Consider the following 60,948-nt stretch of genomic DNA (forward strand, 5'->3'; position numbering starts at 1 on the left):
ACCTTTTCTACTGACATGAGTAACAGAAAGTGAAGCAAAGGTAGCACCGATGTCCTCTAATTCGTTCAAGATAGGCGCTGCAACTGAACGAGTGTTGCTGCGCAATTTCCATAGATCAACTAGCTCCAAGCAGTCGATCTCCATGATCACATGTGAGAAATCATGGAGTTGCGCAAAGATCATCCCGTCTCGAAGAGGAAACAACTCTGCTATGAAGGGGTCCGTTATGCCAACCAGTGGCTTGCACCAGGCACCAAGAAACGCGATGTGTGATCTAGCCATGCCTCCCGCTCCACCCTTTATTTTCTCAACATTGAGTGCGCCGTCAGTGTTTCTAGTGACCCAACCAGCTTCAGGTGGCCTCCAACACTGTCGAGCCCTCGATCTCCTTCCCAAAGAAGGAAATGCTAGTACTAGGCGAGAGACGATGTGTCCTTGTTTTCTTTTAAAATAGTATACGTGATTGAGTCGGTTAGAGTTTGGTACGCCGTTTGCGGCTGGTTGCCGTCGCCTATATATTAGGCATATTCATTTTTGTATCAGGGCAGATTTGTTTTAGTTTGGAGTTGAATAAAAACTACAGAAAAGGCCTCACGTCGGGAGGCAGCCAGGATGTGTACCTGCGAATCCTAGGGATTCGTTGCTGTTGTGCTCGTGTCTGATCTCGTATCAGTTTCAGTGCAAGTCTTCTCCTTTGGCTTCTTATCCTTTTCGTTTGATCCGAAGGTTGTTTTCTTCTATGCCTATTTTTTGTGTGACTATTGCTGCCGTTGTTCGCTGTTATTTCGCAAGTATCGTGGAAGATCAGACCAACCAGCGACTCGTCGTCTAGTCGAGTCTCAACAAAACTAATATATGAAACTATTTTGAAAAAAATTGTAGAAAAAAATTAACGTGTGAAAAATGTGTCGGTATTTCGGGAATGGGGGTCCCCGGACTTGTCTGCCTGCGGCCTGCGGCATGGCTCAAGTGGTGGCCCAATACGACCCGTCTTCATCTACTCAAGCTCAAGACCCTCGCGAGGGGCCAAGCCTCGCGGGGCGGACGACGAAAGGCTTCCTCAGGAGCGGCCTCACCAGGCAGGCTCGCGAGCCGGCGGAGAGATCAAGTCGGGGGTACCTTGCGAGGTGCTCGTGACGCAAGCCATGACGATCGAGACCAGGCGGGCGCCAGGCGGGCGTCGGCCTGTGCACTGTCCTTGTTTCCTCTTTGGTGCAAAGGGGGCAAGCACAGGCGCGGAGTACCAAGGGATCAAGTAAAGGTTACCATTTCGATGCAACGAGACCAAGACCAGCAGAGCGGCAGGACGAAGGTCACCGTGGAGCCCAAGATGGCGTCATCGCCAGTGCCTTTGGCAGCCGAAGACCAATTTTAATTAGAATAACTTGTACTAGATGTTCCCCTTCAAAATGGCCGTTGTTGGCGCCCTTCCCGCTCAATATTTGGGAAGAGGACCAGGTCCTCTATAAATCGTACTAGCCACCACCGTAGCAAAGGGAGGAGACAGTTCATCCACACCCCACACTAGCACAAGAACACCCCTCGCGAGGTTGTTCTTCCTCTGTACTGTTCATCATCAGCCCCTGAGGCAATCCACCACACCACAAACTAGAGTAGGGTATTACACCACAATGGTGGTCCGAACTAGTATAAACCTTGCATCCCTTGCGTTGTTCATCGTGTAGCTTAGATTCTCAGCGAGGCGTTCAGATGCAGATCGGCAGGGGGAAGATCTTCACGGGCACCCCAGAGTTCGAACCTTAAGGGTTTTGCCGCAACCCTATATCCGACATTTGGCGCGCCAGGTAGGGGTGCACCGGAATCTTTCTTCCGCTGTCCCGCGTTCGATCGTTCGTCGCGTCCATGGCTGACACTCGCCGAGCTCGCGTCGAGCGTCGGGCTGCTCTCGCCGCCCACGTCGCCCAGATGGCTCCCGTCAGTGGGCCTCCCCGTCGTTCCCCGTTGCTTGCTGCCCACGCCGCCACCGACCCGGCGGGGAATGAGCAGCAGGCGTCGTTACTGCATCCCTCGGTGCGGCGAGAAAGCCGCACCGCCACCCCGTCGCTGACTCCAGCTGGTTCATCGTCGCACGCCCGTCGCGCTCCCACGGACGCGCACGCCGCGTTGCTCCTGGCACGTGAGGTCCTGCACTATCGTCCCGTCGACGACCTCTACGAGGAGTGGCTCGCTCGCATCACCGAGCTCGTCAGTGCCACAAGGAGCTCCCCTGCGCCGTCCCTCTCGCTGCCTCGCCCTCCGTCCTATACGGGTAATGCAGCTCCGGAAGCGCCTCTGTTGCCTCCTCCCCAAGAAGGCGCCCTGACTCCAAGGAGCACGACCCCTGGACGAGACCCACCGCGTCCGACGCCCGCACGGCAAGAAAGGAGCTGCCAAGAAATCCCTCGCCCCCAAGAGGGTGCTCGCATGCTCCCTGCACCGGTGCGCCATGACCGCATTCCTGCGCCAGCGCGTCAAGACCCTGTGCTGCCCCTGGCGGCGGCACGCGGGGACCCCCAGGAGCATGCCCCCCGTCAGCAAAGGGCTCCTGTGGCCACCGCAGGCTGCCGTGCCTTCACCAACGAGCTATGCAGCGTCGCCTGGCCGGGCAAGTTCAAGCCGGATCTGCCTCCTCGCTACGACGGCACTGCCGACCCCACGGAGTTCCTGCAGCTCTACGAGCTGGGCATCGAAGCGGCTAACGGAGACGAAAAAGTCATGGCTATTTGGTTTCCTATGGCGCTCAAGGACGGTGCCCGCACCTGGCTCCTGAACCTACCTCCCGGCACGATCTCCTCTTGGGACGAGATGTGCACCCGCTTCATCGCCAACTTCCAGGGCACTCGCGATCGTCACCCAGTCATGAGCGACTTGCGCCGCATCAAGCAACAACCCGGAGAGACCCTGCAGAAGTACATCCAGCGCTTCAACAATGCTCGCCTCAAGATTCCCAAGGTAAATGAGGAGGCCATCATCTCAGCGTTCTCTGATGGCATCCATGACGTCAAGATGAAGGAGGAACTGGCGATCCATGAAGATCTGTGCATGTCTCTGGAGCTGTTCAACCTGGCGACCAAGTGCGCAAGGGCTAAGGAGGGCCGCCTCTCCCTTCTCGAGCTCCCAGCCGCTGATCCTGAAGAGAATAAAGGCAAGGCCAAGGACATGAAGCGCAAAGGAGCAGTTGTGCTTGCAGCAGAGCCAGACATGAAGCATGGCAGGGACCAGCCGGAGTCGTCCAAGGGCAGCCGGTACTGCGTGTATCACGACCTCCACACCCACAACACCAACGAATGCCAAGAGCTCAGGGCCGTGCGAGAAGGACGTGTCGGCCGACGCACCGAGCGCAGCGATCGGGGCTATGGCCGAGGAGGAGGAAGAGGTGGAGGACGATGGGACGACCGTGGCCCTCGCCAAGGGTGGCGTGACCGACCTCGTGAGGACCACTGGCAGGACCTTAGAGGGATCCGCCTCGTGAGGATCACCAGCAAGGCAACGCAGGCCTTCCTCCTCTGCCACCACCACCAAGAAGGAATGAAGACCATCATCAGGACGAGGGGGCTAGGGGCTTCCAGTAGCCTTACCTGCCCTCATAGTTGAGGGCAAAATAGTAGTTCGATCGTCTTTCAAGTTCTTCATAGTGTCCAGCAGATATAAATCCCAAATGACTCAAAGAATAGAGCTATGCTCCCCGGCAACGGCGCCAGAAAAAGTTCTTGATAACCCACAAGTATAGGGGATCGCAACAGTTTTCGAGGGTAGAGTATTCAACCCAAATTTATTGATTCGACACAAGGGGAGCAAAAAATATTCTCAAGTATTAGCAGCTGAGTTGTCAATTCAACCACACCTGGAAACTTAGTATCTGCAGCAAAGTGTTTAGTAGCAAAGTAACATGATACTGGTAGTAACGGTAACAAAAGTAAAGACAGCAAAAGTAATGTTTTTGGTATTTTGTAGTGATTGTAACAGTAACAACAGAAAAGTAAATAAGCGAGAACCAGTATATGGAAAACTCGTAGGCACCGGATCAGTGATGGATAATTATGCCGGATGTGGTTCATCATGTAATAGTCATAACATAGGGTGGCACAGAACTAGCTCCAGTTCATCAATGTAATGTAGGCATGTATTTTGAATATAGTCATACTTGCTTATGGAAAAGAACTTGCATGACATCTTTTGTCCTACCCTCCCGTGGCAGCGGGGTCCTATTGGAAACTAAGGGATATTAAGGCCTCCTTTTAATAGAGAACCGGAACAAAGCATTAGCACATAGTGAATACATGAACTCCTCAAACTATGGTCATCACCGAGAGTGGTTCCGATTATTGTCACTTCGGGGTTGCCGGATCATAACACATAGTAGGTGACTATAGACTTGCAAGATAGGATCAAGAACACACATATATTCATGAAAACATTAGGTTCAGATCTGAAATCATGGCACTCGGGCCCTAGTGACAAGCTTTAAGCATAGCAAAGTCATAGCAACATCAATCTCAGAACATAGTGGATACTAGGGATCAAACCCTAACAAAACTAACTCGATTACATGATAAATCTCATCCATCCCATCACTGTCCAGCAAGCCTACGATGGAATTACTCACGCACGACGGTGAGCATCATGAAATTGGTGATGGAGGATGGTTGATGATGACGACGGCGACGAATCCCCCTCTTCGGAGCCCCGAATGGACTCCAGATCAGCCCTCCCGAGAGAGATTAGGGCTTAGCGGCGGCTCCGTATCGTAAAACCTGATGTTTTCTTCTCTCTGATTATTTTCTCCCCAAAAGCCAATATATGGAGTTGGAGTTGGCATCGGAGGGCCACCAGGGGGCCCACGAGGTAGGGGGCGCGCCCTGAGGGGGGAGGGCGCCCCCACCCTCGTGGACAGGGTGTGGGCCCCCTGGTCTTCATCTTTGGTGAAGATTTTTTATTGTTTTTTCTAAGGTGTTCCGTGGAGTTTCAGGTCATTCCGAGAACTTTTATTTTATGCACATAAAACAACATCATGGCAATTCTGCTGAAAACAACGTCAGTCCGAGTTAGTTCCATTCACATCATACAAGTTAGAGTTCAAAACAAGGGCAAAAGTGTTTGGAAAAGTAGATACGACAGAGACGTATCAACTCCCCCAAGCTTAAACCCTTGCTTGTCCTCAAGCAATTCAGTTGACAGACTGAAAGAGAAAAAGAAAAACTTTTACAAACTCTGTTTGCTCTTGTTGTTGTAACATAAAAAGCCAGCATTCAAGTTTCAGCAAATATTATGAATTAACCATACTAACAATAACACAAAGGTCTCACAATTACTCATACCAATAGCATAATCAGCTAGCGAGCCATAATAATAAAACTCGGATGACAACACTTTCTCAAAATAATCATAATATGATATAATGAAATGGTATCTCGCTAGCCCTTTCTGAGACCGCAAAATATAAATGCAGAGCACCTTCAAAGATCAAGGACTGACTAAACATTGTAATTCATGGTAAAAGAGATCCAGTCAAGTCATACCCAATGTAAACCAATTATAATGAATGCAAACAACAGTGTGCTCTCCAGCGGGTGCTTTTTAATAAGAAGGGTGATGACTCAACATAAAAGTAAATAGATAGGCCCTTCGTAGAGGGAAGCAGGGATTTATAGAGGTGCCAGAGCTCGGTTTTTAAAATAGAGATTGAATAACATTTTGAGTGGCATACTTTTGTTGTCAACGCAACAACTATGGGATGACGATATCTTCCATGCTAAACAAATTATAGGCGGGTCCCAAGCAGAATGGTAAAGTTTATACTCCCCATCCTCCACAGGCATCAATCCATGGCTTGCTCGAAACAACGAGTGCCTCCAACATTCAACGGGTCCCAGGGGGAGTTTTGTTTGCAATTATTTTGATTTAGTTTGCATAAAGCATGGGACTAGGCATCCCGGTGACCAACCATTTTCTCGTGAATGAGGAGTGGAGTCCACTCCTCTTGAGAATAACCGCCTAATATGGAAGATAAGGGCAGCCCTAGTTGAGACATGAGCTGCTCGACCATACAAAACAGAATTTCATTTGAAGGCTTGGAGTTTGGCACATACAAATTTACTTGGAATGGCAGGTAAATACCGCATATAGGTAGGTATAGTGGACTCATATGGAACAACTTTGGGGTTTAAGGAGTTTGGATGCACAAGCAGTATTCCCGCTTAGTACAGGTGAAGGCTAGCAAAAGACTGGGAAGCGACCAACTGGGAGAGCGACAACAGTCGTAAACATGCATTAAAATTAATTTACACCGAATACAAGCATGAGTAGAATATAATCTACCATGAACATAAATATCATGAAGGCTATGTTGATTTGATTTAACTACATGCGTGAACATGTGCCAAGTCTAGTCACTCAATTCATTTAAAGGAGGATACCATCCCATCATACCACATCATGATCATTCTAATAGCATGTTGGCACGCAAGGTAAACCATTATAACTCATAGCTAATCAAGCATGGCACAAGCAACTAAAATCTCTAAATGTTATTGCAAATATGCTTACTTCATAATAGCTAACTCAGGAACGATGAATCATCATATTTACAAAAACAAGAGAGGTCGAGTTCATACCAGCTTTTCTCATCCCAATAAGTCCATCATATATCATCATTATTGCCTTTCACTTGCATGACCGAACGATGTGAATAATAATAAGAGTGCACGTGCATTGGACTAAGCTGGGATCTGCAAGCATTCAATAAACAGGAGAAGACAAGTAATATGGGCCCTAAGTTAAATAAACAATCATGCATATAAGAGCCACTTCAACAATTTAATCATGGTCTTCTCCTACTGACCCCCAAAGAAAAGAAAGAAAAGTAAAAACTATTTACACGGGAAAGCTCCCAACAAGAAAAAGAAAAACGGGAAATATTTTTGGGTTTTTTTAGTCCTACAACAAAGAAATAAACTACTACTATTTTTTTTTGTTTTTCTTAAGGTTTATTAAACACACAAGCAGAAAGCAGGAAAAAGAAAATAATCTAGCATGGATATTACAGTGAAAAAGTATGAACACCGACATCTAGCAATGAGTGTGTGTGAACATGAATGTAATGTCGGTGGGAAATACATACTCCCCCAAGCTTAGGCTTTTGGCCTAAGTTGGACTATTGCCAGGGATGGCCTGGCGGATACCCGTAGGTGAAGGTGGGGCCATACTGTGATGCAGCGGCTATCGCCTCCTGAGCTGCAGCGTAGTGTCTAGCTGCCTCCGCTCTTCCCTCGTACTCATCTGCCTCCTCTCTGGTAATAATATATCTTCCTTTTGTCTGAGAATCAAAGAAGGCAGGAGCAGGAAGAGTAATATGGACTATATGTCGTTTGTTAAAGATTAGTCGATACTGGAGAGGTGGTTCAGTCCTCTCAACAAACTGGTGGGAAACCATAGAATCAAAATCCAAATAAGTAGAGGGTAACTCCATATCACCCTCTCGAATGTCTATCTCAAGAAAATTAGCTAAGCGGGTTGCATAAATTCCTGCAAAGAAATCTCCGTTATATATGTTATGATGCAACATACGAGCTACGATGGCTCCCATATGATAAGATTGGTCTCCTAACGCAGCACTTCTGAGAATGCTGAGATCAGGGGCACACAAGTGACATGCTTCATCCTTAGCATTAATGCATCTACCTATAAAGAGAGCAAAATAGTGTATAGCAGGGAAATGAATGCTCCCTAAAGTGGCTTGTGTTATATCTCTAGATTTCCGCACAGTTATTTTAGCAAGAAAGTCTCTATATTTAGATTTAGGGGGATCCCTGACACTACCCCAATATGGAAGTTTGCAAGCAAAAGTGAAGTCCTCTAAGTCCATGGTATAAGATTTGTTGTAAAGGTCAAACATGACTGAAGGAGAATTACGCGAAGATGAAAACTCAAACCTCCTCACAAATGAAATTGTGAGATCGTTGTATTGGGGGCATTTATCAGCTTCAAAGTCCTCAAGACCGGCATTGCGTATATATACGTTGAATTCCTCTTTAATTCCCGCTTGATCCATAAAATTTTCCGATGGCCATTCACAGGGCCTAACAGGAGCGTCTCTTGGTGGTTCCTTGTCAGCATCGTGTATTGCAAGCCTGGGACCTTGTTTCCTTGAAGAGCCACCTTGGAACATCCTCCTAAACATAATGTCTCCTCTGAAAAATTTCTGAAATTTTTTTAGTAACTTCAAAATAAAAGCGAACCAACTTCAATAAAATTGATAGCAACTACTCCCACAAGTGCCTAGGGCCTAAATCAAGCATTAGAACTACTTGGGACCATATAAATTTGACATGCAAGCTCAAGAACATGGTCACCTATGCAGCACAAATTTGCAATGAATAAAGCACTAGAGCAAGAACTAATTGGACCAATGGAGGAGTCACATACCAAGGAACAATCTCCCCAAGCAGTTTTACGAGAGGTGCTTTGAGCAAGGAGATTGAAAATCACAGCAACCAGGGCTGGAACTCGTGCTTGAGTTGGTTTTTCGTGTTTGTGTGAGGCAGAGGAAGAAGATGGGTGCAGGGATAAGTGGAGGAGGGCCACCATGGGCCCACGAGGTAGGGGGCGCGCCCAGGGGGATAGGGCGCGCCCTCCACCCTCGTGACCAGGTGGCAGCTCCCCCCGCGGTGATTTTTGCACAGTAAATTCTTAAATATTCCCGAAAAAATCATATTAAATTGGCGTGGCATTCTGAGGACTTTTATTTTTGGGATATTTTTATATTGCACGAATAAGTCAGGAAACAGACAGAGAAAATGCTATTTTACTTTATTTCTACTAAATAACAGAAAATATAAAGACGGTACAGAAGGTTGTGCTTCTAGTTTCATCCATCTCATGCTCATCAAAAAGAATCCACTAACAAGGTTGATCTAGTCTTGTTAACAAACTCGTTCCGATTAACATGGAACCGGAGAAATTTCGAATATCACTATGTTACCTCAACGGGGATATGGACATCCCCAATAATAAGAATATCATACTTTTTCTTGACAGTAGGGAGAGGAAATTCAAAACCTCCAAATATAATCGATGGAATTTTTCCAATAGAGTTGATACTGTAAACCTGAGGTTGTTTCCTCGGAAAGTGTATCGTATGCTCATTGCCATTAACATGAAAAGTGACATTGCCTTTGTTGCAATCAATAACAGCCCCTGCAGTATTAAGGAAAGGTCTTCCAAGAATAATAGACATACTATCATCCTCAGGAATATCGAGAATAACAAAGTCCGTTAAAATAGTAACGTTTGCAACCACAACAGGCACATCCTCACAAATACCGACAGGTATAGCAGTTGATTTATCATCCATTTGCAAAGATATTTCAGTAGGTGTCAACTTATTCAAGTCAAGTCTACGATATAAAGAGAGAGGCATAACACTAACACCGGCTCCAAGATCACATAAAGCAGTTTTAACATAATTTCTCTTAATGGAGCATGGTATAGTAGGTACTCCGGGATCTCCAAGTTTCTTTGGTATTCCACCCTTTAAAGTATAGTTAGCAAGCATGGTGGAAATTTCAGCTTCCGGTATCTTTCTTTTATTAGTAATAATATCCTTCATATACTTAGCATAAGGATTTGTTTTGAGCACATCAGTTAATCGCATACGCAAAAAGATAGGTCTAATCATTTCAGCAAAGCGCTCAAAATCCTCATCATCCTTTTTCTTGGATGGTTTTGGAGGAAAAGGCATGGGTTTCTGAACCCATGGTTCCCTTTCTTTACCATGTTTCCTAGCAACGAAGTCTCTTTTATCATAGTGTTGATTCCTTGATTGTGGGTTATCAAGATCAACAGCAGGTTCAACTTCTACATCATTATCATTACTAGGTTGAGCATTATCATGAACATCATCATTAACATTTTCACTAGGTTCATGTTCATTACCACATTGTGTTTCAGCATCAGACATGGAAATATCATTTGGATTCTCAGGTGACTCAACAGTAGGTTCACTAGAAGTTTGCAAAGTCCTATCATTTTTCTTTTTCTTCCTTTTAGAAGAACTAGGTACATCAATATCATTTCTCTGAGAATCTTGCTCGATTCTCTTAGGGTGGCCTTCAGGATACAAAGGTTCCTGAGTCATTCTACCAGTTCTAGTAGCCACTCTAACAACATAATCATTTTTCTTACTATTCATTTCATCAAGCACTTCTTTTTGAGCTTTAAGTACTTGTTCTACTTGAATGGTAACCATAGAAGCATGTTTGCTAACAAGTTTAAGTTCACCTCTAATATCAGCCATATAATCACCCAAGCGTTTAATCATATAAGCATCTTGTTTTAATTGTCTACCAAAATAGGCATTAAAGTCATCTTGCTTAAACATAAAGTTATCAAACTCATCCAAGCACTGACTAGCAATTTTAGTAGGAGGGACTTCAGCTTTATCATATCTATAGAGAGAATTTACCTTTACTACCTGTGTCAGGATATCGAAATCAGGAGGTTCTTCAGTGAATAAGGAATTTAGATCATATACTTATTCAACAGGCGGTAAATTAAGACCATATATTTCTTCAATAGGAGGTAAATTCTTAACATCTTCAGCTTTAATACCTTTTTCTTTCATAGATTTCTTTGCCTCTTGCATATCTTCGGGACTGAGAAATAGAACACCTCTCTTCTTCGGAGTTGGTTTAGGAATAGGCTCAATAATTGGCTCAGAAATTGGCTCAGGAGCTGGCTCGGGAGGTGCCCAATTATTTTCATTTGTCAACATATTGTTCAATAGAATTTCAGCTTCATCCGGTGTTCTTTCCCTAAAAAGAGAACCAGCACAACTATCCAGGTAATCTCTGGAAGCATCGATTAGTCCATTATAAAAGATATCAAGTATTTCAGGTTTCTTAAGAGGATGATCAGGCAAAGCATTAAGTAACTTGAGAAGCCTCCCCCAAGCTTGTGGGAGACTGTCTTCTTCAATTTGCACAAAGTTGTATATTTCCCTCAAAGCAGCTTGTTTCTTATGAGCAGGAAAATATTTAGCAGAAAAGTAATAGATCATATCCCGGGGATTTTCACTAGTAGAAAAAGGGCCTACAGTCCCGGTTGGTGAGGGCCTTTAGTCCCGGTTCATGAACCGGGACTAAAGGGTTGGTACTAATGCCCTGACCCTTTAGTCCCGGTTCAATCCAGAACCGGGACAGATGGGCCTCCACGTGGCCTGTCCGCTGAGCCCAGGCAGGAGGGCCTTTGGTCCCGGTTGGTGGCACCAACCGGGACCAATAGGCATCCACGCGTCAGCATTTCTGTGGCTGGGGTTTTTGTTTTTTTTTGAAAGGGGGGGGGGTTGGGGGGTTTTGGGGGGTTAATTTAGGTGTTTCATATATTGTGCTATAGCTAGCTAATTAATAGAGAGAAGTGTCCTCTCTTTTGTCCGTGCTTGGTCGACGCTACGTACCATACATACGTATAGAGAGGACTAGCTAGACACGCTAGCTAGCTAGTAAGCAAACAGAAGATCGTCATGAACATATATGCATACAGAGAGAAGTGATATCGACCACCTCTCCTTCTCCGAGAGATTGGTCGAACAACAAGTTCTCGTATATCTATCCGACACTACCGGCTACATATATACAATAATTATCTTTTACAAATATATAATCTCCTAAAATACGGACGCGTGGTCCACATAGTATTCTCCGTCTTCAGCGATCACGTGGTCAAGAAAGAATGCCGCCAATTCCTCTTGAATTGCTCGCATGCGATCTGGTGCTAGGAGTTCATCCCGCATCCGAAACATCTAATTTTAAGAAGGGGGTCAATACATATATATATATATATGAATGAATGAAACTCAACACAAATGATGGTAATAAAATAAAATTGTGAATATTGTTATTTACGCACTTCATATTGTTTGTCGGAGTAGCCCCGCTCACAGGTCGTGTGGCGGATGGACTCGCAAATGTAGTATCCACAGAAATCATTCCCTTGTTCCTGCCACAACCACTTTACAAGAAATAGAGGTCAATCAAACTGATAATTAGCAAGCATGCTAAATGGTATTGATGAAACTAGCGCTTGAATCACTAGGAGATGCCTGGAATATGCTACTATATAGTACTTACTTTCGGGTGCCTAAATTGCAGCTTCTTCGGTAGTCCCGGAGCTTTTTTGGTGAATTTTCTCCAAGCCCTGCCATACAAAGAAAACAATTACTTGATATCAGAAATGAACAAAGTTGCTGATATGGTGGATAATGATCGATTTAACTTACTTCTCGAGCATTTCAGTCATGTCCGCATACTCCTTGGGATCTTTTCGCTTGGAGTCTAAGACAGTTACTACTCCCTTCTCAAGCTTAATCTCTAGGAGAATATAGTGGTAGCTGCGCACACATGCATAACTCATCAATATTACATTACTATAACCTGGACTAATAAGGAAACCGAATATGCCACAAGACAGTAACACTCACTTGAAGTTGTAAGGAAAGAGTATTATATCTTTGTGTTCATTTATTTCCAACGATCGTAGCAAGTTGGCCTCGGTTTCTTGGGCACGATATTGAACCTCAGTTGCATCTATGAGATACGTGTTAATGAACCCAATATCTCCCACTTGTCTTTTCTTCAATTCGGCGATCTTCAATCTGCATAATATAGTGAGGATAATTATAAATACATGCAATGAAAGGGCTGAGTTATATAGAGAGACTTAATGACGGAAGTAGTACTACTTACAGACAGTAGGAGGTGACCGTTGCTTTATCGATGGCCAATTGATTGAAAAACTGATAGAACTCCTCAAATGGAATAGGCAACAGTTCAATTCCAAGGAGGTCATGCTCCTTTTTAACTCTCACATACAAAGTACTCCTCCCCTCAGACTCTTTGCAGGTTTTCATGTACCAATCATGCAATCTTCGCATCATCGTTGATAGAGAACTTTCATCTTTGACGAGAGGCTTCCCGTACTCGTATCTTTGTATCTGCACCTCCAAGATATCATAATGTACATCGTCGGGCAGGTAATCTGCAGGATTGCCATAACCGGGCACCATCCTCGGATCGACGATGTCGCTAGCAGGCACCTTGAGCGGGGGGCACGATTGCTTCGCTTGTTCGCCGAGCTGGGCAATTTGTTTCCCAGCTCGTCGTTCTTTCATCCTTTGATCACTTTTAGTACTTCCCGACCTCTCCGCTTCGGCAAATGCCTTTCCAATAATGCGCTCATAGTTGCCTTTCGGCGGAGACTTGGGTGGTTTTGTCAGGGCAGCCAGAGTGCGCTTCGCTTTCACCGGATCTACCTTCTCCTCCGGAGGTGGATGTCTCTTTGCTTTCAACCCTTGAAACCAGTCATCCACTTCGGTCTGCGCGATCTTCGCGTTTTCCTCCTCGCTCCTCTCGTACGGTAACTTCTCTGGAGTCTTCAGAGAAGGACCGAATCTGTATCTCCTCCCGCCTTTGGCTGTACTGCTAGACGCCGGCAGAGTAGACGGAGCGGATGTCTTCTTTCCTTGCTTACGAGGCGGAGGAGAAGGACTGCGACGCGCCGGAGCAGCCGGAGCGGCGGCGGGTCTCTTCCGCCCTTGCTGACGAGGCGGAGAAGGAGGAGGCTGGCTGCTCGGGCGCGCCGGCGCAGGCGGAGAAGGAGGCGGAGTGCCGCCACGCGCCGGAGAAGGAGCCGGCCGAGTGCCCTGATCGTCACTCGCCGGAGGAGGAGGCGGTGGAGGAGGCGGAGTGCCCTGACTCGCCGGAGGAGGAGGAGGAGGCGGAGGCGTCCAGTTCGGAAGGTTGATGAGATCCTTCCGCCATAGGCATGGAGTCTTCAGAGCAGAACCCAGCCGATACTCCCCTTCACCGGTAGGGTGGTCAAGCCGGAGGTCCTCAAATCCCTCCGTTATTTCATCGACCATCACCTTAGCATATCCTTCTGGAATCGGCCGGCAGTGAAAAGTTGAGTCGGGTTTAGTAGGATAAACAGAGCCAACAGCCGCCTTGACCTTCAAATTGCTCCATTGCGCCATAAGGTGGCAATTTTCAGCATCCGTGATAGCATCCACGGGATAGCTGGCAGGAGCCGTCAAGGCATGCTCTGGCTGAAGCAGCTCGGTGGAAGCCACGCTGCTTCTCCGCTGAGATGGCGGGGTAGCTTCGGGGGAAGCTTCGGCAGGTCGTTTGCTGCGATCTGCTTCTCGTTCCTCTAGCCCCATTACCCTTTCGTGCAGCGCCTGCAGTTGGCTCTGCTCCAGTTTCTTCCTCCTCTCCTGGGTTTTGTAACCCCCTGCGTCCGGAAATCCAGCCTTCCACGAAACGGAGCCTGGCGTGCCTCGTGTCCGTCCAGGGTGCTCAGGATTGCCGAGGGCCATTGTGAGCTCGTCCTTCTCCCTGTCTGGAACGAACGTCCCTTGCTGCGCTGCTTCGATATATTGCTGAAGCCTCTTGACTGGTATGTCCAATTGTTCGTCCGTCCAAATGCACTTCCCTGTTATAGGGTCCAAGGATCCGCCGGCCCCAAAGAACCAAGTCCGGCAACGTTCTGGCCAGTTCATTGTCTCTGGTTCGATCCCTTTATCAAGCAGATCATTCTCAGCCTTGGCCCACTTAGGCCGGGCTACGAGGTAGCCACCTGACCCCGTGCGATGGTGAAGCTTCTTCTTCTCAGCATTTCTCTTGTTTGTCGCCGACATCTTTTTACTCTTTTCCGATGTCTTGTGGGCCACAAATGCGGGCCAGTCATCTCTGATCTTCTCATATTTGCCAATGAATTCTGGTGTCTCATTTTTTTCGACATACCTATTGAGGTCTTTCTTCCAATTCCTGAATAGGTCTGCCATCTTCCTCAGAGCAAAAGACTTGATTAATGGCTCTATAACTGGCTTCTCCGGATCATCCTCCGGCGGTAGGGTGAAATTTGACTTCAGCTCAGTCCAAAGATTCTTTTTCTGCATCTCATGGACATAAGACACCTCAGGGTCTTCGTTCTTAGGCTTATACCATTGCTGGATGCTGATCGGGATCTTGTCCCTAACCAGAACCCCGCACTGAGCAACAAATGCCTTCTTTGTCCGGTAGGGTTCAATCGGTTGGCCGTCGCGCGCGATTTGTATGATCTCAAACTTTTCATCCGAGCTCAACTTTTTCTTCGGGCCTCGTCTCTTTACCGAAGTTGTGCTCGATCCGGAGGGCTAGAAAAAAGAACAAAGACGAGAGTTAATTAATATGTGTACATACCAAAACAATGAATGCATCAATTAGCTAGTCAGCACAGGCTTAACTAATATATATACCTGGCCGGACTCGGTTTGGTGATCACCGGAGCCGTCCTCACGGTCTACTTCTTCACCCTCTCCTTCTTGCACCGGCATTGGGTCATCGGAGCCATGTAAATCATAGCCAGCTGCTTCTTCACCCTCTCCTTCCAGACCATCGTTGTCGTTGAGAAACATCAACGAGGAGACGGCATCACTTCCTTGTGCGATTATGTCCCTCAACAACGCTTCTTGTGCTTCGTCTCGGGGGGTGTCCATAGTTTCTACAAATATTTACAACATGGCAATTATTATTCAAACATGACAGATATGGATATATTAGTGGCAAACGTAGAACTAGCTAGCTAATCACAATAAGGAATCATATTAGTGGCCTCGACGCTGCTTCTCTAGGGTTTGGGGTGGCCTCGACAATGCTTCAAGGGTTAGGGGGTGGCCTCGAGAACGCTTCAAGCTAGGAGGGGGTAATATCGACCCCCCCCCCACGTGTTGAAGCTATCGGGAGGGGGTCGGCGTTGAACACTACATCTATGTCCCACAAGTGACGTGGGCATCGACGCCCGCGGTAGGGTAGAGGGTCGTGGATCGCCGAGCGGTCGAGGGTCAAGGGGTCGAGGATCGCCGAGGGGTCGGGAGGTTGCCTAGTGTCAAAGGATTCAACAAAACCATGTCTTCATCATTAGGCGAAAGTAACAGGTGCATGATGGTACGAAGCTCTCCAAAGTTATTTTGGAACGGAGTCCCAGATAGGATAATTCGCTTTTTGGTACAAAGTTCAGCAAGAACCTTCCGAATATCGTTATTTGGAAGGCCTTTGCTGAAATTCGTACAAAAAGGCAAATTATCCTATCCGGGACTCCATTCCAGAATAACTTTGGAGGACTTCGTACCATCATGCCATGGTTACTTCCGGCTAATGATGAAGCCATGGATTTCTTCAATACTTTGACACTATAGGAACCCTCTCGACCCCTCGGCGATCCTCGACCCCTTGAACCCTCGACGACCCTGGAACCCTCGACCCCTAGACGATCCTGGAACCCTCGATCCCTCGACCCTAGAACCCTCGACCCGGGATAATATCGACAACGCTTCAAGGGGGTAATACCGACAACGACGAGATACATACACGGGAGAAATTAATGTTATCGGGGAGGGGGTATATCGACCCCCCCACGTATTGAAGTTATCGGGAGGGGGTATATGGACCCCCCCCCCTCATGTTGAAGTTATCGGGAGGGGTATATCGACGATGACAGAGGAGAAGATCGAAGAAAAAAAGAAGAAAAAAAGAGGAGAAGAAGAAAGGAATAGAGGAGAAGAAGAAAAAATAGAATATTTTCTATTTTTTCTTCTTCTCCTCTATTTCTTTCTTCTTCTCCTCTTCTTTTTCTTCTTTTTCCTCTTCTTATTTATTTCTCCTCTTCTTCCTCTCCTCTTCTTCTCCTTTCTTCCTCTTCTTATTTTCCTTTTTCCTCTCCTTCTTTTTCTTCTTCTTCCTTCTTTCTAGCTAGATATATAAAACTTTTCTAAAAATGTAACTTTTGCATATATAAAACTTTTTTCTTCTTCTTCCTTTCTTCCTTCTCTTCCTTCGTCCTAAATATATAAAACTTTTCTAAAAATGAAACTAACCTAAAATTAATGTACTAAATCAGAGAACAATTGAAAACACCATGCATATTACAATTGAAAAAATACATACATTCATACAAAAAATATATAAAACAAGCATATATATATGAAAAAAATGAAAAAGGAGGGCGCCGGCGGCCGGACCAAGCTGCGGCGAGGATGGCGGGGTCGGGGCAGAGGCGCGGATGACGGCGAGGGCGGGCCGGGGCGGCGCGCGTCGGGGCAGGGGCGCGGGCGACGGCGACGGTGGTGGGCCGGGGCGGAGCGCGTCGGGGCAGGGGCGGGCAGGGGCGGCGCGCGTCGGGGCAGGGGCGCGGGCGACGGCGAGGGCGCGGGCGACGGCGACGACGGGCACGGGCGAGGCGACGGCGACGGCGGGGGCGACGGGCGGCGTCAGGGCAGCCTGGCGGCGTCGATGTGCTCGGCGTCGTCGGGGGGAAACTGGCGAGGGAAATCTGAAATTTCCCAAGTGTTTTCTTATATAGCAAGGGCATTAGTCCCGGTTCGTGCCACGACCCGGGACTAATGCCCCCCTTTAGTCCCGGTTGGTGCCACCAACCGGGACCAAAGGCCAATTTTCAGCAGCCCAAAGGGCGGGAAGCGGCGGCCTTTGGTCCCGGTTGGTGGCACCAACCGGGACTAAAGGGGGGCATTAGTCCCGGGTCGTGGCACCAACCGGGACTAATGCACCCCTTTAGTCCCGGTTGGTGCCACCAACCGGGACCAAAGGCCTGTGCTGCCCCGAACCTAATATTTAGTCCCACCTCGCTAGTTGAGAGGGAGGCGCACCTGTTTATAAGGTGCGGTGCGCCTTCCCTCTCGAGCTCCTCTCTTAAGCAGGCTTTCGGGCCTAACCCTGCAATCTGTGCCTGTGGGCCTACTGGGCCTCCTGCGGGCCTGAATCCTGGCCCATGGTAGGGTTTCTAGTCGTATTCAGGCCGTGGGGGCCCAGTAGGTGGCACTTTTTTCCAGTTTTTTGTTTTGTTTTCTGCATTATTTATTTTCTTTTGTTTTTTCTTTATTTTTTAATTCTTTTTGCTTTTAGTTTTAGAAAAATTATAAACTTTCTGTTAGTGCCATTAGTTTTCAAATTTGAAAACACTTTTTTTGTTTTCTTTGTTGCTTTATTCATTTTATTTTGTTTCTACTTACAACAAAATACTTATTGTTGCTATTTTTATTTTTTTCCAGTTTTTTTGTTTTGTTTTCTACATTATTTATTTTCTTTTGTTTTTTGCTTTATTTTTTAATTCTTTTTGCTTTTAGTTTTAGAAAAATTATAAACTTTCTGTTAGTGCCATTAGTTTTCAAATTTGAAAACACTTTTTTTGTTTTCTTTGTTGCTTTATTCATTTTATTTTGTTTCTACTTACAATAAAATACTTATTGTTGCTATTTTTATTTTTTTCCAGTTTTTTTGTTTTGTTTTCTGCATTAATTATTTTCTTTTGGTTTTTTGCTTTATTTTTTAATTCTTTTTGCTTTTAGGTCAGCAAAATTATAAACTTTCTGTTTGTGCCATTAGTTTTCTTTGAAATTTGTGTGAATCACAAGTTTGTGAGCTCAACAAGGCGTGTAGAGGGACGGGCTTATAAACCGGTGTGAGCGCCCTTCGGTTGGCGAGGTTTTCAAATTCATAGTTTTCAAATGAACTCTGAAAAAGTTGGCATAGCATGTGCATGTACAAAACGGACAATGGTATCATACTCGTCTGTTACAAAGTTGGCATGGTATCATCATATATAATAGTTGCGGGAGAAAGTCTTCACTTTTTCTTCGCTTGTGTCGTTTGCTTATTGCGCCGTAACCATGGATAATCTTCATCGTTTATCAGGATGCTTGGGTCAGCCTTGACTTTGAAGGGGGGAATTTCATGAAACTTTTCATACTCTTCAGACATGTCTGTCTTGCCCTCCACTCCCAGGATGTCCCTTTTTCCTGAAAGAACTATGTGGCGCTTTGGCTCATTGTATGATGTATTCGCTTCCTTATCTTTTCTTTTCCTCGGTCTGGTAGACATGTCCTTCACATAGATAACCTGTGCCACATCATTGGCTAGGACGAACGGTTCGTCAGTGTACCCAAGATTTTTCAGATCCACTGTTGTCATTCCGTACTGTGGGTCTACCTGTACCCCGCCTCCTGACAGATTGACCCACTTGCACTTAAACAAAGGGACCTTAAAATCTACTCCGTAGTCAAGTTCCCATATGTCTACTATGTAACCATAATATGTGTCATTTCCATTGTCGGTTGCTGCATCAAAGCGGACACCGCTGTTTTGGTTGGTGCTCTTTTCATCTTGGTCAATCGTGTAAAATGTATTCCCATTTATCTCGTATCCTTTCCAAATCATTACAGTCGAAGATGGTCCCCTGGACAACAAGTACAGCTCATCACAAACAGTGCTGTCACCTCTGAGACGTGTTTCCAACCAACTGCTGAAAGTCCTGATGTGTTCACATGTAATCCAGTCGTCGCACTGCTCCGGGTGTTTGGAGCGCAGACTGTTCTTGTGTTCATCGACATACGGGGTCACCAAGGTAGAGTTCTGTAGAACTGTGTAGTGTGCTTGAGACCAAGAATATCCGTCCCTGCATATTATTGAGTCCCTTCCAAGCGTGCCTTTTCCAGTCAGTCTCCCCTCATACCGCGATTTAGGGAGACCTATCTTCTTAAGGCCAGGAATGAAGTCAACACAAAACCCGATGACATCCTCTGTTTGATGGCCCATGGAGATGCTTCCTTCTGGCCTAGCGCGGTTACGAACATATTTCTTTAGGACTCCCATGAACCTCTCAAAGGGGTACATATTGTGTAGAAATACGGGCCCCAGAATGACAATCTCGTCGACTAGATGAACTAGGACGTGCGTCATGATATTGAAGAAGGATGGTGGGAACACCAGCTCGAAACTGACAAGACATTGCGCCACATCACTCCTTAGCGTTGGTACGATTTCTGGATCGATCACCTTCTGAGATATTGCATTGAGGAATGCACATAGCTTCACAATGGCTAATCGGACGTTTTCCGGTAGAAGCCCCCTCAATGCAACCGGAAGCAGTTGCGTCATAATCACGTGGCAGTCATGAGACTTTAGGTTCTGGAACTTTTTCTCTGGCATATTTATTATTCCCTTTATATTCGACGAGAAGCCAGTCGGGACCTTCATACTGAGCAGGCATTGAAAGAATATTTCTTTCTCTTCTTTCGTAAGAGCGTAGCTGGCAGGACCTTCATACTGCTTCGGAGGCATGCCCTCTTTTTCGTGCAAGCGTTGCAGGTCCTCTCGTGCCTCAGGTGTATCTTTTGTCTTCCCATACACGCCCAAGAAGCCTAGCAGGTTCACGCAAAGGTTCTTCGTCACGTGCATCACGTCGATCGAAGAGCGGACCTCTAGGTCTTTCCAGTAGGGTAGGTCCCAAAATATAGATTTCTTCTTCCACATGGGTGCGTGATTCTCAGCGTCATTCGGAACAGCTAGTCCGCCGGGACCCTTTCCAAAGATTACGTGTAAATCATTGACCATAGCAAGTACGTGATCACCGGTACGCATGGCGGGCTTCTTCCGGTGATCTGCCTCGCCTTTGAAATGCTTGCCTTTCTTTCGACATTGATGGTTGGTCGGAAGAAATCGACGATGGCCCAGGTACACATTCTTCCTGCAGCTTCCCAGGTATATACTATCGGTGTCAAGTAAACAGTGCGTGCATGCGTGGTATCCCTTGTTTGTCTGTCCTGAAAGGTTACTGAGAGCGGGCCAATCGTTGATGGTCACGAACAGCAACGCCTTTAGGTCAAATTCCTCCTTTTTGTGCTCATCCCACGTACGTACACCGTTTCCATTCCACAGCTGTAAAAGTTCTTCAACTAATGGCCTTAGGTACACATCAATGTCGTTGCCGGGTTGCTTAGGGCCTTGGATGAGAACTGGCATCATAATGAACTTCCGCTTCATGCACATCCAAGGAGGAAGGTTATACATACATAGAGTCACGGGCCAGGTGCTGTGATTGCTGCTCTGCTCCCCGAAAGGATTAATGCCATCCGCGCTTAAAGCAAACCATACGTTCCTTGGGTCCTTTGCAAACTCATCCCAGTACTTTCTCTCAATTTTTCTCCACTGCGACCCGTCAGCGGGTGCTCTCAACTTCCCGTCTTTCTTACGGTCCTCACTGTGCCATCGCATCAACTTGGCATGCTCTCCGTTTCTGAACAGACGTTTCAACCGTGGTATTATAGGAGCATACCACATCACCTTCGCAGGAACCCTCTTCCTGGGAGGCTCGCCGTCAACATCACCAGGGTCATCTCGTCTGATCTTATACCGCAATGCACCGCATACCGGGCATGCGTTCAGATCCTTGTAGGCACCGCGGTAGAGGATGCAGTCATTAGGGCATGCATGTATCTTCTCCACCTCCAATCCTAGAGGGCATACGACCTTCTTTGCTGCGTATGTACTGTCGGGCAATTCGTTATCCTTTGGAAGCTTCTTCTTCATTATTTTCAGTAGCTTCTCAAATCCTTTATCAGGCACAGCATTCTCTGCCTTCCACTGCAGCAATTCGAGTACGGTACCGAGCTTTGTGTTGCCATCTTCGCAATTGGGGTACAACCCCTTTTTGTGATCCTCTAACATGCGATCGAACTTCAGCTTCTCCTTTTGACTTTCGCATTGTGTCCTTGCATCGACAATGACCCGGCGGAGATCATCATCATCGGGCACATCGTCTGGTTCCTCTTGATCTTCAGCAGCTTCGCCCGTTGCAGCACCATCGTGCACATCGTCTGGTGCATCTTGATGTTCAGTAGCATCACCGTATTCAGGGGGCACATAGTTGTCATCATACTCTTCTTCCTCGCCGTCTTCCATCATAACCCCTATTTCTCCGTGCCTCGTCCAAACATTATAGTGTGGCATGAAACCCTTGTAAAGCAGGTGGGTGTGAAGGATTTTCCGGTCAGAGTAAGACTTCGTATTCCCACATATAGGGCATGGACAACACATAAAACCATTCTGCTTGTTTGCCTCAGCCACTTCGAGAAAATCATGCACGCCCTTAATGTACTCGGAGGTGTGTCTTGAACCGTACATCCATTGCCGGTTCATCTGCGTGCATTATATATAATTAAGTGTGTCAAAAATCATTACAGAACATCATGAATAGATAATTAAGTGACCAAATTAATAGAAGTTCATCATCACATAAAAACCAAAGTACATACATAGTTCTCATCTAACAACATAAAGCTCTGCAGAGCATCTAAATTAATTAAACCATACATTGAAACTATGTAAAACATTTCAATGCGAAAACAAATGCGATCATAATCGCAACCAAGGTAACAACTGATCCAACGGCATAATGATACCAAGCCTCGGTATGAATGGCATATTTTCTAATCTTTCTCATCTTCAAGCGCATTGCATCCATCTTGATCTTGTGATCATCGACGACATCCGCAACATGCAACTCCAATATCATCTTCTCCTCCTCAAGTTTTTTTATTTTTTCCTTCAAGAAATTGTTTTCTTCTTCAACTAAATTTAACCTCTCGACAATAGGGTCGGTTGGAATTTCCGGTTCAACAACCTCCTAGATAAATAAAATCTATGTCACGTTGGTCGGCATAATTTTCATAAACAATAAATGAACCAATAGTTATGAAAAGATAATATATACCACATCCGAATCATAGACAGGACGAGGGCCGACGGGGGCGGATACCAAAACCATCGCACTATATAAGATGCAATAATAAAAGTAAGAAAATAATACAAGTATCTATCTAAACAAACAAGTAATAATATTTTTCCTTTCAGAAAGAAGATAAGAACAAGAGGCTCACCACGGTGGTGCCGGCGATGAGATCGGCGCGGGTGATCGACGGCGATGAAGACGGGGACGGGGCGTGACGGACCGCTAAACCTAGATAAATATTGAGGAAAATGGAGCTTGGCGGTCGAGCTTGGAGAGGAGAAACCTTAAGTAGTGTGGCTCGGGCATTCCATCGAACACCTTGTGTGCATAGGAGGTGAGCTAGAGCACCACCAAGCCCTCTCCCCCTCGGCCAGAAAAAACAGAGCAGTGTGCTCTGCTCTTGCGCGAGGGGCTATATATAGGCAGCACCATTGGTCCCGGTTGGTGGCATGAACCGGGACTAAAGGTAACCCTTTGGTCCCGGTTCATGCCACCAACCGGGACCAATAGTGGTGGGCCAGGAGCCAGGACCATTGGTCCCGGTTCGTCCCACCAACCGAGACCAAAAGGTCCGGACGAACCGGGACCAATGGCCCACGTGGCCCGGCCGGCCCCCTGGGCTCACGAACCGGGGCAAATAGCTCCATTGGTCCCGGTTCTGGATTGAACCGGGACTAATGGGCTGAACTGGCCTGGGCCATTGCCCGCTTTTCTACTAGTGTTTGCACACAACTAGGATCAAGAGAATTAAACCATATCTTAGCATCACCCTTTAATGAGAACGGAAATATTTTGAGTAAATAAAGGTAGCGTGATCTCTCATTATTAGTAAACAGGGCAGCTATATCATTTAACTTAATAAGATGTGCCACAACGGTTTCAGATTCATAGCCATAAACAGGATCGGATCAACCAAAGTAATTATATTTGGATCAACAAAAAAATCATAATAATCTTATCGGGAACACAAATAGGTGAAGTAGCAAAAGCAGGGTCGGGTCTCATTCTATCTCTAAAATATTCTTTACTCCATTTAACTAGCAACCTCTTAAGTTCGTATCTATCCTGGCAAGCAAAAATAGCTGCAGAAGATTCCGCATCAAAAAGATAACCTTCAGGAATAGCAGGCATATTTTCATCATCACTCTCATCATTGTATTCAGGTGCAATAATTTCTCTTTCTCTAGACCTAGCAATTTGCTCATCAAGAAATTCACCAAGGGGCACAGTAGTATCAAGCATAGAAGTGGTTTCATCGTACGTATCATGCATAGCAGAAGTGGCATCATCAATAACATGCGACATATCAGAATTCATAGCAGTAGCAGGTTTAGGTGTTGCGAGCTTACTTATAACAGAAGGAGAATCTAGTGCAAGGCTAGATGGCAGTTCCTTACCTGCCCTCGTATTTGAGGGCAAAATAGTAGTTTGATCCTTTCAGGTTCTTCATAGTGTCCAACAGATATAAATCCCAAGTGACTCAAAGAATAGAGCTATGCTCCCCGGCAACGGCGCCAGAAAAAGGTCTTGATAACCCACAAGTATAGGGGATCGCAACAGTTTTCGAGGGTAGAGTATTCAACCCAAATTTATTGATTAGACACAAGAGGAGCCAAAGAATATTCTCAAGTATTAGCAGCTGAGTTGTCAATTCAACAACACCTGGAAACTTAGTATCTGCAGAAAAGTGTTTAGTAGCAAAGTAATATGATAGTGGTAGTAACGGTAACAAAATTAAAGACAACAAAAGTAATGTTTTGGTATTTTGTAGTGATTGTAACAGTAACAACGAAAAAGTAAATAAGCGAGAACCAGTATATGGAAAACTCGTAGGCACCGGATCAGTGATGGATAATTATGCCGGATGTGGTTCATCATGTAACAGTCATAACATAGGGTGACACAGAACTAGCTCCAGTTCATCAATGTAATGTAGGCATGTATTCCGAATATAGTCATACGTGCTTATGGAAAAGAACTTGCATGACATCTTTTGTCCTACCCTCCCGTGGTAGCGGGGTCCTATTGGAAACTAAGGGATATTAAGGCCTCCTTTTAATAGAGAACCGGAACAAAGCATTAGCACATAGTGAATACATGAACTCCTCAAACTATGGCCATCACCGGGAGTGGTTCCGATTATTGTCACTTCGGGGTTGCCGGATCATAACACATAGTAGGTGACTATAGACTTGCAAGATAGGATCAAGAACACACATATATTCATGAAAACATAATAGGTTCAGATATGAAATCATGGCACTCGGGCCCTAGTGACAAGCATTAAGCATAGCAAAGTCATAGCAACATCAATCTCAGAAAATAGTGGATACTAGGGATCAAACCCTAATAAAACTAACTCGATTACATGTTAAATCTCATCCAACCCATCACCGTCCAGCAAGCCTATGATGGAATTACTCACGCACGGCGGTGAGCATCATGAAATTAGTGATGGAGGATGGTTGATGATGACGACGGCGACAAATCCCCCTCTCCGGAGCCCCGAACGGACTCCAGATCAGCCCTCCCGAGAGAGATTAGGGCTTGGCGGCGGCTCCGTATCGTAAAACGCGATGTTTTCTTCTCTCTGATTTTTTTCTCCCCGAAAGCCAATATATGGAGTTGGAGTTGGTGTCGGAGGGCCACCAGGGGGCCCACGAGGTAGGGGGCGCGCCCTAGGGGGGGAGCCCCCCACCCTCGTGGACAGGGTGTGGGCCCCCTGGTCTTCATCTTTAGCGAAGATTTTTTATTGTTTTTTCTAAGGTGTTCCGTGGAGTTTCATGTTATTTCGAGAACTTTTATTTTATGCACATAAAACAACATCATGGCAATTCTGCTGAAAACAGCGTCAGTCCGTGTTAGTTCCATTCAAATCATACAAGTTAGAGTCCAAAACAAGGGCAAAAGTGTTTGGAAAAGTAGGTACGACGGAGACGTATCAGGAACCTTCCCGAGGCAGCTCCCAAGAAGAAGAAGACGTCACCCAGCTCAAGGCCTCAGGAGGCAGGCACCTCCGGTGGCACTGCGCCAGGATCCGTGCCCGTCCAAGGGGCGCCTCCCTTCGTTGCATAGGAAGGCGCGCCCAGCGCCTCCTCGGGGAAGGCTCGGGGGCTCTCTCCTCGAGGGCCACTGACTTTGCCAAGATCAGGAGGGAGGCGCTCGGGCACCACTTGGAGGCGTGCTTCACGGCACATTTCCCTTAGGAAGGCATGAGGCAAGGAGGGCCTAACCCTCAGGAGTTCATCAACAAGGTCACTCAGGAGCTACAGGAATCGAGAGTCATGCGCGGCAATTGCCGCCTGCCCGGCATAGCTCCCCATCCAGGCAAGGATGGTGGGCTGCGCGTCTGCATCGACCACCCAGGGCTCAATCGAGTCACGTCTCAGGAGCGTTTCTGGCCTTCGCGCGTGGGACGTTGCGAGGGTCCACCTCACAGCTATGTTCGCATGCCTTTCAGCCTGCCGGACGCGGCTGCTGCTCACCAGCGTCTTATGCAGAGCATTCTGGAAGCTCAGGAGGCCAGGCATCACGTGGTCCTGGCAGAGATGGAGATGGTCCTCGAGGGGCCGCCTGGACCCCCGGAGCCTCCCGAGGCTCAGGGCTCCGAGAGCTCGTGAGGATTGGCTTCTTCACCGCGCGTCAACAACTACTCCAACACCCCTTCGTCCGCAATGGTATCAGGTGACATCTTTCAAGTTCCATTTCAGCTGGGAGCACCCCCAGGGCTGCATCATTCCCAGGTCGCGTGGGTCTGTCCCTGCGGCATGTATCTCTTTTGCGTATGTCTTTACTTTACCTTGCTGGGGGCGCCCCTCAGGCTGCATCATCCCCAAGCCGCTCGGGCCCGACCCGGTGGCATGTATCTTTCCCGCATCTATCTAAGTCGGTTTGCTCTTTCATGCTTAACCTGCCTGTGATGATCGCCTGCTCGATTGACACCAATCTTTGGAGCCGCTCGCTCTGGCACGGCGCTTGTGCATGGGTCCGTCCCTGCAACGTCGACAAATCTGAGTAGTTGAGCTCTGGCCGCGGCAGCCCCGCAAGGCGCCACCTCACCAGGCCCTCAGTGCCCTCATCACTTCCTCGGAGCAATCGATGGCTGGCCGGCAATCGTAATGGCAATCCCTGTTTTCCTCGTGTTGGTTTACAGGGCCCCTCTAAGGAATAACATTGGGGGAGGCCTTCGCGAGCTCTCTCTCTCTCTCACCCGTGCGAACCGCTTGCACGTTAAAGGGGGGGCGCCTGAGCATCGCGACTCAGGGGCTCTTACTGGCTCTCCAGCCCTCACCCCCTGGCCTTGTCCACGGCATCGCGACCTGGCATACTAGCAGCGGCTGATCTTGCTCGAGGGCCGGGACCTGAGGACGTAGAGCACGAAGGAGAGTGCGGGGGAGAGAGGAGAGAGCGTCGCGAGGGTCTGACCCAGCAACTTCCCAGCTGCCGACGTGCAGGTTCGGCGCCTCGCTAAGGAACGGCTCCAAGCTCCCGAGATAAGTCACGCTCCTGGAATAGCTAGTTAATGCAACACCAAATCTTCACTTAATGCGGCTCTGTGGCGGCTACGTTGCCTTCCTCTCTCGCCCAGCGGTGGCTGCTTGACCGCTAAAGGGGACCTCCTGAGCATCGCGCCTCGGGGGCTCTTGCTGGACCTTGGGCCGCTCACCTCCTGGTCTTGACCACGGCATCGCGACCTGGCATACCAGCGATGGCTGAAGCCTGCCTGGGGACCAGGACCTGTCACCGTAGAGCAGCAAGCCCTCGTGAGGTTAGAAAGGGGGAACCAAGCCGAGACAGGACAATCATCTTGCACCGCTTCGTGATAAGGATTATATTAACAAAAAACATTGCAGACGCTTTACATGCCCCCACGGGGTATTTCCTTGATTCCTCGCAGGGAACAAAAGGTGCAAATCCTAAGGAGCCCTAACTATAGGTGCCTCTGCATCCGACGCCATCATCAACAGTGGGCCACGAGAGGCCGGCGCCAGCCCCATCCAGATCAGCCGCGTCGGCTGCCTAGCGCGGCAACCTTGCTCCAGGCGCGACGTGAGCTCGGGGGCTCATAGCTGTCGTCGCTCGTCTCCGGAGTCACGAGAAGCTCGGGAAAGTCGCTGGACCCATCGGCATCTCCGCTGCTGCTAGAGGAGCTGCTGGAGAAGCGGGTGGCAGGCTTAGCCCTCACCACTTCGCTGCCCCGGCCGCCGTCCCTGGGGCAGCACTCCAGCCGGCGTCCTTCCGCGTCGAAGACCTTCAAGAGCATCAAGGAGGCGCCATCGTATTCGAGATGAATCACGAGGGCGCCCCCTGTTCGGCAGACACGGGCGATCTCGCCCCAGCCTCGGGTCATGTAGACTTTGCCCGGAGCGACAACCTCAACCTCCACTCCGGTCGCGAGGGTACCGCAGTCGGTGTGCTACAGCCAGAGCTCAAGAGGCCCTCTCGGCGGCATCTCGAAGGCAAAAGATGGAGGAAAGCGAATCCAGGAGCTTGGAGGCATGGCGGCGTGAAGCACGATCTCACGAGAGGAGTCCGCGGCATGGACTCCAGGGGCGACGACACGCGTCACTGTGATTCGTCGGCGTCGCCGGCGGCGCGGGCGGCGACGCTCGGCGTCTTCTTCCCTAGGGCCCTCATCTTGGGCGTACAAGGGTAGCGAAAACCCAGGTGGAGGCCGCTCGTACCAAGGCCTCGACGTCCCCTGCCGAGCAACCTCGTCACGGCGGCCGGGGACTGGCCGCTTCTTCGGCGGGAGCAGGACAGACCCCTCTCGAGGGGCCTTTCCTTTCTCTTTGGCTGAAAACCGGCGGATCGGCACCATTGGCGACAAGATGGAGGAGGAGAAAGGAAGAAGGAGCAGAGCAAGAAGAGATGGACTGCAAGGGCTCACGCCATTCCGTACTTATTGTCCAGAGGAGGCCAACCGTCGGCCTCCACGATCACAGGTAATCATGAGTCGTTTTTGCATGCAGGGACTTGTCAAGTCGGGCAGTTGCCAAGGGAGCATGGGGAAGCGGAGACGCCCACGTCCAATCAACTGCCACGCGGCGCCCAAGGCCGCGGGCTGTTGGGGCCTGCGGCGCTCTGCACTTGCCCCTTCGCTTCTCTGCTAAGTCAAGTCCGAGCGCGCCTTGGGCCCGGGGGCTACTGTCGGCGTTCTGGGAACGGGGGTCCCCAGACTTGCCGGTTTGCGGCCTGCGGCATGGCTCAAGTGGTGGCCCAGTACGGCCCGTCTTCATCTACTCAAGCTCAAGACCCTCGCGAGGGGCCAAGCCTCGTGGGGCGGACAACGGAAGGCTTCCTCAGGAGCGGCCTCATCAGGCAGGCTCGCGAGGCGGCAGAGAGATCAAGGCAGAGGTACCTCGCGAGGTGCTCGTGACGCAAGCCATGACGATCAAGACCAGGCGGGCACTAGGCGGGCGCCGGCCTGTGTAGTGTCTTTGTTTCCTCTTTGGTGCAAAGGGGGCAAGCACAGGCGCGGAGTACCGAGGGATCAAGTAAAGGTTACCATTTCGGTGCAACGAGACCAAGACCAGCAGAGCGGCAGGATGAAGGTCACCGTGGAGCCCAAGACGGCGTCATCGCCAGTGCATTTGGCAGCCAAAGACCAACTTTAGTCACGATAACTTGTACTAGATGTTCCCCTTCAAAACGGCCGTTGTTGGCGCCCTTCCCGCTCAATATTTGGGAAGAGGACCAGGGCCTCTATAAATAGGACTAGTCACCACCGTAGCAAAGGGAGGAGGCAGTTCATCCACACCCCACACTAGCACAAGAACACCCTCGCGAGGCTGTTCTTCCTATGTACTGTTTATCATCAGCCCCTGAGGCAATCCATCACACCACAAACTGGAGTAGGGTATTACACCACAACGGTGGCCCGAACTAGTATAAACCTTGCGTCCCTTGTGATGTTCATCGTGTAGCTTAGATTCTTAGCGAGGCGTTCGGACGCAAATCGGTAGGGGGAGATCTTCACGCGCACCCCAAAGTTCGAACCTTAAGGGTTTTGCCGGAACCCTATATCCAACAAAATGGACTGCACCGACTACAACCTACCCGATGTGCTGATCTATTAGAAGACATTAACTCTAGTTACCCATTCTAGACTAGCGGCGCTAACATAGAAAGTTGCGCGAGAAGGGCTGAGTCTTACACTAAATCTTTTTTTGAGCGAATCTTACACTAAATCTAGGTTGTTGCCTTATGGGCTGGGCCTAAGTGTAGTTTCATAATTTTGCTTTGGGGGGGGGGGGGGGGGGAGGTTTAGGGTTCATATCAATTTATCCCTTTGTATTGTTTGCCTACAGGTAGGACATGACGGGTGAGAGTGGCGTTTGAGAGCCTGTTTTCGAGATTTAGTACTAATTTAGGTGTTTTTGGCACCAAAAAAATGTGACGCTCGTCCGACGTCCAGTACCCATCATTTTAGTATCAATTTATCCCTTTTGTGTTGTTCACTGATGACTGGAACCGGACAGTCATAGTGGCATTTGAAGGCATGTTTTTGAGATTTTGTACTCATTTAGGGATACTTCTTCAAAAATGCGATGTTGCAGCCCTTTCCAGTCACTAACAGTGAGTCAGGCGTCACGCAAGCGCCGTCGACAGCTACAAACGAAAGTTGCACTGTATTTGCACCCCGAGACAAGTTTGAATACCAATTTCATGTATTTTCTGATTTCATGAACCAAAATGGTCATCCTCTGCAATTTGATGTATCACTAGTACATTTGCCTCAATCTTCTGCGGGGCGTACAAATGTTGAGGGAGCAGTGCAACGGTACCTCCCATTTCTCTGGTTTTTCGTGTAGAAATAACTCGTAAATCACTGTTTTGTCACACTGCCGGTATGTCAATGGGCGATCGAGGAGTGATGGCACACGATAGAGCAATCACTGCGATAGAGTGGCCGAGGTACAACTCTTTTAGGAAGAGTGGCCAGGATAGGTAGTGTAAACGTGACAATCAACTACTCCCACCGTCCTGTAATATAAAAATGTTTTTAACACTACGTTAGTATAAAAAATGTTATTATATTATAGGACGAAGGGAGTAGCTTGGATCGGATGTTTGGTGTGAGCTACTGGTGCAAGTAGGTTTTTCTTAGGGGTCTGGTGCAAGTTGGTAGCTGTACATTTCCACGTTGGTGTGGCCATTTTCTATTCGGTGCTTATGACCCCAGTTACAGGCTTCTTTTGTAATGGGCCGGCGCATATTAGCAACTAGCGAGATCTCGTCCCGGTTTTGGGAAGCTTCCCAGCCAAATTTTTCTTGTTTCTAAAAACCAAATTTCCTTTCGGCTTTTCTGGAACGGGTTTCTTTTTCATTTCATTTTAATTTTAGTTCTATATTTATTTTTTATTTTTAAGATATCTGAACTTCTTTCAAATTCAAGTTTTTCGGAAGAATTGCAAACTATTAAAAATAATTTCCTCCAAATTCGTGAACTTTTTGAATTTCACAAAAAAAGCAATAATTCGTGCTTTTTCTTAACAAATGTCATGAAATTTTTCAAATTTTATGATTTTTTAAAATTCATGAATTCGATTTCCAAAATTTTGTGAAATATTTTTCATTTTCCATCAACTTTTCAAAGTTATGCACTTTTTTAGTCAAATTCACATTTGGTGAAGTTTTGTTCAATATTATGAATTTTTTATTTTGATTGTCAACAGTCAACTAAAAAGGGAAAAAGTTCATAATTGTGGGCGTGAATAATAGATGGGTTGATCCAGAAGTGGAGGCATGCAAGCCCCAGATCGGAAACTGGCGCTACAAGTGGTGTATAGGAGCACCCTTTGGTGTGTGGTTGTGTGCTATAGTGCCGTTTGTGGCAGGCCTCTACTAGTACTTTTTAAGGTTATGGCATTTGAACACACACACGCCACTGGGCCAAGATGGACCTATTAAAACCAATCAAGTGTGACGTGCTGCACCAAAACTCAAAAAACTTTAATGACACGCCTTGCTGCTTTGTTCTTCATTTGCGGTTTCGCAGCGGCATTGGCACTGGTGAGCTCAGGCCTCAGCAGCCACCGGCGAGGTCATCCCCTCCGCCCAAGGCTGGTGCTTGTGCACTTAAAAGATTCTAGTGAGAACTGGGTACAATGGGCCTAACAAATATGATAGTTTAAAATTAGCAATTTCATGAGTATGTATTGCATACCATAAAACATATAGTCAAAGTTTAAGCAAGTAAAAATAATTTTACATTAACAAATAAGGTCTTAATAGTATATACATGGTTAGTGGCGGATCCAGCCCAACTTGTTAGGATAGGGTAGATGTCAATTGAGATGGACCTTTTTCATTTTCCCGCTGGTACATGGGTTGGGTCAAAGTCTTAGGGTGCAACACAACATTAGTGTAATTCATTATCACTAACGAAGTATACTAAGCAACCAATCGGTGAAGATAAATGGTTGAATTTAGCTATCGAAGATTGACATGAGCTCATCCTATGGTTCGTTAGTGATAACTTTCCAGTCGATCCCTCAGGGCCTTATCATTAACCAGAGTGGGTGGGCCGATCAATGATGAGCGAACCACTAATCTATGGCTTATGGTCGGACAATATTGCGCGAACAATGTTAAACAATTTCTAATAGTGAATATAAAGCTCATAAACTTTCTATTTTGCAACACTTTGAAATAATGCTACTTTGAAGCACATTATCACTTCATTCAGATTTTCGGGTCATTTCCAAAAATAAATTAAGGCACCATTTTCTTTTGTTATTCGTTGGATTCGACACTCATACTTATGAAAACAATATACAAATGATTTCCTGCACTTGTGGGTATCGGTAACTTTGAGGCACGTTGAGGCGACAACATGAGGTGTTGCAGGAGACAACATTGACCCATGAAGAGGGGCGTTTGAGCTGACTTGGCCACACGAGCGACAGGCGATGGCATCAGGAAGTTCGAGTGAGCGAGAGGAGGCAGAGGCGACTAATGCGAAGTGGGAGGCGAAGGTTGGGAGGTTGAAAGTTCATCCTTCCAGACTTTTCGGGCATAGGGTGTGGGGTGTCTGCGCTTTGTTTGGATGCGGTCAAGACATAATATACGTTGGTACCCCGAAGAAACATAGATATTGGGGTTGAGATAGGTAATCTACTAGAGCACAAAATGTGAGCTCTTAAGCAGTTTTGTGGTATTGAGGGTAGTCTTATGGAGATTTTCATGCTAGGAAAGGAACCAATGAAACTGGATTAGGAGAGAGAGAGAGAGAGAGAGAGAGACACGAGAATAAGAAGCTAAGTCCAGTAGAGAAAGAGAGATGGGGGTTTATACTTACACATTGACCGAGAGGTTGACATGGTAGATAAGAGAGAAAAGGGAGTGACGTGACATGCGTGGCTAGGACAAAATCACGGTTCAGACAAACCAATTGGTGGTGGTGGTGGTGGGGTATCTTAGATGTATTCATGAATTCATGAGGTTCTCTGAACCAAATTGAAGTTCATTGTTGAAGTTCAAAAACCGTCTTTCAAACCTAATCCAAAGTTCCCAGCTAGTTGTACGATTTAGCAACAAAAGAAAAGATGGCAACAAGTAAAGGAAGTGGCAAAGGAAACTGGTGTTCTGGACTCCCAGTCCTTAGTATGGATTGTGGTGATGCACGTGAGCAAGTTTCTATCTATCATATATGATCAACAATAATGCTTTTTGGTCGGTGCATGGATGCAGTCCAGAAACAGGACATCCTTTCCTTTTAAATAATATTTTCATACCCCACTTTTTATGAAAAGTACTTGGGTATTTCTTTTCCATAGTATCTGAGTAATTTTTTTTCTTTTTAAAAAAATGAGGATTACCACCTGCCTCTACATCATTTGATGCATACATGCATATTATTAAACAAAGTAGCCACAAAATAGAAAATACATAGTTCGGTATAGTTCACAACTCGAATTGAAATAAAAGGAAATAATTGCCACAACCGGCAAAAAAATGACAAGATGATTACTCCTATCGGACCGTCATCCAAATCGATTGTAAATAGGTCGTCCTAACATCTCCCAACGGTTGCACCGATATGTCATATGCTCCTTGACTTCCGCACGACTGAGTAACGACCATGTACAGATCCAGGCCGTTGCCCAGTAGATGACCTGCAAAAAAATCGTGATGTTTTGTCTGTTAAAAATCACATCATTCCTACAGTTCCAAATAGCCAAAGTAATGCACACACTTCGACTCGAATATGCGCGGCTATTTTAGGCTCTACCCCATTTAGCCATGCCCCAAATAAGTGTGAATACTATTAAGAGGACTAAAATTAAAGGACACATGTATTGTACGCTACAATAACTTGGCGAGTGGGCATTTGAAGAAAAAATGTTGGATAGATTCATCCTGATCGTTGCAAGAACACCGTTTACCGCCCTCCTAACTATGATTTGCTAAGTTGTTCTTAGCCAAGATCACTTCCTTGTGAACAAACCACATAAAGACCTTTATTTTTAGAGGCACCTTAACTTTTTAAATGTGAAGCGATTTTGGAATTGGACCGGTCTTTATCAAATTTGTATACATTAATTTAACTGAGAGTACCCCTCACATTGAAAGTTTTCAATGTATTGTATCTGGCTCATCAGAAAGATTAACCTTCATCCACCTACACACAAGATGTAGCCTTCCATCCCTTCGTTCCCCAACGATGGATCTCCTAAAGTGAATGTTTAAGGGAACTGATCCTAGTGTTGTACTTACGAAGGCATATTTATATTGTACAATATTGTAAATGGTTGGATATTGTATGGTCAGCGGCGTTTCCCCTAGATATGTACCTTCCCAAAATCTAGTAGTGTTACTCTTTCCTACAGTGAATTTGCTCCTATTGAAGAAGGCAACCTTTTTCCTCATCAGCCCCTTCTAAAAAGAAGAATCATTCGGCTGCGCCGTTACTTGTGCGAGGGTTTTGGATTGCAAATACTTGTTATGCAATAATTGTATCCACACACCCTCGCCCTCTACAGATAAACTATACAACCAGTTACTGAGCAGACATTTATTCTTTAGCTCAAGGTTTTCAATTCCTAAACCCCATTGGTACTTCAGCCTACAAATTATAACCCACTTGGCCAGCCTATACTTAGATTTATTAACATCGTTCTGCCAGAAAAAAACATGACCAATAAAATCCAAGCCTTTTTGTACCCCAGAGGCACTTCAAAGAAGGACAGTAGAAACATTTGCATACTTGTAAGCACTGATTATATCAGAATTAGCCGACTTTCATAAGGCATAAGCTTGCCCTTCCAGCAACTTAGCTTCTTCTCAAATCGATCCTCGATGCACTTCTATTTTTTGTTGGTTAATTTTTGACGATGAATTGGGACTTCCGGGTAACTAAGCAGGAGAGATCCCAACTCATAACCGAACAATTGTCTAAAATTTTCCTATTCTTCCTTGGTGTGCCCAAAATAGATCAGTCCACTCTTGTCGAAATTAATTTTCAAACCAGACATTTGTTTGAAAAGACATAAAATCAGTTATATATTTTTAACTTTTGCCAAATCATGTTCCATGAAAATAATAGTATCATCTATGTATTGTAATATGGACACCCCACCCTCGACAAGTTGAGGAATGAGCCCACCCACCTGACTGTCCTCTTTGGTTCGGCCAATGAGAACCGCCAATATATCAGCAATGACATTAAACATGATAGGAGGCATTGGATCTCAGTCCCTTTTGCGTTTGGAAATAATAATCTATATCCTTATTGACCTTGATCCCTCCGCTGTTTTCTTGTACAAAGGATTTGACCTACTTTCTCCAAACCACATCGAAACCCTTCATACTCCAAGCCTGTCGCAAAAATGACCACTTAACATTATAGTACATGGGTATAAATTGCACCAACATATATTTCTGTTTGTGGCTTACACAAAAAATACAAAAAAAGGTTTAAAATGATTTTGTATTTGAACCAAAATTTTGTCTTTTTTGTGTAGCCCACAAATCATTTTATTATTTAATAAAACTTTGCAGATAACTAGAGAGCATGTACATATCTTTGCAGAAAAAAAGTGTTATTTTGGAACTTTAATTCTCTTTCCGTGCTTCTAAAATCTCAAAAATTAAAAGGCCTCCATCTTTTATGGAAATGGAAGTTTATTATGCCCTGGCCCTGCATCAATGGTGCATAAGCACAAATTATTAGTTATTACTCCCTACGTCCGAAAATACTTATCATTGAAATAGATGTATCTAGATGTATTTTAGTTGTAGATACATCCATTTTCATTCATTTTTGATGACAAATATTTCCGGACGGATGGAGTACATAATCAAAAGCTTCAAGAGCATACACCCCTCGTACCCCTTGGCTTGTGCTCTCAAGACCCACGCGATTAGTGACCCCTCGGGTCCTGCCGGTGTGACAGGTCTGCCTCGTTAGGACATGGTGGCATAACCCATTTTTAGACGTCTTTTCATCGTTTAGTGTTTGTGTCATAGAAAGACGAGCTGACGATGCAATAAGGTTCTCCTCGCCTAGCCCTCGGCTCGACGGTGCATCTAGCATCTCTAAGGGCGTGTGGAACGTGTGTCTCTAGGGATCTCACGGGATTCGATCGGAGTTTGTCTTCGGTGGATCTACTTGAATTTAGTATTTGGTCGTTTGTGTTCATGTGTGTCTATAGGGAGCTTATCGTTATTGGGTGCAACCGCTGGGAGACGGTAGCAAGGGCTATCTTCAGCCGATTGGATGGCGAACTAATAATAGGTTAGATGTGTATGCTCTCTTGCCGAATGTCGTGCTTTACAGATTTATTTTCTCCTTTTTGCTCGGATTTTGAGCTTCTTTGGATTTTAGGACTTTGTTAGGCTTTCAAATAATATGGCTGCATGCATCGACTGATGAAAAAAAATTGTGTGTCTACGCTTCTCTTTGTCGGTGATGAACTGATGATTGTTGTTCTGGTGTAGTGGTTCTATGTGACTTAGCACAACAATTTTCGTCGCTAGATAGCCGACGAACATGGATGTAATCTTTACTTATGACGTTTTTGTAGTACCATGACTATCGATGAATAAATTAGAAGTTTTACCAAGAAAAAAGCTTTAAGAACAAAACAAAACTGTAATTGCCATTTTTTTTAAGGACCGGCAATGGCTGGTGTTTCATTGATCATAAGTAGGGAGCAGTTGACAAAGTGATAAAGGTGGAGATCCGAAGATCAAGGAAAGTAAGAAGAAGAAGAAGAAAAGAACATAGTGCCCCTAGGCACAAGCCGCTAGCCTACTCTCCCGACGGGTCCCCGAAGGGGCTCTGCACTGATTTGATGCCGGCTTGTTGCCAGAGGCTTAGCCCTCTTCTGATCTCATTGAGAATGTCTTCCACCTTGGCCTCCTTTGCCCTAAATGTGAAGTGGTTCCTCTCCTGCCATATCTGCCAAAGGGCAAGCATTGCAAGAGACTTGATCGCTTTCCTGTGAGCAGGCGGCGACGCATCTGACATGGCTTTGAACCTGTCCAAGGAGCTTGTGTTGCCAATCCATGATTCCTGTCTTAGCGCGCGGCAACACGTCCATGTTGCAATTGAATTCCAGGTTTCCTTCGCGAGGGGGCAATTCTAGAACAAATGATCGGAGCTTTCCAGGTTGCGGAGGCATAGCTGACAGAAATAGTTGTTTGGCCATCCTCGCCGCTGCAATCTATCGTTGCACCAGAGCCGGTATTGGTGTAGCAGCCAGGCGAAGATCTTGATTTTTGCTGGCGCTCGGGTGCTCCAGACCAGCTCGCGAAAATGCGTCTGCATAGTTCCCTGGAACTGGGCACGGTATGCTGAGTGCGCAGTGTACTGCCCAGATGCTTCTATCTTCCAGTTGATCTGGTCTTGGATGTTTTCCTGAAGGTGGTACGATTGCAACCGGCGGTTTAAAGCGATCACATCCTGTGCTAATGAGCCGGCGTCGCCGTGCGCCAGGTCAGAGACCCAGCGGTCTTCGAGAAGTGCCTGCGCCACCGATCTGTTCTTTCTTCTGGAGTGTTTAAAGAGGTTGGGGTGGAGGAGCTTGAGTGGAGACGCATCGATCCAAGACGAGTGCCAGAAGCTAGTCATCTTGCCATTTCCAATAGTCACCGCTGTGGCCGCACTAAAAAGGGCATGATCGGAGGCATCGCATGGCAGCTCTGTTCCTGCCCAAGGGCGCTCCGGGCTTTTCCATGCATGCTAGAGCCATCGTAGGCGTAGGGCACGGCTGAACTTGGGAAGATCGAGGATGCCAAGGCCGCCGTGGTCGATCTGGGAGCAAACCCGTGTCCAGCTCACCTTGCAGCTACCGCCGCTGAGCTCCTGATCCTGGCCATAGAGGAATCGGCGTCTACGTTTGTCTATTTCTTTCAACAGCTTTACTAGGATTTTAAGGGCTGTAAGGGCAAACGTTGGCATGGCGGTGAGGACGCATCTGACGAGCACCCTACGCCCGGCCATGGAGAGCATTCTCCCTTTCCATCCTGCTAATCTAGCCTGGATTCTATCTAGGATGAACTGAAGATGTACTAGCCTAATCCGGCCAACTGTGAGTGGGAGCCCTAGGTATCTGATCGGGAATTGCATGATCGGTCCCCCAAAAGACTGGAGTACCGTGCTGAGATCAATATCTTGACAGCAAATCGGAGTTGCCGTTGACTTGACATTGTTTATCTTCAGGCCCGTAGCGTCGCCGAAGCTCTCGAGCAAATTCATCAGGTAGTCAATCTCGTCCCTAACTAGGTTTGCAAAGATGATGGCGTCGTCCGCATATAAGCTAACCCTAAATTTGATTTCCCTGGCTGGCACCGGCGTAATGTGGAGCTCTTCTTCAGCCGCTCTAAGAAGGTGATGGATTGGATCGATCGCAAGGATGAACAAGGGCGGCGACAGTGGGTCACCCTGGCGTAGTCCACACCGATGCTAGATAGTTTGGCCAGGGACGCCATTGAGGAGGAAGGCCGGCGAAGAGGAGGCGAGCAACATGTCGATCCAATCCCTCCATCTCGCACTAAACCCCAGGTTTACCATGAGCTCGAGGAGATACTCCCACGATACATTGTCGAAGGCCCTAGAGATGTCTAGCTTGAGAAGAACAGCCGGCGTCTTTTTTCGATGCAGCGCTTTAACACAATTTTGGACGTAGACAAAGCTGTCGTGGAGGCATCTTGTTTTCAGAAAAGTTCTCTGGGCCGGCGAAATGATGTGTTGGACGACCGGGGCTAGCCTGATCGAGAGCACCTTGGAGACTAGCTTGGCGATGGAGTGTATCAGGCTAATCGGACGATAGTCGTTGATGCCGTTCGCGCCGTCTTTCTTGGGAATTAGGGCTACGATTGCCGAGTTGAGCAAGCCAAAATTGTTGCCCGCCAGGTTGTAGAACTGGTTGAAAGCCTGCATGACATCTTGTTTGATTATCTGCCAGCACGATCTGAAGAAAATGCCGTTGAAGCCGTCCGGCCCGGGGGATTTCTCTGCCAGAGATGCCTGAATTGCCACCCACACCTCTGCCTCTGAAAAAGGGTTGTCCAACCCACCACCTTGAATTGTTGGCATCTGAATTTGTTCCCAGTTTATCGTGGACGATCGCTGCTTTGTAGTCCCAAGGATGCTGTCGAAGTGGTTGTGAATTGCTGCTTCTTTGTCGCTGTGTGCCGTGGCTACTGAGTCATTGACCTTCAGAGAGTGAATGAAGTTGTTTCTCTTCCTTGAGCAGATTTTTGCCATGAAGAACTTTGTTGGGGCATCACCGAAGCGCAGCCAGGTGAGCCTGGAGGCCTGCCTCTTCCTGCATCTCTCGATCCTTGGCCATATGGAATTGCACCCTTGCATCCCCGAAGAGACCTTGGCTCCAAATGCATAGATCCTTGGCCGTCCGGGCAAGCTTGATGTGGAGGCGGGTGAATGCACACGAGGCAGCCACCGGCCGTGCCCAGGCCGCAGTCACCGTTTCTGCAAAGCGCGGGAAGCGCGGCCAGAAGGACTCAAACTTGAAGCTCTTGTGCCATCGTGGTCCGGCCGCGTCGGACAGCACCAGCGGACAGTGGTCGGAGCAGGCGGTGGAGGCGGCCATGAGCATGGTCAGGGGAAAAATGGTTTCCCATGACATGTTGCAGAAGAATTTATCGATGCCCACTAGGGTTGGGTTGTCGCGCTCATTGCTCCAGGTGAAATTGCGGTTGCTGCATTTTAGCTGACGAAGCCCCGCTCTGTCAATGGCCGCCCTGAAACGGCCCATCAGCCTCCTGTTGAGGTTGAGATTGCTCTTCTCTCTCGCCTCATAGATTTGATTGAAGTCACCACAGATTATCCAAGGTTTAGACACATGCGGCACCGTGTTCGAGATCTCCTGGAGGAAAGCCTCCTTGTTCGCGTCATCGGTCGGTCCGTGGTTAGCCAGAAAGAAGTGTGACCTCTAGCTACGGTGACCCTGATCGTGACTGCAAATTGGCCAACAGCGTGCGTGACGGCATCTACAAGATCTCTGTTCCATAAGATGGCAATGCCACCGCGGGTGCCGATGGCGGGCATTACGGCGCAGCCCTGCAGCGTTTGGCCACCAATATCGCGGACTAGCGCTGGTGACCACGCGTCTATCTTGGTCTCTTGCATGCACAGAATGGCGGTACGATATGCAGTCACTACTTCTCTAACCGCTTCTCTCTTCGCCGGCGAGTTCAAGCCCCATACATTCCAGCTCGTGATCGGGGGGAGTGTAGGTCGTCATTCATGAGGACACTGGCGGTTTCTTCGGCGACTACACTTACTAAAGACGAACAGGTACACCATCCAGCTCTCCGGGAGGCGCCGTCGACCACCAATAGGCCCCAAACCACGACGGCGCCAGACCGGCCTCATCCTTGCACTGCTACATGATTGAATCAAACCTAACTCCGACCAGCCAAGCGCTGGCCGTCGCCGGAAACTACTACTACAACTACAACACAAAGAGGTTCCTAACATAACTAGACCATGGCCTCCTCGGCGTCTTCTTCCGGCCCGTTGAGGCCAGCGGCGATGCGAAGGGCATCCTTGCCCAGCCTGGTGAGCTTGGCGATGACGGCGATATCTTCATCGGAGAGGGGCTCGTTGAACCTACGCACGAGTGCCTCCGCAGCCTTCTTCGTCATCTTCTCCTTCGGGCCAAGAAGGCCCAGCCCCTGGACCAGATGGAGTGAGCCACGCTGCGCCACCGGCACCTTGCAGTTCTGGGCCGCCTGACACGCGCTCTGACGCGGCGGGGGGACTGACGTAGCTCAAACCTTGGGTGGAGCAGAGCCTCGCTTGGACGGCGGCTGGCCGAGCAAGGGGGCCGGCTTGTCGCAGAAGAGGCGTCGTGGGGCGGCTGAGGATTCCGCAATCTCCAGGTGTTGAACTTGCTGCGTCACCTCTCCCAGCTGGACGGCAACCATGGCCACGTTCGTCGGCGTTTGGCAGCTGAGTAGAGCCGGGTTGTAGCACGCTGCAGAGAGCGTGGGGCTGAATGCGTCCGACATCTCCACCGCTGCCTTGTCCCGCCTCTTGCGTGTCCCCTCCTCGAAGTCCAGGGGCACGGCCGTTGATGCCGCAATCATCTCATCGAGCTGGGCCGCGACGACGTCGCCGGACGACAGGGGGGCGGGGATGGTCTTGTCAGTCGTGGCGAAGAACTCGTCGACGTCGTCGGGGGCCGGCACATGTGCGGGAGCTGAAGGTGTGGGCACGTGCACCTGACTTGCCAGACGCTACTTGCTGCTCTTCTTCTTGCTTGGATACGCCTTGCCGGACGATCGGTCGCGGCCACCTTGCTGGCCGCGGCTTTTTGAGTTGCCAGAGCGGCGTGGGGGGGGGGAGCGGCTGCGCTGGCGCACCCTACTGGTGGCCCCGTCCCCTCCAGACCAGGCGTTGGAGCCGCGCCCGCGCCCAAGCAACGTATCCTTCCAGGAGCGCCGGCCGCCGCCGCCTCCCGGCCCCTCATCGTCGCGCCGCGGGCCACCACGAGGAAGGCCGCGGCAGCCCGTGTCCACCACCGGCGCACGCTGCAGACGACGGTGGCGCTCCTCCATCTGGCCGTCCTTCACATGCATGACCCAAGTGCCCGTGTAGGAGCGCGGCAAGCTATCGTCGTGGTTGGAGTCGGAGGAGGGCAGGCCGCTCTGAGCTGAGTGGGAGGAGCGCGGAGAGCGGGGAGCCCAGTCCTCCACCCTGTCGACATGGATGAGTATGTCATAGCGCTCGGCGCCAGGCAGCAGGGCGACACGCCGATCGGGCGGCGAGTGGCCCTCCATCTCCTCGACGCGCCCGGCGCCCTGAGGGAGCTTCCAGCAGGTGTGCCGGGTGGGGATGAACGCCATGTCCCAGACCCACACCCAGCACGCGAATGTCTTGGTGTGGCCGCGCTCCAGCGTGCGGCTGTCCAGCCGATCGATGTGCACCTTGTCGCCGAACACCTCCTGGACGCCCTCCAGGGTCCAGTACTGTTGAGGCAGGTGCTCGATGACGCAGCAGACATGGAGGTTGAAGATGCTGTGGCCAGCGTGGTTGTTTTCGCCCTAGGGCGCGATGTTGAAGTTGACGCCGTCGACGTGCAGGGTGCCGCGGCGCACCGCGTTGTCGTGGTGGGCTGGCTGGGTGAAGATGACGAAGAAGTCCTCCGGGTTGTGCGCCGTCACCCGCAGGTGATGCGGTGGGATGCACAGCTGCGCCTCGAACGCGCGGCCCACCGCCATGGGCGAGGTGGCATAGATTCCGTCGGCCGCGCGCAGCGTGACGGCGTGGCGTCACAGGAAGAAGACACTCTGCTCGATGGCCGGGGTGGACTCGCCGACCTTGTGGCTTGCGCGGGGGCGCCTGGCTGTGTCGACCAAGCTGAGCTCAGCCATGTCGGCAGCCGTCGGGGAGAGAGGGGCCGGCGGTGGCGGAGGCAGGGTGGGGAAACGGAGGCGAGAGTGGACAGAGGGGCGAGGATCAAGCAGGCCTATCCTAGTGGAGGCAGGGCCGCCATGGCCATTTCGTGGATTTTGAGGGCACTCTCTGGCAAAGTGGCCGCAGTGCTCGCAGATCACGCAGCGGAGAGGGTCGCGGCAGTCCTTTCTACGGTGGTGCTTGCTGAGGCAGCGAAAGCAGCGGCCGCGGAAGCGGCTTAAGAAGGCCTCCCGGCCACCCACCGCATTGAAGTCCGGCCGCCGGTCCGAGCGCGGAGCCGCGCTCTTCTTTGAAGAAACCTGTGGATCCAGAGCTGCCTTGCGGCTTTTGCGCGAGGAGACCTCGGTGCAGCCACCGCCCATTCCTGAAGGGGAATGCTCGACTGCGGGGGATGGGACGACGATGATGGATTGAAGGCGTCGGGCTGGGGGGTGCTGAGATCCGTCGGGTCTTCCGATGTAGCTGCCTTGGAGCAGTCCCCTCGAAGCAGCAAGCGCGACGGGGCCTCCGGATCCGGCCTTGAAGACGCGCCAGGGCCCGGGATCTCCGGCGGGGATGGAGTAGGGGGCGCCGAAGAGACCAACGGGTCAGAGCCTGGAGTAGAGCCGCCATGCGGATCCGAGGCTGAAGCGGGCCGCTAGGGCGGAGCGCCCATGCTGGGCGCGGGGAAGGTGGCCGCCGCGGGGAAGCAATTAGCGCTCTGTAAACGGAGTTCCCCCCAGAAAATTTTAATCCATGTGCCCTGGCTATAGAATTAACTTGACATAAGCCCCTAATATCCATAATATCACAGTAACTCATAAACCTAAAAGCTACCACTAATGGTGCAATTTTCAAGCTAGTACATAACTACTTGCTGCAATTAGGCAGTTCCTCATTACGTCACACACTTCTTCAGTCTTCAAGCCTCACTTGCTCTCCACCCCCGCCTCTGCAGCTCTCCGCGGGGTGCTCTTCCGCCGGCTCCCATTCTGCCGGAATCCGGTCGGCGCCCTCGCCGGCGCGCCGCCCTTCTCCTCCGTTGCTGACTCCGAGCCGCGCTTCGACTGCCGCCGCCTCTTCTTCCCTCCGTTCCCGGCTGCGCCCGTCGACTCCTTGCGTGGCGCAATCTTTTCTTTTGTGCCGTCGCCGTCGTCTTCAACCTTGGCGGTGTCCTCTTCCTCATCGGCGTCGTGCTTGAGAAGCTTCTGTGGCCGTCCCCTCCTCTTGTAGGCTGGGATCACCTCCTCGCCCGCGCTACCGGCGTCCTCGTTCTTCGCAGCTTCCATCGATTCCTTGGCCTTCCCACCTCTAGGCCTGCCCATCCAGGATCCAGGCAGCCCGCAGCCTGACCCAATAGCTCTAATCACAGAGCTGCGAGTAGCAGAAATAAATCGAGTGAGACCATCTTTCCTCTCGGTGCCTACCTTGGAAAGAATCAACCAAATAGCCGATGCATAAAGAGACATGATTTTCAGTCAAAAAAGAGAGCAGAAGACATGGTTTCAGACTTTCAGTCAGCATCTGAAAATCTGCTAGAGTACTGTAAATGGCTAAGAGAAGGTTCAGATTAAGCAGCTGTTGGTTTAAACCTCGGCTATCTAACGATGGATCCCTCCTTATAGATGCATGCCATCTGTTGTTGGGGGTAAAATACACAAAAGATCTTCCAAAGTTGTGATGATCTCACCACAAATCAGTCCCTAGAACCAAGAGCATCGAAGGGAATACTGGACTCCGACACATTTCAGGTGGGAATGAACGCTTGCTTGCTTGCTTGGTGTGGTGGGTATCCAAGGAGAACCAGCTACGAAGCAACCTAACCACTGTACCATCTAAATCCAACAACCAAAAACAAAAGGCAAGAACCGTGCGAGCAACCTCACATCTACTTCTAGTGGAGCGCTATCAAGAACTCCAAATCATCACTCCAGGACCAACTAGGGATTGATTAACAGAAGAACAGAGAAAGAATCGACGAAGAACCTGCAACGACGCAGAGGCTGGCTGGCAAGGCAAGGCAGGCGATGAACTTGTTCTAACAAAACACCCTTCTCTTGGATTCTTGCAGCAAGAGGAGATCTTCAAAGGCTTGCTAGTTTGTCTGGACTGATCTATGGTTGTTTTGCTAGTTTGTCTGGACTGATCTACGGTTGCTCTCGGGCAAGAACAAGACGGAGAACAGAGGAGGCACAGGGTGATGCTGTTGGACCAATGGACTCTTGGGTAGCAGATATGGGCGGTGGGTGGGGAGCGTGTGAGGTTTTGTGGAAGATTGTGCGCGCACAGAGAAGAGAAGAAACCCAAGAGGCAGAGGAGAACTGGTCACACTATTCTCCAGAGAGAGAGAGAGAGAGAGAGGGAGAGATGCTATACCACCCATGGACCGCAGTAACAACGTGGAGGCACAGGCAGGAATGTACCCGCAGGGCATCCTGGGGCAGCCGAAAACATGTTTTAGAGCCTATGCACCCGGGTACTCCTTATCCAACCACTCATTTCTGCATCAGGATTCGTGCAAATAATTTTCTCTTTTTTGTTTCTCTCATATAGAACATGTTTTTGTACTTTCAACTTTGCAGCACAACAAAGCTTTCTATGTAGAATGTGGGATAAAACTTACAGATTTTTTGGTCCAACATAAATATACAAAATGAGATTTATTTGATTAAAAAAACTTATTTTTCATATTTATGTCGGACAAAAAAATCTGAAAGTTTTATCTCACATTCTAGTTACAAAGTTATGTTGTACTGCAAAGTTTGAAGTTCAAGGCATGTTTTATATGAGAGGAACAAAAAAGAGAAAATTCCATGTAATAAGGTAGTTGTGTAGCACAGATCTCAAAGCAACAATGGAGCGTTAGGATAGTGAGGCCCGGGTGCATAAGCTCACAGAATCTGCATTCCTGGGGCAGCGTCACGGTAAAACCACCCATTTCTTCTCGCTTTTGCTTGTGGTTTACACTTGGCCACTGAGGACGGCGGGGACATGTAACGTGAGAGACGAGACAAGGCCAATGTGAAATGTCCCCTGACGACGCAGTGTACGTGGATGCACTGATGATTCCCTGTTTATAGTTTTGGAGGGAAATGCGCAGAGGGGTGAAAAATGCTGGAAGAGACAAAGGATTTACCATCCATCTTGGTGGAAAACATCAAACTCGGCCGTGTCCTCTGCACGGAGGACGAACCAACAACTTGGACGACTCGAGTGATGGTGTTGTTCGTCACGTACCTTATGGACGTCCCGAGCACCCTCCGGCCTCCAAGGATTGTACTATCGACAGTTTGGTTTCAGTTGAAGCCTGTGCCAAAAGGCAACTGAAAACGCCACATCCTCCCCCCCCCCCCCCCCCCCGGGCCCCGGCCCAAGGCGACACGGGGAAACAATACCTTCCTCACATCCCGCTGCCGGAAGGCTCACCGGCGAAGACGTGTTGAGACCGGGGACGGTGGCGGCAGGACATATTCGTCTCGCTCTGCATGTTGCATCCTCCTCCCCCGAGATCCACTCTCGACACGCCTTAAGAGTCCTTTCTGGCTGTTCCCCCAGCCGGTCCGGGGAGTTAAACGATATAGTGTGGCCTCGGCCTTGGCTGCTACCCCCACCACCACCACCAAACAGTGTAGCCTAGCTCCTTTTATTGTGTGTGCTGCCCTCGGTGTAGGTACAACCGTTGTGGTCGGGCTTGCGCTTTTTTGGGCTGCCTCGATTCTCGTGGTTCGCCTCATCCCCGGCTCAAGATGGCAACGGGCCCCGAAACCCATGTCCCCGCGTGTTTTTACCCTATTAGGGGAGAGGGGTGGGCTCATTTCTATCCCCATGGGGCTGCTCTGGGGTAAAATTTAAAGCCCGTCAGGTTCCACGGGTGCAAACCCGTTTCAGCACTACCCGCACCCAAATCCTGTGAAACATATGACATATGGTCCCTATAATAGACCCAAACTAGCCAAAACCCCATTAACCCGCCTCCGTGCAACCGAAATATTCACTTTTGCTAGCTTACCACACTCCCTTATCTAAACAGCAGGCCCAACCCAAAAAATCTCAAATCCACGCATCCATCTGCTTACCTCCTGGTGCCACCCCCCAAATGTTGTTGTTGTTTTTGATGACCACTCGCGGGGATGAGTTCTTGCGGATCCAGATCTGACGGGGATGGGGATGGAAAAAAACTGTCCTCGCACACGGTTTCGGGGGCGGAGATGGGCTTGCGTTTTTTTCACGGGGACGGGGATGGGCAAGCAAAACCCGACGGGTTTCATCCCCATTGCCATCTTGATCACTGGTGTCGTCTTCCTTCAAGTTGCGGCTTCGGCGTGGCGGCCTGTAGAGGCCACAATGGTTGTTTCCTAGCAGCGGTTGCCTCCGGCGGAGTGCCGGCCTACTGACATGGTGGGTGTGTGAGGCCTTGCAACGGGCCCATTGCCGGCACTACTCCAGCCCGATGATCCTGGACATGTGTTCTCTAGTGTCCACATATTGTCGGCGGCCTCTGCCGCCGGGGTTCCGACCTTGGTGATCCAATAGTTGAGTCCCTTCTAGCTTCCTCAGCTCAGCAATGTCCTAGCAGCTCCGGTCCCAGCGGCTCGGATCAGCGCCCCCTCTAGTACCTTGATCGTTTGCGTCGTCAGTTGCAGTCGCTTTCCCCGCACTGGCTCTCCTTGCCCCGCTGCCTCCCAGACCCTGTCCACCTCCACGAATCGCCTTATGCCAGATACAAAACTCCTGATCCGACATCACCCATTGCCGCAGCCCTCCGGTGGTAGGTGTAGGCCCACCCTCTTCCCGAGGTGGTGGTACTGATAAATGATCGGGCTTCCTCATCTTTGGTTTCCAACCCAACCTATGGGATTGTTTGGACTTAGGCCAGGCGAAATCCCTAGTCAGCTTGCCAACGGTGAAACTTGTGGGTGCCTGCTACCTCTTGAGCATGCATTGGTTTTTCCCTTGAAGAGGAAAGGGTGATGCAGCAAAGTAGCATAAGTATTTCTCTCAGTTTTTGAGAACCAAGGTATCAATCCAGTAGGAGGCTCCTCAAAAGTCCCACGCACTTACACAAACATACAAGAACCTCGCAACCAACGCGATAAAGGGGTTGTCAATCCCTTCACGGTAACTTGCGAAAGTGAGATCTGATAGAGATAATATGATAAGATAAATATTTTTGGTATTTTTATGTTATAGATTGGAAAGTGAAAGATGGAAATAAAAGTAGATGGAAAACTTATATGATAAAATATAGACCCGGGGGCCATAGGTTTCACTAGTGGCTTCTCTCAAGATAGCATAATTATTACGGTGGGTGAACAAATTACTGTTGAGCAATTGATAAAAAAGTGCATAGTTATGAGATTATCTAGGCATGATCATGTATATAGGCATCACGTCCGTAACAAGTAGACCGACTACTGCCTGCATCTACTACTATTACTTCACACATCGATCGACTCCTGCCTGCATCTAGAGTATTAAGTTCATAAGAAAAGGGTAACGCCTTAAGCAAGATGACATGATGTAGAGGGATAAACTCAAGCAATATGATATAAAGCCCATCTTTTTTATCCTCGATGGCAACAATACAATACGTGCCTTGCTGCCCCTACTGTCAATGGGAAAGGACACCGCAACATTGAACCCAAAGCTAAGCACTTCTCCCATGACAAGAAAGATCAATCTAGTTGGCCAAACCAAACTGATAATTCGAAGAGACTTGCAAAGATAACCAATCATACATAAAAGAATTCAGAAGAGATTCAAATATTTCTCATAGATAAACTTGATCTTAAACCCACAATTCATCGAATCTCGACAAACACACCGCAAAAAGAGTTACATCGAATAGATCTCCAAGAAGAGGAAGGAGAACTTTGTATTGAGATTCAAACAGAGAGAAGAAGCCATCTAGTTAATAACTATGGACCCGAAGGTCTGTGGTAAACTACTCACAACTCATCGGAGAGGCCTTGGTGGTGATGGAGAGGTCCTCCGTGGTGGATTCCCCCTCCGTCGGAGCACTGATGTAGACTCCAAGATGGGATCTCACAGATACAGAAGGTTGCGGCGGTGGAAATAATTTCTCGTGGTGCTCCTGGATGTTTTCGGGGTACGTAGATATATATAGGCAAAGGAAGTCGGTCAGGGGAGCCACGAGGGGACCACGAGGCAGGGGGGCGCACCGGCCACCCTCGTGGCCACCTCGGCTGCTTCTTGATGTCCACTCCAAGTCTCCTGGATTGCGTTTATTCCAAAAAGATCGCTCCCCAAGGTTTCATTCCGTTTGGACTCCGTTTGATATTCCTTTCCTTCGATATACTGAAATAGGCAAAAAACAACAATTTAGGTTGGGCCTCCAGTTAGTAGGTTAGTCCCAAAAATGATATAAAAGTGTAAAGTAAAGCCCATAAACATCCAAAACAGGTAATATAATAGCACGGAACAATCAAAAATTATAGATACATTGGAGACGTATCAAGCATCCCCAAGCTTAATTCATGCTCGTCCTCGAGTAAGTAAATGATAAAAACAGAATTTTTGATGTGGAATGCTACCTAGTATAATTCTCAATGTAATTTATTTATTGTGGCATGATTGTTCAGATCCAAATGATTCAAGATAAAAGCTTATAAAACATAAAAATAGTAATACTTCGAAGCATACTAACAAATAATCATGTCCTATCAAAATAGCATAGCCAAAGAAAGCTTATCCCTACAAAATCATATAGTTAGGCCATGTTTCATCTTTATCACACAAAATACTCCCATCATGCACAACCCCAGTTTCAGCCAAGTAATTGGTTCATACTTTTTAACGCGCTTCAGCTTTTTCAACTCTTACGCAATACATGAGCGCAAGCCATGGACATAGCACTATAGGTGGTATATGGTGGTGGTTGTGAGGACAAAAAGGGAGAAGATAGTCTCACATCAACTAGGCGTATCAACGGGCTATGGAGATGCCCATTAATAGATATCAATGTGAGTGAGTAGGGATTTCCATGCAACGGATGCACTAGAGCTATAAATATATGAAAGCTCAACAAAATAAACTAAGTGGGTGTGCATCCAACTTGCTTGCTCATGAAGACCTAGGACGTTTTGAGGAAGCCCATCATTGGAATATACAAGCCAAGTTCTATAATGAAAATTTCCCACTAGTATATGAAAGTGACAACATATGAGACTCTCTATCATGAAGATCATGGTGCTACTTTGAAGCACAAATGTGGAAAAAGAGATAGTAGCATTGTCCCTTCTCTCTTTTTCTCTCATTTTTTTGGTGGGCTTCTTTGGCCTCTTTTTTTATGGGCTTCTTTGGCCTCTTTTATTTTTATAAAGTTCGAAGTCTCATCCCGACTTGTAGGGGAATCATAGTCTTCATCATCCTTTCCTCACTTGGGACAATGCTCTAATAATGAAGATCATCACACTTTTATTGATTTACAACTCAAGAATTACAACTCAATACTTAGAACAAAATATGACTCTATGTGAATGCCTCCGGTGGTGTACCAGGATATGCAATGAATCAAGAGTGACATGTATGAAAATTATGAAGGTGGCCTTGCCACAAATACGATGCCAACTACATGATCATGCAAAAAGCAATATGACAATGATGAAACGTGTCATAATAAACGGAACGGTGGAAAGTTTCATGGCAATATATCTGGGAATGGCTATGGAAATGCCATAATAGGTAGGTATGGTGGCTGTTTTGAGGAAGGTAAATAATGGGTTCATAATACCGGCGAAAGTTGCGCGGCATAATAGAAGCTAGCAAAGTGGGACGGTAAGTGTGCGTATATCCATGGACTCACATTAGTCATAAAGAACTCATATACTTATTGCAAAAGTCTACTTGCCCTCGAAGCAAAGTACTACTACGCATGCTCCTAGGGGAAGGGTTGGTAGGAGTTAACCATCGCGCGATCCCGACCTCCACTCATAAGGAAAGCAATTAAAAGAGCATCCCATGCAAAAAATTTGTTACATAACTTTTACCATACGTGCATGCTACGGGACTCGCCAACTTCAACACAAGTATTTCTCAATTTCATAATTACCCAACTAGCATGACTCTAACATTATTACCTTTATATCTCAAAATAATTATCAAGCATCAAATTTATCATAGTTTTAATGCACTTCCTATGATAGTTTTTATTATACCCAACTTGGATGCTCATCATTCTAGGACAAATTTTATAACCATAGAAAATACCATGCTGTTCTAAAAGACTCTCAAAATAATATAAGTGAAGAATGAGAGATCATCAATTTCTTCAAAATAAAGCCACCACCGTGCTCTAGAAAATATAAGTGAAGCACATAGAGCAAAACTATCTAGCTCAAAAGATATAAGTGAAGCACATAGAGTATTCTAGTAAATTCTAGATCATGTGGGTTTCTCCCAAAAGGTGTGTACAGCAAGGATGAATGTGGTAATAAAAAAGCAAAGAATCATATCATACAATACACTCCAAGCAAAACACATATCATGTGGTAAATAAAAATATAGCTCCAAGTAAAGTTACCAATAGATGAAGACGAAAGAGGGGATGCCTTCCGGGGCATCCCCAAGCTTATGCTTTTGGTTGTCCTTGAGTATCTTAGGGTGCCATGGGCATACCAAAGCTTAGGTTTTGCCACCCTTTATTCCATAGTCCATCAAATCTTTACCCAAAACTTGAAAACTTCACAACACAAAACTCAACAGGAAATCTCATAAGCTCTGTTAGTTCAAGAAAGAAAAACTACCACATAAGGTACTGTAATGAACTCATTCTTTATTTATATTGGTGTTAAACCTAATGTATTCCAACTTCTCTATGGTTCATACCCCCCGATACTAGCCATAGATTCATCAAAATAAGCAAACAACACACGAAAAACAGAATTTGTGAAAAACAGAATAGTCTGTAGCAATCTGTAACTTTTGAATACTTCTTGAACTCCAAAAATTCTACCAAAATATGAAGTCCTAGGTAACTTGTCTTTGGATCTACAGAAAAAAGAATCAACACAAAATCACGTTTCTCTGATTTATTGAACTTTTTTCTCGTGCACGCAAAGTTTCTGTTTTTCAGCAGAATCAAATTAACTTTCACCCAAGGTTATCCTATAGGTTCTACTTGGCAAAAACACTAATTAAAACAAAAAAACACATCTAACAAGAGACTAAATAAATTATTTATTAGTAAACAGGATCAAAAGGCAAGGAACAAAAATAAAATTGGGTTGCCTCCCAACAAGCGCTATCGTTTAACGCCCCTAGCTAGGCATAAAAGTAAGAATAGATCTAAGTATTGTCATCTTTGTCATTCAATTCATAAGTGGCTCACTTAATAGATTCATACGGTAATTTAATTTTCTTTCTAGGAAAGTGTTCCATGCCTTTACTTAACGGAAATTGGAATCTAATATTCCCTTCCTTCATATCAATAATTGCACCAATCGTTCTAAGGAAAGGCCTACCAAGAATAATAGGACACAAAAGATTGCAATCAATATTAAGAACGATAAAATCTATGGGCACATAATTCCTATTTGTAACAATAAGAACATCATTAATCCTTCCCATAGGTTTTCTTAATGGTGGAATCCGCAAGGTGCAAGTTTAAAGAGCAATCATCAAATTCATGGAAACCTAGCACATCACATAAAGTTTTCGGAATCGTGGAAACACTAGCACCCAAATCACACAAAGCATAGCATTCATGATATTTTATTTTAATTTTTAAAGTAGGTTCCCACTCATCATAAAGTTTTCTAGGTATAGAAACTTCCAAATTAAGTTTTTCCTCATAAGATTGCATCAAGGCATCAACGATATGTTTAGTAAAAGATTTATTTTGGCTATAAGCATGAGGAGAATTCAACACGGATTGCAACAAGGAAATACAATCTATTAAAGAGCAATTATCAGAATTAAATTCCTTGAAATCCAAAGTGGTGGGTTCATTACTATGCAAAGTTTTAATTTCTCCAATCCCACTTTTACCAATTTTAGCATCAAGATCATAATACTCCACATCATCGGAACGCCTTTTAACTAAAGTTGATTTACTTCCAGTACCATCATTATCAAGATTCATATTGCAAAAGAAAGATTTAATAGGGGACACATCAATAACTTTTAGATCTTTATCATTATTTTCATGAAAACTAGAAGAACACGCTCTAACAAAGCAATCTTTCTTAGCACGCAACCTAGCGGTTCTTTCTTTGCACTCATCAATGGAAATTCTCATAGATTTGAGAGACTCATTGATATCATGCTTAGGAGGAATAGATCTAAGTTTCAAAGAATTAACATCAAGAGAAAGTCTATCAACGTTCCTAGCCAATTCATCAACTTTAAGCAATTTTTCTTCAAGCAAAGCATCAAAATTCTTTAACACTATTCTCAAAATCAGAGGGCATCTTATTAAAATTCCCATAGGAGTGGTTGTAGGAATTACCATAATTATTAGAGGAATTACTAGGGAACGACCTAGGATTAAAGTTTCCTCTAGACGCGTTGTTACCAAAATTATTCCTACCAACAAAATTCACATCCATAGATTCATTATTATTCTCAATCAAAGTAGAAAAAGGCATATCATTAGGATCAATAGTGGCACTCTTAGAAGCAAACAATTTCATAAGTTCATCCATCTTTCCACTCAAAACATTAATTTCTTCTATAGCATGAACTTTTTTACTAGTAGATCTTTCAGTGTGCCATTGAGAATAATTAACCATAATATTATCAAGGAGTTTTGTAGCTTCTCCTAAAGTGATTTCCATAAAAGTGCCTCCCGTGGCCGAATCTAAAAGATTTCTAGAAGCAAAATTCAATCCAGCATAGAAGTTTTGTATGATCATCCATAAATTCAAACCATGAGTAGGGCAATTGTGAATCATTAATTTCATTCTTTCCCAAGATTGGGCAGCATGCTCATGATCAAGTTGTTTAAAATTCATAATATCGTTTCTAAGAGAGATGATCTTAGCGGGAGTAAAATACTTAGAGATAAAAGCATCTTTGCACTTATTCCAAGAATCAATACTATTTTTAGGCAAAGACGAAAACCAAGTTTTAGCACGATCTCTAAGTGAAAACGGAAATAACTTCAACTTAACAATATCATTATCCGTATCTTTATTCTTTTGCATATCACACAAATTAACAAAATTGTTTAGATGAGTAGCGACATCTTCACTAGGAAGGCCGGAGAATTGATCTTTCATAACAAGATTCAACAAAGCAGCATTGATTTCACAAGTTTCAACATCATTAAGAGGAGCAATCGGAGTGCTAAGGAAATCATTATTATTGGTATTGGAAAAGTCACACAATTTAGTATATTATCTTAAGCCATCGTGACAAGCAATCCAACACACAAGCACACAAAAAGGCAAGCGAAAGAGAGAGGAGAACGGGAAAGAGAGAGGGCGAATAAAACGGCAAGGGTGAAGTGGAGGAGAGGAAAACGAGAGGCAAATGGAAAAAATGTAATGCGAGGGAGATGAGTTTGTGATGGGTACTTGGTATGTCTTGACTTGAGCGAAGACCTCCCCAGCAACGGCGCCAGAAATCCTTCTTGCTACCTCTTGAGCATGCGTTGGTTTTTCCCTTGAAGAGGAAAGGGTGATGCAGCAAAGTAGCGTAAGTATTTCCCTCAGATTTTGAGAACCAAGGTATCAATCCAGTAGGAGGCTCCTCAAAAGTCCCACACACCTACACAACAAACAAGAACCTCGCAACCAATGCGATAAAGGGGTTGTCAATCCCTTCACGGTAACTTGCGAAAGTGAGATCTGATAGAGATAATATGATAAGATAAATATTTTTGGTATTTTTATGATATAGATTGGAAAGTAAAAGATGCAAATAAAAGTAGATGGAAAACTTATATGATAAAAGATAGACCCGTGGGCCATAGGTTTCACTAGTGGCTTCTCTCAAGATAGCATAATTATTACGGTGGGTGAACAAATTACTGTCGAGCAATTGATAGAAAAGTGCATAGTTATGAGATTATCTAGGCATGATCATGTATATATGCATCATGTCCGTAACAAGTAGACCGACTCCTGCCTGCATCTACTACTATTACTCCACACATTGACCGACTCCTGCCTGCATCTAGAGTATTAAGTTCATAAGAACAGAGTAATGCCTTAAGCAAGATGACATGATGTAGAGGGATAAACTCATGTAATATGATATAAACCCCATCTTTTTATCCTCGATGGCAACGATACAATACGTGCCTTGCTGCCCCTGCTGTCACTGGGAAATGACACCACAACATTGAACCCAAAGCTAAGCACTTCTCCCATGGCAAGAAAGGTCAATCTAGTAGGCCAAACCAAACTGATAATTCGAAGAGACTTGCAAAGATAACCAATCATACATAAAAGAATTCAGAGGAGATTCAAATATTTCTCATAGATAAACTTGATCATAAACCCACAATTCATCGGATCTCGACAAACACACCGCAAAAAGAGTTACATCAAATAGATCTCCAGGAAGAGGAAGGAGAACTTTGTATTGAGATTCAAAGAGAGAGAAGAAGCCATCTAGGTAATAACTATGGACCCGAAGGTCTGTGGTAAACTACTCACAACTCACCGGAGAGGCCTTGGTGGTGATGGAGAGGCCCTTCATGGTCGATTCCCCCTCCGGCGGAGCGCCGGCAAAGGCTCCAAGATGGGATCTCGCGGATACAGAAGGTTGAGGCGGTGGAAATAATTTCTCGTGGTGCTCCTGGATGTTTTCGGGGTACGTAGATATATATAGGCGAAAGAAGCCGGTCAGGGGAGCCATGAGGGGCCCACGAGGCAGGGGCGCGCCCACCCTTACTGGGCGCGCCGACCACCCTCGTGGCCGCCTCGGATGCTTCTTGACGTCCACTCCAAGTCTCCTGGATTGCGTTTGTTCCAAAAAGATCGCTCCCGAAGGTTTCATTCCATTTGGACTCCATTTGATATTCCTTTCCTTCGATATACTGAAATAGGCAAAAAAACAGCAATTTGGGTTGGGCCTCCAGTTAGTAGGTTAGTCCCAAAAATGATATAAAAGTGTAAAGTAAAGCCCATAAACATCCAAACAGGTAATATAATAGCATGGAACAATCAAAAATTATAGATACGTTGGAGACGTATCGGTGCCATTTCCCTGTGAGATTCGGAAAAGAAGAAGAACCGTCGGAGATCCTTCTCGTTCAGTTCTTCCACCTTCATACTCATTTCATTTCATCATCACCATTGTAAGAGGAATTCCAAGTTGTAAGATCAGGGTGTATAACTCTATTCATACTCACATGTAGACTGAGACTTCTTGAATCATTCATCTTATTGTGGATCATCGCAGTATTATTGATATGGTTTTCATGGATTTATTCTCCATGATGATTGGTTATTCTCTCCCAATGTGTGGGTAATTCCCCCTAGGAGTGGGAGATGTAGGTAAATGGTAAGAATCAGTTGTGCCTATTCTGTATGTCGTCATTCGTGTTTGTAGTCTTATGATTTGTCTAGTAAGTTGTTATACTGTGGTGAACGATATGTGTGGCCCAGGCAACATGATAACAAGACCTACACAGGGAACACCTATTATTTAGGAAATGTGCGACCCTTGACGTGACAGGTGAAGACATCTATGAGGACCAAAGACAATATTATATAACGGTGATCCATCGAACATAATGCATGGTTCCGTTTTAACCACCTTTAGTTGTGAAGACGACCATGTTGTGACAACGTCAAAGTAGGACCATACTGTGGAATGGAATCCCACATGGATTTCCATAACCCTAGGGTGATCCACCTACTGAATAAGCAAATCAAATACTAAACTGATATTATAAGGCAACTAGAATTACCGTCACACTCACGCACTTGAGGTATACCATGATCCAAAGTTTCTCCACGCCTAATCTCTCTATCGCAGGAAAACACTTCAATTTTAGTCTTTTGCTTTATGTTCTTTACTTCCAATTTGTTATTATTCTTGATGCAATAATCTCATCATATTCACTACTCTGGTTTATTTGACTCTTCGAACACTAATAGCTTCTGCAGAATCACAACCAGTTACTTTGCGTAAGAGTTGTGACAACTTGTGTGTGACAGAAATGTTACTCATAAATACTCTCTTTCGCTCTTCGTTGGGACGGCAACTATTTGGGATACTTACATGAAGGTGCGTCACTACTCTATGTCTCTTGCGGGCCATCAATGTATCAGGTACTGACACTCCGAACACAACAATATCATCACCAACATGAACCATATGCCCAATGGACTCAGATGAGTGTGTGGAAACAGCACCAAGAGTAGCGCCCTCCTCACTAACAGTCACTTGTTTAGGTTCTAGAGGAGGTGAAGTGGGTGCCAAATGCGTGACAGAGGGCACAAATGAGTCCACCTTCTTGGTGTAGTCGTTGTCAACCAAGCTAGACCCAGGAGTAGGTGCCAACACACCGACCACAACAACATCATCAACCACAGATAGTAGCAACACGATGGACTCGCTGGTACCTATAGAAGGGGCCATAAACTGGAGAGTCTTGACCAATTAGAAATCATTTGGTGTAGTTGAAATAACAAAATTGGAACTTGTTTGGTCAACTAAGGGAAACTCAGTCAAATTCATAATTGTCTCAATAGAATCTATTCCTTCTTTTTTTGTCTAAATACTCAGTTAAGACCATTCCAAGGCTCCTTTTCGCCATGGATAAACTAAACTGACAAAGAAGATAAGTACGAAAATGAAATCTTTAATAAAAAACAGATGCACCCAATATGGAGATGCCTCTAGTTCCTCACATGACAGAGGTGAATGATGTCCCCCACACGAGTTTGCTACCGAATCCACTGTCATAGGGCTGAGACATAGCTCCAAAATTGCACGCTTGGTCTCCCGCACCAAAGCCACGAGCACGCCAATGGACTCGTCCTCAGAGGTAGATAACACATGGGATAAGGCAGACATCGACGATGACTTAACCCCAACACGAGGGAAGAAACAACCATATAGCTCCGTCCCTTTGTCTTCTGTGAAGGAAACACTAGACATACAAGGAGGAGACGACGTCATAACAATGTTCAACATAGCCGGCACAAGGAAGAGCCTGCTCAGAGCAACCTCTGTCTTCCCTAGAAAGCATCGAGACCATGTCAGCCAGCCTCATAGTAGCTCGTCGTGATCTACCAGAGCAAAATGCAGCACCACATCGGAGGGGGATCCCGGACCAGCAGTACCAGAGATGACTGCCACCCACGACCCATAGTAAAGAGCCTTAGAGGGGAGTGTGGCTTCATATGACCCTCACATGATAGTGCTCGATGCTGAGGCGGGACACGAACGATACGGAAGGCATGACAACGTGCTAAGTGGACACCAAGGATTGTGGCACTCGCGCGCATGATGAGCGTTCTCCAAACAATGAGAGCACTGAAAAAGGTCTTTGCAAGCAGTCGCACGGTTGCAGGAGCCAGACATCTACAACATCTACCCTAAAGCCAAGCAGTGATGGAATGGGGAGCCATTGTGTGGGTTGACGATGTCGGACACCATGGACCATGCCCGACACCACATCCGGCCATCCCCCACTCATTAGGACCTCACTCTTCATACACATCCGAGCAGATGGAGCCGAGCAATGGGCAGATGGCGGCGTTTGGGGGACTAGCTGCTCACCGTCGTTGATGATGTGGGAGTCCCACGTCACATACCAAAGAGGTGGCTTAAACCATTCCTATGCCTTAATTGTTTTCTTTGGAGTCAAAGAAGAAACAATAGTTTGCTATTAGAGCTCTGACGACAACTCCAACGCATGCCGACGCAAATAGATGTGGATCGTGCCCCTTTCTGTCCATTGGGTTCGGCGTTTTGGGTGCCGTCCGCCCCTGTCTGCGTTTTGTTGGGCGCGCTGACACATTTTTGTCCGCACAGTCAGTATGTGGCCATATTTATGCACAATTTTTCGCATACATATTTAAATATTGCTTAAAGTGTAAATCACATAATCACAACCAAATAAAAATCTCATAGTTTACAACCAAATAAAAATCTCATAGTTTACAAACTAAATAAAATTTAAATTTTCACAACTACATTGAAAAGAAAAAGAGTTGATACATCCATTGGTTGCCAAGAAGAGCCCACCATTGCTCAACCATCTTGGAGTTGAATGTGAGATGTTCAATCATGCATTTCATGATAAAATTGGGTGCACTGTGCAAACATTGTCGCTCCTCCATGCTCAGGCACGACATTTTCACCGTAAAATTGAAACCCCTGGTGGAAGATTTCATCCTCACGCTCGTCCTCTACAATCATGTTGTGCATGATCACACAAGCACTCATCGCCTCCCACAACTTCTTGGTGCTCTAGGTTCTAGCATGATACTGAATGATGCTCCATCAAGATTGAAACACAATAAAAGCACGCTCCACATCCTTCCTAGCACTCTCTTATGCTTGGACAATTCTCTACCTCTTCTCTCCTACTAGAATTGATATTATCTTCACAAGAGTTGTCCACTTAGGACAGATACCATCAGCTAGGTAGTATCCCTTGTAGTGGTGGCCAATGATCTCAATGTTTACCTCTGGGCAGTTGCATTCTGCAAGCCTTCTGAACACCAGAGAACACTAAAGAACGTTGATGTCATTGTGAGAGGCAGCCATGCCAAAAAGAGAGTGCCAAATCCAGAGATCTTCTCAAGCCATGTTATTCAAAAAACAGAGGCATCCAAATATTTTCATATGATCGTAGGTTGGGTGTTTCCCTAGGAGGCAAAAAAGGTGTGTGGGACACAATGGCTGTAGAGGGGCATTGGTTGATGATGTAGGTAGCGGTGTGAAGTGTTCCACCCAAAAATGAGGGGGAAGATTGGCATGCAGAAGGAGGACATGAACAACATCATTGGTGGTGCGTAAGTGGTGTTCAACTTTCCCGTTTTGGGAGGATGCATATGGACAGGAGAGACGGAAAGGGGCGACGTAGCGAGAGAAAGGTCACAGAGGGATGTTGTGAGAAACTCCCCCCTCCCCTTATCACATTACACACATTTGACGGAGAGATTAAATTGCGTATGTATATACAAATGGAAATGATGAATGGTGTCGGCGATGTTGCATCTGTGGTGCAAGGGGAAGGTCCAAGAAAAGTGAGAGTAGCCATCGAGAATCATTAAGTAGTAGTGGAATCAAGAAAAACTACTCAAGGGTGATGTCCAAATATCACAATGAAGTAATTCGAAGAGGGCACTAGTATATGTGTTTGAACAGGAAAATGGCAGTTGTGGCTACTTGCCTAGTTCACACGAGGAAAATACATGACTTTTGGTGTGCCACTATTACATGCGAGAAGCAAATCATGAGCTAAAATGGAAATGGTTCTATTGCTTGGATGCCCCAAGCTTTGACGCCCTACGTTGCTGACGACGAAGAGAGCCGCTTCAATCGTGGATTCGGTGAAGAAGGGGTAAATCTCGTCGTGGCTATTCGGCCTCATGATGATCCGTCGGGTGGCTAGGTCCTTCACGGTAAAACCAAAAGGATCAAACTCAATATTGCATGAATTATCAATAATAAAATGATGAACATGGATCAGGTTTTTAATGACGGTTGGAGATATAAGGACATCATTAAGGGAGAAGGAAGAGAGGGAGGTGGAACCGACGCTTGTGATAGGGCGACGAGAGTCGTCGCCAACTACGATACCATGAGAGTAATGACATGATGAAGAACAAAACTTGGTGAGAAGGTCGGTCTTACCAGCCACATGCAAGGTCGCCCTAGTGTCCAAGAACCTCTCCTGGACGCCACCCGCGTGCTGCTCTGCATGGGGAGACTCTACAAGGCAGCATAGAGCTGGTTGTATTGTTCCCAAGTGGGCGCGCTGCCAGAAGTAGGTGGGGCGATGTGGAAGGCCTCCTATGGTGGAGGAGCATGAGGCCCGAGGACACCTGCCATGTTTGAAGCAGCCTAGCCCGCTCGTGGACCCTGGGAGCAGGGATTAGAGCCCCGTAGGGGGGCGAAATAGCTAGTAGTCGGGGCGGCAGGAGGTGGTGTAGCACCGCGCCCCGGCGAACCGTTGGCAGGGCCGCAACGACCGCGCCCTCACGTGCCCTTATCGTTGTTGGGGGAGGCGACAGGGCTCTTCCCCTTGTCGGTGTTGTTGTTGCCACGGTCGGGCATGGGGCCGATGGTGAGCGCGGTTGGTGAAAGATCTTGGATGTCACCTAGAAGGGACGTGAATAGGCGCTTTAAAATAATTATGGTTTACGCTTGAACAAAATGCGGACTAAACCTGGCAGTTAATTTGTCAAGCACAAAACCTACAACAACTAGGCTCACCAATGTGCACCAACAACTTATGCTAAGCAAGATAAACAACTACGCGATAGCAAGATATATAACAAGAAAACTATGGCTATCACAAAGTAAAG

General features: G+C 47.0%; 1 protein-coding gene across 2 annotated transcripts; it reads right to left on the minus strand.

The window, feature by feature from the left end:
- Positions 1–43,229: 43,229 nt before the first annotated feature.
- Positions 43,230–44,844, minus strand: LOC123112415 (uncharacterized). 2 transcript variants are annotated; one of them, XM_044533397.1, is made up of 2 exons: positions 44,474–44,844; positions 43,230–43,910 (listed from the first exon to the last, which is right to left on the minus strand). In XM_044533397.1, exon 2 carries the CDS (start codon positions 43,810–43,812, stop codon positions 43,417–43,419), a length of 396 nt encoding a protein of 131 aa, XP_044389332.1. In that variant the 5' UTR covers positions 43,813–43,910; positions 44,474–44,844; the 3' UTR covers positions 43,230–43,416. The 2 variants fall into 2 exon arrangements, with proteins under 2 accessions (XP_044389332.1, XP_044389331.1); XM_044533396.1 differs by having other exon boundaries at positions 43,230–43,861; positions 44,474–44,842.
- Between the last annotated feature and the right edge of the window lie 16,104 nt (positions 44,845–60,948).

Source organism: Triticum aestivum, chromosome 5B (assembly GCF_018294505.1).
Source record: "Triticum aestivum cultivar Chinese Spring chromosome 5B, IWGSC CS RefSeq v2.1, whole genome shotgun sequence".
Classification (NCBI taxonomy): domain Eukaryota; kingdom Viridiplantae; phylum Streptophyta; class Magnoliopsida; order Poales; family Poaceae; genus Triticum; species Triticum aestivum.

What these genes read in the sequence shown, in the direction of transcription:
- LOC123112415 (XM_044533397.1), bottom strand. Translation starts at nt 43,812, where the DNA reads ATGGGCAGGCCTAGAGGTGGGAAGGCCAAGGAATCGATGGAAGCTGCG.